Source organism: Chanodichthys erythropterus, chromosome 15, assembly GCF_024489055.1.
Source record: "Chanodichthys erythropterus isolate Z2021 chromosome 15, ASM2448905v1, whole genome shotgun sequence".
In the NCBI taxonomy this organism is placed as follows: Eukaryota; Metazoa; Chordata; class Actinopteri; order Cypriniformes; family Xenocyprididae; genus Chanodichthys; species Chanodichthys erythropterus.
Genome location: NC_090235.1, coordinates 17,466,068 through 17,538,156, shown reverse-complemented (window position 1 = coordinate 17,538,156; position 72,089 = coordinate 17,466,068). Strand labels below are relative to the sequence as shown.

General features: G+C 34.8%; 4 protein-coding genes and 1 pseudogene across 9 annotated transcripts in view; 4 read left to right on the top strand and 1 right to left on the bottom strand.

Annotated features, from left to right (window-relative positions):
• mapk15 (mitogen-activated protein kinase 15) overlaps window positions 1–8,934 on the top strand; it is a 12,682-nt gene extending 3,748 nt beyond the window's left edge. The window contains exons 7-15 of the mRNA XM_067410979.1: window positions 710–873; window positions 998–1,137; window positions 1,275–1,332; window positions 1,412–1,549; window positions 4,068–4,173; window positions 5,437–5,716; window positions 7,661–7,761; window positions 8,421–8,564; window positions 8,755–8,934. Of these exons, the coding sequence (XP_067267080.1) occupies window positions 710–873; window positions 998–1,137; window positions 1,275–1,332; window positions 1,412–1,549; window positions 4,068–4,173; window positions 5,437–5,716; window positions 7,661–7,761; window positions 8,421–8,564; window positions 8,755–8,934 (1,311 nt within the window). The remainder of the gene's footprint in view (window positions 1–709; window positions 874–997; window positions 1,138–1,274; window positions 1,333–1,411; window positions 1,550–4,067; window positions 4,174–5,436; window positions 5,717–7,660; window positions 7,762–8,420; window positions 8,565–8,754) is intronic.
• Window positions 8,935–11,659: 2,725 nt separating this feature from the next.
• grinaa (glutamate receptor, ionotropic, N-methyl D-aspartate-associated protein 1a (glutamate binding)) lies at window positions 11,660–32,030 on the top strand. The gene is made up of 7 exons (XM_067411213.1): window positions 11,660–11,798; window positions 25,413–25,780; window positions 26,764–26,882; window positions 26,977–27,177; window positions 27,539–27,667; window positions 27,830–27,973; window positions 30,255–32,030. The coding sequence occupies exons 2-7, from the start codon at window positions 25,435–25,437 to the stop codon at window positions 30,402–30,404; spliced, it is 1,089 nt and encodes a 362-aa protein (XP_067267314.1). The 5' UTR covers window positions 11,660–11,798; window positions 25,413–25,434; the 3' UTR covers window positions 30,405–32,030.
• LOC137037161 (zinc finger BED domain-containing protein 4-like) lies at window positions 15,176–18,207 on the bottom strand (annotated as a pseudogene).
• A 4,511-nt stretch (window positions 32,031–36,541) lies between the features above and the next one.
• On the top strand, window positions 36,542–64,231 carry slc30a8 (solute carrier family 30 member 8). 3 transcript variants are annotated; one of them, XM_067411028.1, is made up of 14 exons: window positions 36,542–37,026; window positions 42,740–42,869; window positions 44,724–44,830; window positions 44,986–45,080; window positions 45,162–45,288; window positions 49,472–49,647; window positions 51,599–51,749; window positions 59,116–59,265; window positions 59,365–59,511; window positions 60,958–61,111; window positions 61,272–61,527; window positions 61,640–61,745; window positions 63,512–63,646; window positions 63,729–64,231. In XM_067411028.1, the coding sequence occupies exons 1-14, from the start codon at window positions 36,876–36,878 to the stop codon at window positions 63,872–63,874; spliced, it is 2,031 nt and encodes a 676-aa protein (XP_067267129.1). In that variant the 5' UTR covers window positions 36,542–36,875; the 3' UTR covers window positions 63,875–64,231. The 3 variants fall into 3 exon arrangements, with proteins under 3 accessions (XP_067267129.1, XP_067267128.1, XP_067267127.1); XM_067411026.1 differs by lacking the exons at window positions 36,542–37,026; window positions 42,740–42,869; window positions 44,724–44,830; ... (2 more) ...; window positions 49,472–49,647; window positions 51,599–51,749 and adding an exon at window positions 56,769–56,994 and having other exon boundaries at window positions 59,117–59,265; XM_067411027.1 differs by lacking the exons at window positions 51,599–51,749; window positions 59,116–59,265; window positions 59,365–59,511; ... (3 more) ...; window positions 63,512–63,646; window positions 63,729–64,231 and adding an exon at window positions 50,135–50,334.
• A 5,524-nt stretch (window positions 64,232–69,755) lies between these two features.
• Window positions 69,756–72,089, top strand: part of med30 (mediator complex subunit 30) — a 39,567-nt gene continuing 37,233 nt past the window's right edge. For 2 of the 4 annotated variants that reach the window (XM_067411691.1, XM_067411688.1), the window contains exons 1-3: window positions 69,756–69,862; window positions 70,203–70,376; window positions 70,451–70,609. In XM_067411691.1, the coding sequence (XP_067267792.1) occupies window positions 70,224–70,376; window positions 70,451–70,609 (312 nt within the window). In that variant the 5' untranslated portion in view covers window positions 69,756–69,862; window positions 70,203–70,223. Of the gene's footprint in view, window positions 69,863–69,905; window positions 70,012–70,179; window positions 70,377–70,450; window positions 70,610–72,089 lie in introns of those variants that run through there. The other 2 variants (XM_067411689.1, XM_067411690.1) reach the window with 2 other exon arrangements.

Here is a 72,089-nt window from a genome sequence, read left to right as displayed (position 1 = left end):
CTCCAGCGATTGTAAAGGGAGCGTTCTTTGATCATTTTCTATATATAATTTAATCACAATTTAAATAACAGATTATTTTCATCCTACTAAGAGAAACAAGGTGAAGTTGAGCGTTTAGTCACTGGTTTGATTTACTGACACACAGACAAAGATCATGTGACTGTACATGAATCATTAATATCAGATCAGGCATTAGAATGAACACAGTTACTGACATGTTGTTGCATTACTGAAGAGTTCATATCGTAAAAGTCTGTTTGCCCCGAAATGCGATTGATTTACTAAAGAATCCACAGTGAAATGTACCGAATACAAATAAATAAAGCTCAACTGAGACCAAATAACCATATTCCTGCATTAGGATGCTTTGAAAGGTAATGTTATTTTAGTCCTGTATCGCTCTTCTCATCTCACTAACACACCAGTGGGCGGAGCTAACGCTGTAATGATGAAGTAGGCGTTGATTTCTTCTGCGGAGGCGGGGTTTCACCATAGATAGGCACATTCCGGGACGAGACAATAAAAGCTTTTATTGGACTAGTTCTGAAACTTACAGGATTTTCTTATAGTAAGATGATCTCTTATATATCAAAAGCTCAAAGAAAAGTTGATTTCTCAATTCATGACCTCTTTAATATTACTTCATGCTTAAAAAATGAATTTAGACCGATTCTGATTTAAGTAATTTCTGTATTTTTACTTCTTAAAGCCATCCAACATCTTACTAGACTCAGATTGCTTCGTAAAGCTGTGCGACTTCGGCTTGGCAAGATCCCTGTACCAGATCCAAGAGGATGCTGTGAATCCGGCCTTGACAGAGTACGTGGCAACACGATGGTACAGAGCTCCTGAAATTCTCTTGGGATCCACTAGGTGCGTGTCTTATGATGCCTTTTTCCATGTTCAACTTTCTTTAGTGTGTAATATTGCTGTTTGAAGCCTACTATAATGTGTTAATCATAATATATTATGATAATGAGTCCTATATTTCCTGAAGGTACACAAAAGGTGTGGACATGTGGAGCATAGGTTGCATTCTGGGAGAGATGCTCCTGGGAAAGCCACTTTTCCCTGGGACGTCTACCATTAATCAAATTGAAAAAATCATGAGCGTTATTCCACCTCCTTCTACTGAGGGTGAGTTTGAATCTCACATGAGGCTTTTTCTTCCAGACAACAACCACAATAATGTCATGCAGCATGTTCAGAGTTACTATTAACTTATTACAAAACACAAACCTTCGCTAATTGGCCTAAATGTGTTTTTTCCCCAGATGTGTTGGCCATCAGATCAGAGTATGGGGCTTCTGTGATTCAGAGAATGCTGCTTAGGTGTGTAATGTCAGTGTTCACTCTATGAATGGATTTTGAATGATAATATTAATCACGCTCGATGTGGATGTGTGTTTAGACCTCAGGTGCCATTAGATGAAATTCTGCCGGCGTCAGTGCCACCCGATGCCCTTGATTTAGTGCAGCGCCTGCTGGTTTTCAATCCAGACAAGAGACTCAGTGCAGAGGAAGCTCTGCAGCACCCTTATGTGTCCAAGTACGTTTCGCTTTCTTTAGTGTCTTATTTAATGTTTGTAGTGGCCAAAAGTGATGTCCAACCAAGGAAAATTGACATCCTCACCCTTTATTCAAATATTATTACAAATTTTGAAAGCATATTGCATAGTTGTGCTTGTGTTAGTTGTGATAATAATGTAATGAAATGTGTTGCCAAGTCCACGTTTTTTCAGCAGTATTGGGCTACTTTAACACTGTTGCCGCACGTTGTTTTTCATGTTTGTCCACGGGTTGAAGCGACCCCAAATATCATGATATTTAGTGCCTGGAATGCAAATTTTACCAGCCCAAAACGTGATTGGGCTAGTTTTGAGTAGCAATTGGGGGGTTTTGTTGTGAAAACCTTGCAACCCTGGAAACATGCAACATAATTTTTGTCCAGGCTTTCATACAAAGAAATTATGAACACATGCAAAGACAAGAGAGAACCAACAAAATATTAATAATGATTATGTTGGAGTCAATGTACGCTTTTTCATTGCATTGCATTTTCTATGCATTGTTTTTTTTTTTTTTTTGCATAACACTGTGTCAGTGCAGCTTTCCCGCATAATTGGGCTACTTTGACACTTCTGCTGCGCATTGTTTTTCATGTTGGCAGTTGAAGCGACCCCAAATAACATGATATTAGCCTCTGGAATGCTAATTTTACCAGGGGAACCCCACCAAAAACGTGGATTTTACCCTTGGAATGTGTACTAGGGGACCCCCTTAAAACGAGATTGGGCTACTTTTGAGTAGCAATTGGGGGACTGGGGGTGTTTGTTGTGAAACCCTGGCAACCCTGTCTACACGTGACGCCATGATGCAATGCATGCCGCGAGTTGTTTTTCATTTACGCGGGCTGAAGCGACCCCAAATAACATGATATTTAGCCCCTGGAATACAAATTTTAATAGAGTAACCTCACCAAAATGCGTATTTTACCCCCCGGAACGCGATTTTTACTGCGGGACCCCCCTGAAACATGATTGGGCTAGATTTGGGCTAGATTTGAGTAGCATATGGGTGGGTTTTGTTGTTAAAACCTGGCAACCCTGAACACAAGATAACCATCTGCTACGGCAACACGCGATGATTCCATTTTCTGTGACGTCGCGGCTGGAACAACAACACAAAATATGGTAATTAGGGTTGGGTAAAAAATATCGATTTTTTTCGATTTTAATCGATTCTCATTTTTACGAACCGATATTGATTCTTAAATCCCAAGAATCGATTAGTCTAGTCTGTTTTCAGTTGATGAATGAGCAGAATATGTAGCTCCTCCCATCCAATAAATCGCAATAATCTTTGTTACTTTTGATATGAAGCAAAGTCTCAGATTTCAAATGACGTCCATCTTATTATGAGATTCAGAAAATAAACACAGTTTTGGCGCTGTTTAATGTGGCGTGACGGATCGCTTTAGCGCCTCAGTTAAGGAGAAGCATGTGATCATCCTCTCCTCCGCTTTAATACCAGTTACAGCGTGAAATAAACATGCATGAACATCTGAAGGTATGTTAAAATATACAGTACAACTTACTGAAATCCGTATCATGTCTCGTGTAATCGCTCAATCAGTGTTTCAACCGCGGAAAGACGTCAATAAAACAGCTTCAATGTCACGTGACGTCACATTTACCTCAGAAAAACCTATTCAGTGACCATAAACTCATTAGAAAACCGTTAGCATCTCACTCAAAAATAACCAAAGACTTTCAATATTTTTCTTATTTAAATCTCGACTCTTCTGTAGTTACATCGTGTACTAAGACCGACGGAAAATGAAAAGTTGCGATATAGTAAAATATATTTAAAATAGTTTAAATATAAAAATTTAGAAATTCTTTGGCCATTATTGAGCGAGATGCTAACGGTCTAATCAGATTCAATGAACTATGCTAAGCTATGCTAAAAGTGGTACCGCCAGACCCGGAGATCGTCAAACTCAACTGTTTAACTCTAGGAGAGTTGGAAAATGAGCGTGGAAAAAGTGGAGTGTTCCTTTAACTAATTACTGACTCCATTAGCTACAGTATTGAGGCCAATTATTTATTAGTTTTTAATTATTTTATGTTCATTCGTTATTTACCAATAATGGTGGTTAACATTAATAAAAAGCAGTTAAAATAAATGCCTTAAATTTATATATTAATTTAATTTTTTTTATTTTTTTAGGTGCAGGTCATATATAAAAACTAGAACAATTCAACTTAAAATGCAAACTTCTTTATTTATTGATATTTTTGGCTTCAAGGCCTTTATCAAGGTATCAATATCTTCGTCAAGTTATTCAATTCAGTCAAGTCCAGATTGATAAAATCATGTCTCAAGCTTCTCTCTTTTTTTGTTGAATATTCTGTTTCACTTGTAAATATCGCATTACGAAAGTATAATTAGCATTTCATGTTGACTGTAAGTCATATTGACCAATGGCTTGAGTATTAAATGAGTATTATATGAATAATTAAATAGATAATAAAACAGTAAAAATATTCCATATGCCTTGCAAGATTTCACAACCCCGCCAGAGAGCCTGGTCTGGTCTATGATGTCGTTCTGCCCGTGGACGAAGACGTTCAGCTCTCTGTTACTCAATACAGAAACAAACTCTATGAGGTGAGTGGAAACTGTCCATTCATTATTCACAGCTTTATTTTGACCTTTGTCCTCGTGCTTTCTCTCAAGAGCAGTCATAATGTTGTGACTGTTCACAGTCATGTGATTTCTGTGTTATGTTAACAAACGCTGAGTCACAGTGACAGAAACGTCTTTCTGGAAATGTATCACTTAAATAATCACTGATGTTTACACTATCGTTCAAAAATGATACTTTTATTCAGCAAAGTGATCAAAATTGACAGTATGTTACAAAAGATTCTATTCATCAATTTTCAACATTGATAATAATCAGAAATGTTTCTTGAGCAGCAAATCATCATATTAGAATGATTTCTGAAGGATCATGTGACACTGAAGACTGGAGTAATCAATTCAGCTTTGATCACGGAAGAGTTTATTTATTGTTATTGGGGTTGCAAAATTCCGGGAATTTTCAAATATATGGAATATATGGGAATTAATGGGAATAAACAGGAAATTTGCAAAATTGCGGGTTAGCGTATAACAGGGTTCTTAAATGTAGTTGAAAAAAAAACATCTTGGTTTTGGTTAAAACAACCAGATTTAATGCAATTTCAGTTAATTTTTTACCCTGCACATTTTACCCTGAAAAAACAGCGGCATTGTGAAATATAACTACAATTTAAAATAATGGTTTTCAAATTTAATATACATTAAAATATAATTTATTTCTGTGATCAAAGCTGAATTTTCAGCATCGTACTCCAGTCTTCAGTGATATTGTTAGAAAAGATTTTTATTTTGAATAAATGCTGTTCTTTTTCATTTTTTATTCATCAAAGAATCATGAAAAAAGTATTACAGGTTCCAAAAAAATATTAAGCTGCACAACTGTTTCCAACACTGATAATAACTGAGTATCAAATCAGCATGTTAGAATGATTTCTGAAGGATCATGTGACACTGAAATACATAACACATAACAGTTGCTGCAATAAAAATATATTTATTTTACATATTTACTAATTTAGAAGTAATTGAATGCAAAAAATAAATAACTGTTATTTCATGTTATGACCAAACAAAATGTTTATGTTTTTATATTATAATTTTTTATATAAATATTTCCCAAATTTATATAAATTTTCCAAAATTTCCAATTAATTCCCATAAATTCCTGATAAGTTTCCAAATTGGAATATTTCCAAAATTCCCCAGGTGGAAATTTACTGCCCCTTTGCAACCCTAATAGTAATAACATAATAAAAATGACTTTCTTCCCAATTTCTCCTGTAAAAGATGATCCTGGAAAAAAGGGCCAGTCGGCAAATGCAAAAACAGCCTCATTTCAGGCAGAAAATCGAGGAGAAGACTGCAGAAGTGAGTGGGGACAGTGGAATGGACAAAAGAGTTGAATCGGGTGCTGTGGGTGGAGATCATGAGAGGAAATCTCCCAGTGAAAAGAAGAGCCAGAATGGAACCGGAGCATCTGTTGGAAAAGCTCTGAGTCGAGCACAAGACAGCACCAGCCCGACGGGAAGCCCCAAAACCTCTTATAACCCCATCACACACATGCCGAGTGAGTTCTGCTGAAGAGTGCTTGGACAGTCACATTCACTGAACACGCTTAGGCTGCATTTACACTGCAGACCAGATTTCCATTTGTTGACTATATCTGATTTTTTTTAGCTTACATACTCTTTTAAAAGTGACCCATATCTAATATCTGCAATTACACTATACGCTTGATGAAACGAGCCGAGGTAGATGTACTGACCCGGAAAAACTTAAGTTAAAACGGCGCATTTTGCAAATGATAATACAAACTTCTTTAATGGTCAGCAAAACATTGGTCTCATAGTGCTGAGAAAAAAGAGGAGAGTTGATCATGGTTGATGTCGCTTTTTCAATCCGATCTGACCGCTTACATGATGCAAATGCATGTATCCGATTCATATTAGATTTACTTTACACATGTGTGACCCTGGATCACAAAACCAGTCATAAGTCGCACGGGTATATTAGATTATTACAGGTAGGTATACATTATTACACTCTAAAAAATGCTGGGTTAAAAACAACCCAAGTTGGGTTGAAAATGGACAAACCCAGCAGTTGGGTTAAATGTTTGCCCAACCTGCTGGGTAGTTTTATTTAACTCAACTATTTTTTAAAAATTACTGTATTGCCTAATTAAAATAAACCCAAAGTATGCTGGAAATGAACATTTATTCATGTTTAATGAATAATTATTAAACAATAAACTTACTAATTTTTTTAATTGCTTATTAATAAATTTATATGAATAAACTATTAAACTAATAAATTTCTATTAATAAAATATTAAAGCTTATTAATAAACATTCACCTTTTGTCTATTATTGTTGTCTCTAATTGCATCTGGTTTTTAATTTCCCAATTATTTTGGGTTCATTTTAAGCTAGCCATATAGCAATAGTTGGTTTAAATAAAACTACCCAGCAGGTTGGGCAAACATTTAACCCAACCGCTGGGTTAAAACAACCCAATCGTTGGGTTTGTCCATTTTCAACCCAACTTGGGTTGTTTTTAACCCAGCATTTTTTAGAGTGCATGGGTCAAAATTATTATATTATTTTTCTTTTGAGCCAAAAATCATTAGGTTATTAAATAAATATCACGTTCCATGAAGATATTTTGTAAATTTCATAAATGTATTTTTGTGAGTGGATATGCATTGCTAAGGACTTCATATAGACAACTTTAAAGGTGATTTTCTCAATATTTTGATTTTTTTGCACCCTCAGACTCCAGATCTCGACCAAACCATACATCAACGGAAAGCTTATTTATTCAGCTTTCAGATGATATATAAATCTCAATTTTAAAAAAAATTGACTCTTATGACACATATGGGAGGGAAAAATGGGAATTGGGAAAAAATGAATCCTTTGAAACATGCGGCTCATTATGTGCACATATAACTTCGGTCAATGAAGGTTTCATGATATTATAGAATATACACTACCATTCATAAGTGACAGTAAAGACATTCATAATTTTACAATTTATTTCCATTTCAAATAAATGCTGTTCTTTTGAACTTTATTTTCATTTGTGAATCCTGGAAAATTTTGTTAATAATCATGAATGTTTCTTGAGCATCAAATCATCATATCAGAATGATTTCTGAAGGATCATGTGACACTGAAGACTGGAGTAATGATGCTGAAAATTCAGCTTTGATCACAGAAATAAATTACAGTTTACTATATATTCTTGTATAACTGATTTTACTGTGTTTTTATCAAATAAATACAGCCATAAAAATGATTAAACACATTAAAAAATCCTACCAACCCCCAAACCTTTGAACAGCGTGTTCATAGTAATAATATAATAGATGTTCTCAGTTATTTTAAATTGTAATAACATACTGTTTTACTGTATTTTTGAGCTTTCAAAAACACCGTCCAAACTGTGGAAAGGTAGTATATTACTCATTGGATAGCCTTAAAAGCCTAATTACCCTTTTATCTTCCAGATGGTTTAGTCAAGCCGCCCCACTACCCATCTCCTCCTCAGCGGATTGGGAGGAGGAATCAGGAGACTGCTGGTGTTCTTCCTACAGATGGAGCTAATGTGGTGTGTCCTGCTGCCTCTCCTGACATTCACTGTAGATAAAAGCGGTCTGTTCAGCGCTTAAAGTGCCCCTATAATGCTTTTTAGGACCTTTAATGTAGTCTGTAATACAGGTCTGAGATCAAAGTGAAGATAAATGGAGTTTTTATCTCCTAAAAGAAAGAAGTGATTCTGATTCCAGCCTGCTCAACCTAAGTAGGTTTGTAACAAATTTGCATAATGCCAGCCCATTGGCTGCCCACATTCAGCATCTCCTTTGCTCCGCCCTCAATCACTGTAGTTGTGTCTGAGACTGGAAGAGTTTGGTTCGTGTCGTTCATGTCGAGAAGACGCTGTTTTCTGCTGCCAAAGCAAATCATTACTGTTTGTATCACTGTGTATCAAGTGCTGAAATTCAGATGTGCTCATGAGCATTTGGACCAATCAGAGCAGAGCAGGCTCTCAGAAAGGCGGGGTTTAGAGAAACCGAATCCTTTATCGAACCGTTTCAGACACTGTGAGAAAAGAGCTGATGCTGCAATGAGAAAATTAAACTGTTTTGTGACCTTGGAAGCATGTCAAGCTTTTGTAAACATTAAAACAGCATAATAGGGACATTTAATTCAAGTAATATAAGGGCAAATGTTCATGTAAATGTTTTATTTGTTCGTTCTCTCCATCAGGGTGTAGAGCAGCGAGGTCGTTCGGCTCCTGTGGGACGCACACACTCTTTCTCTCTCACTTTAGCACAGAATCAAAATAATCCTCTGCTCCGCAAGGATGAACACATTGTTTCGCCTGGGTTATGTGTCACCTCTGCTCGCCTGGTGAGTAGAGAAATCACAGCGCCTGTCCAAACGTTTTGCATAAAAACCCTCTTGTTTACTCTGAGCTGCGGACATTGCCAAACATGACCTGATGGTTTAGTTTTGACATGCATCATTATAACTTTAGCATAAAATATGAATGCTGTGTCTCATTGAATGTTTTATATTTCTTATATATCTCACTGTGCAGAACCAGCGGTCTAATTCACGTGATGCCAAGCCTCCTCCGAGGTTCAGCAAGAAGGTTTTCCAGAGCAACGCGAACGTTTCTGCTGCTGGAGATCCTCGCGCCAAACTAGGCAGTTACTCGCAGGCGTACGGGACGATCAGCAAGACCGGACTGGACAGTCTTCTGAAGAACTGCCACTAGGTGTAAAGTGTGGAATTAGATCATGAGGACGTCATTGGAATCTCCCAGATCAAATAAAAATTCAAGATTATGGATATTGTGGGAAATCCCAGATTAGTGCTGCCAATGACTTTATTCTGATCAGTCTAAATTCACGTGTCAACTACTTGTTTGTAAATATGTGGTGAAAATGTTTATTAAATGTGGAGAGAACATTATGCGATATGTGTGTGTGTGTCTTTAAAATTTTAACAATCAATATAAATTAAGATTTATAAGCCACTGGTTCTCAACTATTTTGACTCCAATGGCCCAAGCAAATGGTCTACTAAAATATATATATAATTTAAAAAAATAATATATTAGTGATAGATTATTTTAATATAACTTGTTTTAACCCTTATAGAAAAAAATGTTCTCTTTGTCCAAATGACATGAAACTTGGTAACACTTTCAAGATCTACAAATAAAAACAAATTGGAGTGATATCTTGTTTTTATGTTAGTGTAAAAAAAAAAGTTAAGGTTTCCAGAGACCTCAGGCAGCAAAATGTCATTTTAAAAAAAACAAATGTAATTTTACTCTGTTTATTAATGTTTTTACTTCATATCTGTGCAGTTTTTTTGAGGATTTATCATATCTTTTAAATTTATACAAAAACAGCTTTTTATGTAAAATTCACTTTATAAAAGACCCACTTTTCTAACTTTCATTCATGGATAATTTGACATGGTTTAGTGTGAGATTTTTGCCCATCTTTTGGAAAATGCAGCTTTAAAAGTAAAAAATGATCACTTTTACCTGTAGATGGCAGCAGAGCTCCACTATTTGCTGTTTCACTGATTGAAAAAACATCTTTTCAAAAGTATTTTTCAGTTGGATTCATGTCTAAATATTATGAAATCACAATTATAACAATACAAATTACTTTTCGTCAAAGTTTAATTTTTTTTGTACTAAAAACAAATAAGTTTTTCAAAAATGTTGATTTTAAAGATGAATTTTGTCCATTTTCTAAGCGGGGTCACATAATGTTTTTTTCATTACAAAAAATACTAAACTTTGACGAAAAGTAATCTGTATTGTTATGCTGCGTTCACACCGAACGCATCTGGGGCGTCTGATTTACATGTTAAGTCAATGTAAACGCGCGTCTAAGTGTCCTGTGGCGTGAAACAAGCGTATAGCGCGGCGAATTGAGCGTTCATGCGGCTGACGCGCGAATTGAGCGTCTGACGCCCAAACGCCCGAGTTGAAAAATCTGAACTTTGGCGTAAATTCGCGGTGCGTTAACCAATCAGGGACTCTGCTTTGGTAGTAACGTGTTTATGATGTGATCAGTGGTGGAGACCAGAACAAAGATGTCGCTGTGTGTGGCCACCCTGAGCTCTATGATGGGTCATTATATTTTTATCGAGACAGGAATAAAAATGACCTTGCCTGGAAGAGAATAAGCGAAGAAATCGGACAATCTGGTTAGTTGTAAAACTTTTTGCATGATTTTAGCCATTGATACTAGCCCACCTTCTAGCTAGCAAAAGTCGGCTGGCATAACCGAGTTAAATTGCCTCTACAGGTTTCCAGCTGACGAGATTATGTGTTTATTCAGAGGATCTGTGCAGAAAGAGATGAAAGCCCTCCCATGACGCGAATTCGCGTCTGAACACACTTTGTTTTGACGCACAAATTGAGCGAATTTTACACGCGTCTGAAGTGTCTGACTTCAAAATGTTCAAGCGTCCAATTAGACACGTCTGCCGCGAATTTGACGCCCCCAGACGCGTTCGGTGTGAACGCAGCATTAGAATTGTGATTTCATAATATTTAGACATGAATCCAACTGAAAAATACTTGTGAAAAGAGGTCTGCTGCCATCTACTGGTAAATGTGATAATTTTTTTACTTTTGAAAATGCATTTTCCAAAAGATGGGCAAAAATCTCACACTAAACCATGTCAAATTATCCATGTTATCCCCATGAATGAAAGTTAGAAATTTAAAGTGAATTTTACATAAAAAGCTGTTTTTGTATAAAAACCTATTTTAAATTTTTATTTATTTATTTATATAAATTTAAAACATATGATAAATCCTCCAAAAACTGCACAAACGTGGAGTAACATTAATAAACAGAGTAAAATTACATTTGTTTAATATATATATATATATATATATATATATATATATATATATATATATATATATATAGTTTTTTACAAAATTACATTTTGTTGCCTGGGTACTGTGGAGACCCCGAAGACCCTGAGTTTGCACCCCAAACGAAGAGCGCACAAGCTAATTTTTCATCTTGTGGCCCTTTGAAAGTTTGTTTGAGAACCACAACTTTAGTGGATTTATTGATTTTTTCAAACTAAAACGTTTTTGTATTAAATTAATATATTTCATACTATTTTAAATGATACTGGTCATCAATACTTTCTTTTATACATACACCATTTTGTTAGACCATTTAAATGATGCAAAACTTACTAGTTAGTAAAAAAGGACATTGTATAACACTAAAATATTTATTTTGAATAACTTAAGTCACTTTTGGTCACTGAAACGCTATAAAAAACATTTTTCTGTCTCCTCTATATATCTTTAAAACATATATTCGAGATATTTGCAGAAAATCCCAGCAATTACGGGAAAGCATCTGTTTTCGCGTCCCATGTGAAGAGCGCGTGCGGTGTTTCTCATGTGTCACGTGACTTTTCATAAACGTCACACGGTCTGAGTCGCGGTGGGCGTGGCTAACGGATTCAGAGCAGAGCAGCATTACCGCAGCCAGCGTCAACACAAACCAACAAACACGGACTCTATTTCTGCTCTTATTTAATAAACAAACGTCGTATTTTGCTGAGCGTCCTCTAATCTGAAGGGTAAGTCTGTCTAGTTTTCTGTTAAATTCGCTAATATTGTTGGGTAACGCAGGTGGATGGACATGGCGCTCGTGTTGTGGTGTTTGGTGCGCAAAATCACCGTTTATGTTTTCACGACGAATACATGTTTACAACAGTTTACATCTGAAGATTTAGAGATGTTTATATACTATAATTTGCTACTTTTCAACATTAGATATGTTACAGCAAATGTGGTCGGTTCATAACATCATAATAATGATGACATAAGTTACGCAGCGGGCCGCGACAGATTAAGACAGATTTATCCTCATTTTAATGAGCTAATGAAACGGTTTACTAATGTATAGATTTTATTTTAGAGTTTTGTATTGATGTAAATAGATTTCCTGACATAAATGTGTTGCTGAATGGAGGAAAGTGTGGTATTTAAAACGTTTACATCAGTGTCCATATGACTCATTAAAATTACTTTATTAGTATTATTATTAATTTATTAGTTTATGTGTGAAATCTAAAGTAACTGGAGCCCCTGCTGATCTTTTTATATCTATAAAACCTTTGATTTGGGCACTAGTTATGTCTGATGATAGTAGTACAGTTTGAATGGAGTGGTAAGGACTGCTGATCATATAATATATGGCAAGCCGTTTTAACATTTATCGTTTTAAGTTACTGTTACTTATTTTTTTAAATTACTAGTAAGGTAATACATTTTTGGTTTCACTATTGACTATTCATTAAATGGGTCATTGACGAATAATGTTTTTAAAAGTGTAAAAAAAAACATAATGGAGATAATTAATTTTGGAGTGTTATTAAGTGTTGTTAATGCGATTGTGTGGTTTTTATAATAAATTAACACTGCTTTTGTCATTTTTTTTTTACAAGATGGACAAAATTTGTCACCAAAAAAGTCATTTGGTGTAACCAAAATTTCAGTTTTACCAAATGACGATATTTTCAAACAATGCTAACAGGCTGATATCTAGCAAAAGGACAATCAAACATTTTATATTTAGTACAAGTTTTTAAAATATTACAACATTTTCCATGTTTTATAGCGGTTGTACCGAATGACCTGATGTTTCGGGACATGCGTATGAGCAAGTGAAGTTACTTTGCTTCACGATCATGTGGTCCTTTGCAGGTGTCTGAATGATGTCACATGATACTGCAACATGACTTGATCCAAAATGGTCCCTTTTTATTGGTTACTCTTAATGATATCAATGAAATTCATTTTTCCAGACATTTTTTCTCATAACAAAGCAACGACTTCTACACATAATTTTAATACCATTTTGCACCATGTTGATGTTATAAAATCATGCCAGAATAAAAAAATAGATACATTTATTAGATTTTAAGATATTTTAATCACAAATGAAATGGCTGTTTTGGCCTTTGGACGGTTTAACCGAATGACCTTTTGACACTCTTTAAAATACACTTATATGTTGCAAAATATATATATGGATTCAATAAAACAGATCTAGTTGTACTACCTTACACACTTTGGATAACATATCTTTGTTTTTTATTATTATTAAGGCCTTCGGACAAAAAAAAAAAAAAAAAAAAGACCCGTCATTGACCCAAAATACTAGTATACATTCTTTAGACTCTAGTACTTGATAAGAAATGTTTCTAATAACAATTGAAATGGATGTTGGTAAATATATATGTCCAATAAATAAATACTAGTAAAGCTGGATACTAATAACTAGGGCTCAGACTAAAGATTTTTCTAGTTGCATAAAGCTTCATACAGATTACATAATCAGAGACCAGCCTATTTGTTTTCTGAATTGGTTCATTTAAAAGTAGACATTTTAAGCTTTAAAATGTGAGGCAAGTAACCTATACGCCGAGTTTCGGTTGATTTTTGTGATGCACTCCTAATGGAGACGGCAAACAGCCCCTCCTGTTTGTTTTCTTTAATTTACAAAAGCACAAAGCTTTGTTGTTATTGTGAGTTTACACAAATTACTTTCAAATGATGTATTACTCTTATCTGTATGACCAAAAATTGAGTATTTTTAGTTGTTTCCGCTGTTATCAGGTAAAAATGCCAGTTTGATCGCTCTGAAGCCTCCATGTCATGCAGTAAGTGCGATATATACTTTAGCTTCCACACTCCGCACAGATATGTGCCTAATAATAGTGCACATTTATTTATGTTAACAATGGAGCATGCGACCATGTAAAGCTATTAGTACTTACAAATGGTAGAGCCCGACAGATATGGATTTTTGGGGGCCGATGCCAATATTAACTCGAAAAGAGCCGATTTATAAGCCGATATTTTGATTTTGAAAATAAACTGGATATTAGACCCATTTCCTATAAACTACACTTACAAAACATTCAACAGCAAAATATCTGCGTGTTCTATGTATGTGGGCTGTATAAACCATTTTCCAGAAGGGATTATGTTAAAAAAAGCCTTAGATTACAGTCTCAATGACTAAACAATTGCACATCAAAAGTATATATTTTTAATGATCAAATTTTAATGGACTGGTTTTAAACATTTAACAGTTTTACTTCCAGTTGAAGCTGGTTTTAACAGTCTGTGTGTGTGTACTGTAAATAAATTATAATACTAAAGTTAAAGTAAAAGAGCTATACCAAACAAATTCAGTTTTCCACAAAACCATGTCAATGAATTGAAAATAAAATTAAAATAAGTTAAATGTATAGCTACATATAAAATAAATAAATATAAAATAATACCAAAATATAATTTAAACAATGTAGAATGTTCTCAATATACAACACACAGGCAAGAGGTTTTCCTCCTTCACTACTTTTTACAAATTATACTTTTAGAATTTTACTGTCTTGCTCTGAACTTTAATATTTGAACAGTGTTTTGAAAAATGTCTTGAACAGGGTGCTCCTTAGTACTGCCAGTTGAGAAGTGGCAGGTTGTAGTACAGGAAGCACAACATCTCTGCCTTGGAACCTGTTCGAGAGCTCCTCCTATCTTGATAGATGGCCCCCACAGTGCTGAATACCCTCTCACTAGGGACAGATGAAGGTGGAGGAGTGAGAAACCTCCTGGCCAATGGAGCCAGAGTCTGGAAGCGGCCAGCGTTTTGCCTCCACCACTGCAAGGGGTCACCTGATGATGATGATGACAAATACAAATGTTATATACTTAATATACAAAAGCATAACTTAATTTGATATGACTGAAAAATAAATAGTGAAACCTGTTTTGCGATCAAGAACGGGCTCTTGAAGATACCGATCCAGCTCTTCGTTCAGACTCTCAGACACCCCACTGTTTGCTGGCTCTGCAACATGTCCTCATAGAGATGGTCAAGCACACTCTGCTTCTGGTCTAGGGACTTCTCCATCCTAGGTTTCTTTGAATATCCCTCGGCATCCTTATGAGTGGCTGCTGAGCTTGCTTGATGTTGTTTGTCTGCCTCTTTTTCAAGCTAGGTTTTGGCCTTCTTGGTTGTGCTGTCAGAGAGGGGACGCTGTTTGTAACGAGGATCCAGCACACAGGCCAGCACTGCTTCTTTGGACTCTGCAATCTTGGAAAACCTTCTGGTTAAGCTGTCGAGCATGACCTTCCTCAAAGTCTGAATTCCTCTAGTTTCAGGACCCTGAGTCTCCAGAAATCTTTTCAAAACCTCAATGGTGGGGATGATGCATGATGCAGATGCATCAGACTTACTCACTTCTAGAGTAATTTCCTCAATTGGTTCCAGTGTGTTGATCAGCTTTTCGACCAGGTCCCACTCCTCCACACTTGGACATGTAAAATGTCCAAAGTCCCCAGAGTAGACTGTCAGTGCTCTCTTTTGCTCCTGCATCCTTTGGAGCAGTGGTTCCCAAACTGGGGTACGCGTACCCCTGGGGCTACGTGAGGTGACAATAGGGCGTACGTGAACAAAATGCTGAGTAGTTCATTTAATTCTACCTTAAAATAATATTAAAATCAAGCATGTATTTCTAATTGCCAAAATGTCGTAAATCCAGTACATTTAATCAGATTACCTCATCATTTGCAGTCAAAAATGACTCTATCCACACAAGCAGCATGCATATGATAGTCTGCTGCCTTAAATCGCACTAAATTACTGTCTTTCTCGACAATGCACCTTTGTAAAAGTGGAGATTTAGCACTTACTTGCATGAAGAACAAATATAGACACAGATAATGGATTCAATTCGATTTAAGACTCAAACTTTCTCCGATACAAAAACATACCTTGTGTGAGTTCTTGTATTTAATGATGATAACGAGCAAGAATGCAATTGTTCCCAAATATCCACATGACTGCAAACGTGACATTATTATACAACATTACATTACAACATATACATTTTAAACACAGTACTGTCAGTATTTACTCCATTTTGCAGTGAAATAAAAGTTCTGACGAAAACCACAGCAGAACTACAACACACGTCTGTGTTTCGTGATTCAATGATTCATTCACAGCCATTGGTTACTGAATGAATGACTCGATGATTCACTCATAAAAGCAGTGACTTGCTGCCACCTACTGGCGGTTTTAGTTTAATAATTAAAAGTTTTACTTAGTTTTACCATCATTGCGTATTTCTCTATTGAACATTTTTTATTTAAAACATTATTTATTTTATAAAGTTATTCATAAAGGTAAAAAAAAAATGCACTGGAAAATCAATTTAGGGGGCAAATATTGTCCCTTAATGGTAAAGGTGTGACTGCAGTCAAAGTGGAAGAGAGGGGGTACGCAGAAGGATGGGAATCCCTTCAGGGGGTACTAAAAAGTTTGGGAACCACTGCTTTGGAGCATATGCAATGTCGAATTCCATCTGGTTGGGCATGCCTGGAGAATGCGGTGTTCAGGTAGACCAACATCCTTCTGATTGCGTTCAAGCCTCTGCATGGCAGGGACTGAATGACCAAAATGGGTTGCACACCTCTTCAGTTTGGCCAGGATGTCACCTACAGCTCTCTGTGCCTGGAGGCCATCATTCACAACAAGCTGGAGGGTGTGAGCACTGCAGCTGAGGTCAGGCATCTCCACCAACCTCATCCCCTTAACAACATTGGCTCCACTGTCCCTGAGCACCAGCAGCACACGTTCACTGTCTATATCCCACTCAGTAAGCATGTCTAAAAACAACTGTCCAATGTACTCTCCAGTGTGAGATCCACTCATGGCTTTCACATTTAGGACAACTTGCACCCTGTTCCATTCTTCATCGATGAAGTGAGCAGTCAAGCTCATTAGCGACTCAGTGGACCCTGACTAACAATCTGTTGTAAATGCAATATGCTTTGCATTTTCAACAGCCAAAAGCTCCTTTATCTTGATCACCACTTTTGCATGCACATGATGCAATTTATCTGTGCGATAAAACTTTTCTGTCTTCAGAGTGTACCTAGGCTCTCCAGCAGCCTTCTAAACCCCACACCTTCCACCTCAGAAAAAGCTTGGATTTCTGTCGCTATCATCTCCATTACTTTTTTGTCATGGTTTTTTGCCCTTGGATCTGATGGACCCCATTTGAGTACCTTATCAAATGCTTGTGACAGGGTAGGCTGCTGTGTTCTAACAGAAAGAGTTTTTTGTACCTCACTCTGCTGCTGTGCCTCTTTATATTGCTCACTGTGTTTGGTTTTCAGATGAGTCCACAAATTGGAGGTGTTTTTCTGCTTCGCTTTGATAGACCCCTGGCTTACATTAGCTGCACATATATTGCAGAACACTGCATTAGAGGAATCTTTGCAGAAGTAGTCCCACACTTTGCTGCTACAGCGTTCACCTTTTTCAGCCATCTGTAGGGCAGAAAGAAAGACAGAGAAAGAATAAAAATAAGCATGTGTATTAATAATATCACCATGTATCATTACTCATGTCATCATTAGAATCATAATAATAATAAACAGGGATCTCCTACATAGGCAAAAATGAGAAATATATATATATATAACGTAACAGTTGTTGTTTTTTCGAGGCACGCTGTACATAACTTCTAGTCATTGACTACATGCGCCCCCCCTGCCACAGTTACGCGGTCATTATGTGGGAAACACTGCAGATATATTTAGAATAAGTTAAAAGCTTACGTTATAGTTTGACCTCTTATTAACGTTCGTGCTCTTCCACTGATAAACATGGTATTAGCTTTGTGGCTAATCTAATATAGCAATGCATTAGCGGCTGTAAGTGATGTTACAGAATATTTAGAAGTGATAATGATAGGACTGTTAGCTAGAACTACCACACTGTTTTTATATACAGTCTATGAACTAAATCTACAATCATTTCACATGACGAACGACAGACTCACCGTCAAAAGAGTACATCTCCGTGGCTCGGCTGATAGCTTTCTTCTGTAGTGGATTTCTGGCGCTGTTGTCAACTGGGGAGTTGCAGAGCTCTCTCTGGTGGGCAAACTTTGCAACACTCATAACATGAGTGAAGCATGAGACTCTGTTTCTCATGTTTCATCGGCCGTTATAAACGCCGATGCCGATTTAAATGCAATTAGCTCATATCGGCCGATAATATCGGTCGGGCTCTAACAAATGGTAAGCAATTTTTGAGGTCAATGGATGATAGGCGAACGTTTGGATTTCCTGCCCAACAAACTGTATTTACCACAAGGCCGATACAGATAATTCTTTATGTTTGAATATATATATCGGATATACCGATATATATCGGTATAACCAATATATATATTCAAACATAAAGAATTATCTGTATCTGCCTTGTGGTAAATACAGTATGTTGGGCAGGAAATTATATAAATATTCTCAAAAATTATATAAATATTTTGATTTCGATTTATTGGCCAATATATACCGGTTATTGGCCAATAACCGATATGTATATTGATATATTATGATATAAATTGATATATTAAAATTGATATATTATGTTTGAATATAAATATATATATATATATATATATATATATATATATATATATATATATATATATATATATATATATATATATATTGGCCAATAAATCTAAATCAAAATATTTATATAATTTTTGAGAGGCTGATTACAAAAACAAAAGTTTCACCATTAAAAGCCCAATGTCCCAAACACACAATTATAATGTTCTCATTATAATATTATGTAGCACAGACTTGTGCTGTATGTTGTACTTAACTGTATTTTCCTTTTTGAAGTGATTTCAAACATATTTCAAGCAATTGAAAACCATAATAGCGGATAGTGCACATCTAAACCATCTCAAATTTATCGGCTTTAATATATCGGCCAAATTTTCTTATCAGGCCAATAACGCTAACATTAAAAATGCACATATATCGGCCGATACTGATATGGTGGCCGATATATTCTGCATCCCTAACTAGTATCTAATTAATAGTGAAATAATTTTAGTGAATTTGAAAAAAATAACTACTTAAGTATTTTAAAAAATAAGTACTAGTAACAAAAATAGATACTAGCTGTTGTAAAGAAATAAATGCTTAAACGGCTTGCCATACACAGTCTCTTATGGTTTCTTTTTGTCAAGCAAAAGATGTGCAGTATTGGTCAAACCCATGTTTGGAAACATGCAGACAAACAAATAAATGGAAAAACTTTATCACATGTCTAATGTGCAAGACTTTGATAACAACTGCCACTTTCTGTCAGTGTGACATTGCATTTTATTGCATCATGTGCTTCCTCTTGTGATACTGGAGCCTAGTGAGATTTGTTAATGAAATCCTTGATTGTACACTTTATTTTTTTATGTTTTGGTAGAACATTGATGTTCTCAGTTCACACTATTTGCAAAGTCACCACCTTCCCGGATAACATTCAGGCCTACTCATCATCTCTTTCTACCTCTCTCAGCATATTATAAAGCTCAATACCCACATCTATTTCCTCAGCATTGCTTGACATTAATACATTGTGCATAGTTAGAGGCTGTAAATCTTAAAACATATAGTTTTGGGTGTTGGCGATCTGTCCGTTGCAAATCACAATTCTGTTGTAGTTGAGGAATTGGTGTATGTTTTCTGTGCTTTTAGGCCTGGTGCTTATCAGTAGAGATGACCAAATGCTGGAGTGTCATTTAGCTGATGATGGACGCTTGCAAATGTCTGCTCAGCCACTCTTATCTGATTTAGCTCACTTCCTGTGCATTGGTTAGCTGTGTTTTGTTTGCCATCATATGCTCATGGATGCATGTAAATTCATGGTTAGACCAATGCAAAGAAAGTCACGTAATGTTCCCTTTTGCATGCATTTCAAGAGTTTTTAACATTGTAAATATTTTTAAAATTGAATGTACACTTTTAACTATACTTTGTGTTATATTACATTGGCATTTGACTCTCGAACCTCTATATTTCGATATTTAACTTCTTCATCCACATGGAAATAAAATTCTGATGAAGCTGGGATATGCATCTTCCATGCACATTTGGAAAAAGTTTTGGAGAAATATAAGGTGATCTCATTTGATGGATTATTCTGTTGTGTGGCATAGTGTGATGAATTTGACATGGGTCCATAGATTACAGAATGGACAAAATATCCATGGAAATAATTGAGACGCACATCTGCTCTGGAACTTTGTGAGGCTTTTGGGAAAATCAGAAATTGTCAGTTAACGTTTTTCAGCCACAGCCGATTTAAAACTTTCAGTTCAGACATGTTTTATGGATTATACACTACCTTTCATTCTCTTCTGCTCACCAAGGCGGCCATTTTTTGATTAAAAATACAGTAAAAACAGTGAAATATTATTTCAATCTAAAATGTATGTTTTCTAACTGAATATATAGTAAAGTGTAATTTATTCCTGAATTTTCAGCATCATTACTCCAGTGTTCTGTGTCACATGATCCTTCAGAAATCATTGTAATATGATGATTTAATGCTCATTTCTGATTATTATCAATGTTGAAAACAGTTGTGCTGCTTTAATATTTTTGTGGAAACCACTATTATTATTTTTTTATCTGGTTTATTTTTCGTAATTCCCTCTGAACACATCAGCCGTCGCCAAGTAAAGTGTCTGTTTTTTTATCTACCGCATGTCTCCTAAGAGGATTTCCCTCCTTTTGTAACCCTTCTTAAAACAAACTGTATCACCAGTTAAGACCGCAATCCTCAGAGACCCCATTTAGCGGTTTGATTTTGCTGACATTTTTGTGCGTTGACATCCATTTTGTTACTACACACTTAAAATGATGGGTTAAAAACAACCCAAGTTGGGTTGAAAATGGACAAACCCAGCGGATGGGTTAAATGTTTGCTGGGTAGTTTTATTTAACTCAAGTATTGTTTAAAAATTACTATATAGCTGGCCTAAAATTAACCCAAAATATGTTGGAAATTAAGAATCAGACACATAATTACTAGAGGCAACAATAATAATCAAAAGGTGAACATTTATTAATAAGCAATTTAATATTATTCATTAAACTTATTAATAAATGTTCATTTCCAACATACTTTGGGTTCATTTTAAGCAAGAAATACAGTCATTTTTAAGCAATAGTTGAGTTAAATAAAACTACCCAGCAGGTTGGGTCAAATATGCTGGGTTAAAACAACCTGATCACTGGGTTTTGTCTATTTTTAACCCAGCAGTGTAGTTTGACAACTTCAGAAAATTGTTATTTTTCGTCTGTTTGGATGGTTTCTTCAAATCTTTCATCTCGACTCTTGAATCTCAGTTTTTGTGCAGCTAAAATAACTGGAAGTGAAAGACACCGACACATTCAAGTTACAAATGGCAGGTTAAAAATAAGGTGGATAAATATAAATACAGAGAAAGTTGTCTCTGCAGTACAGCTGCATGATTCCGAATCGCGAATCACAATTTAGTTTTATTTAAAATAGAAATCACGATTCTTTCACAATGTCATTTAGGCTATTATAGGTTCTGATAAAATATTGCTGCAGTCTATTTAAAAATGAATGATTCAATGACTCAATGGCCATGACTCAATGACTCATGACTCAATGACTCAATGGCCATATAATTTCCGCGATCACGGAATCGCGGACGGAATCGCGGAATCCATTCATAAAAACGGAATTTACTATATAACGCGGAATGTCACGGAATTTGTCAAATTTTTGATGAATGAATTAAAAGCAGGTCAGTACACGTAAATTAAATCGCAATATAGACTAGTGACTGAATATTAAACTGCAAAAAGACAAGATTTAATCATGAATCCTGCATGCCTGTGTGACTGAAATGAATGATGCGGAAGCGCAGTTTCATTTACCTCACACACAATCGCGCGGACGCACGCACGCTAAAGCACATGCGACGCTCGCTGTGTTTTCGTCCTCTGTCGCCTCACTATATGAACCCACAAATTCATCTTCAGAGCTGCTCTGAAAGTCACTTCATCAGCATTTAACCGCTTCGTTTGAGAAAATTACCGTCATAAACACAGAAACTCAAAGCTCTAGGCAAACCGTCAAAATAAAAGTTCGATTTAACATGACAGAAACATATTACTGTTGTACAGTACAATTTAGATAAATTAATTTAATAATTAATCATTAAAATATATTTTAAACAATAATCTCAGTGTTTCTTCCATGTTTTAATTTTAACAGTAAAGTTCTGTTGTGCAACACATTGTTTGACAAAAATAGTTTAATTTCATGATTAAAAGATAAATGTGTTCATTTGATTGCCAGAAAAATTTAAATACACAACAGAACTTCTGAAGAAAACAAAATTCATAAAAATATATTTTTAAATTAATTAATATTGTTGTTTTTAAGAATTCAATTAATTAGACATGCTTTTTGATTACTATTTAATTTAACCATTAAAATGGAGTCAAAAAATAAATTAAACGAAAAAAAAAACGAAATCCAGAAAAATTAAAATGGAAAAAACGGAATTTGGGAAAAAATAAAACGTATTTTATAGGGCCCTACATAAGGACTTCACAAATTTTTGAACGAACCTTTTGAATGAATGATTCAATGACAAACACATTTCAACAGTCACGTGTCGCCAGCTAACAATGTAATTGATACAATCTTTATTTGAAGCGTCAAGTTAATTTCAAAAGGTGATTAACTCTATTTTGATCACTATCGTAGACATCCGTTAGTTAAGATGTTGCATTGATGGCACATTTGATTAGACATTTATGACGTCACCTTTAAATCAAGAGCATAAGCGACCTGAGTTTTTCTCATTAAAGCTGAACTCAAAAGACATGACATTGATTAAAGACTCTCCTTAACTTACCTAATGATTCATTCATATATTTAAAGCTCTGCTGTGAAGTAATTTGATTCCTCCGCATTGAACAGCCAATATGTTTCATTTCCAGTAGGCCAGTCGTAAATATAAACCCCTCCAGACCACAGCAACACATTAAGCCTTTCGCTTAATTTTATTTGTGTAGTTTAAGTGAGAGATAAACAAGTTAATGAATAAAGAGCTTTCAACACCACTTGGATTCAACAGAGCACCGTGATGTGAACCACAGATTATAGAAAATAATAGCTTATGGTTTTTCATCCCAAAAAAAGGAAAATAAAATGTAATCACTCCAAACAGAAGATAATAGCTGGTGTTTGAGAGATAAAAATTCATTGTGGCCATCTTGCATGTGTTAAAAGGATCAGGACTTTTCTCACTGTGTTTGTTGAAGAAAAACGATTGATGTATTTAATCTGTGAAGAGAGACAGTGGAAAACAGGCCGCTGAATATAACCTGGTCTTAAATGCTGGACAGACTGCTGAGCTCAGATCAAGTCACATGGGATTTGGTAAATGGGACGGTGTTACATAACTGCTGTTATTCTGTGAAGTTCCCTTAAAGGGCAGAGATTATTCATTAGTTTTTTACTATGCTACATATATGAAAGGCCCCTACAAGTTTGAATAAACCACCAAAAATGAGGAAAATATTTAAAATTATTTGGTAAACTAGCAACAGGTCTTATTTTTAAAAACAAAAATCTGGCAGGAACAAACATACATAATCAGTATATTTTGTTGGTTCTCTCTTGTAATTTCTTTGTTTGGTTCGGACAAAAATTAAGTCGCACATTTTGGCATGTTTGATTGCGTTATTATCACAGATAAAACACAACTACGCAACAGGCTTACACAATCTTTAAACTCCCCGCCATACGGTAGGGGGCGCTATTACACATCTTCTGAAAGAGTATAGAATCTCTTGATCAAAACACTGGAAAAAAGAAGCAGAAACAAGCAATAGTGTATGTAAGCGGATGCATATGTAAAATAAAGCGATTATCAACATTAAACGGCATATAAATCAAAACTGCCTAACGTTACTGAATGAAATGTCGACGCAGGACGAGGAATATGACTGTGAAGCTTTGGGGGTGTTGATGGATGAGATCCAATCCATGGATCCGATCTAAATATAGTTTTTGACAACTATGTTTGGCTCCGCTTTTTGCTCAAAATGCTTTATTTAAATTTCTTTTTTAATCAACATTCACTTGTGGGTATATTTTATAAAAATAAATGCATGAAGCTAGAATAAAACGGGTTTTTATGTTTAAAAGCACAGCATCTGTTCTTTCTTTTGATATATTGCATGAACGGGGAAAGAGTTAATAATATTTGAATAAATGGTGAAGATGTAAAAACTTTTTTTATTTTCCTTTATTTTACAGTTGGTACATTGCAATTTGTAAACATTACAGTATTATATTAAAAACATTTATCATACAATTATCATACAATATTAGATATTGCTAATTTCCCATATTTTTTACACTGATTTTTTTTTAAACACTGATTTAATCTATAACAAATCTATAAATGAATATCCTTAAAGTTCCTAAATTCACTTGTAGCATTCAAAATGACTAAGTTTTTAGTGTTTTATTATTATTTAGATATAAGATTATAACACTTATATAGTATAATTTGCTAACATTTCACATTTGTTAACATTAGTTAATGTGTTTTAACTAACAATCGGCAATACATTTGTTACAGTATTTATTAATCTTAATACATTAATCTTAATAGAAATACATGTTCATGTTAGTTCACAGTGCATTAACTAATATAAATACAACTTTTGATGTTCAATAATGCATTTAGTAAATGTTGAAATTAACATTAACTAAGATTAATACATGCAGTAGAAGTATTGTTCATTTTTAGCCCATGTTAACTAATGTAGTTGGTTAAATGAAACCTTATTGTAAAGTGTTACCTATAAAAGTTGTAACCAACTGTTTTTCCCATTACATTATGCTCCATCTAGCTTTTTAAACACAAGAATGCGCTGTATGTGAACGACCCCTTAGAAACAAGAGGCGTGTCATTCACAGGTTAAATCTGCTTTTTATAGTCACACTTTGACAGCTTTAACTGAAGGGATTTGCCTAACAACACATTCATTTACTTCAACATCAGTGTCTATAAAAACACGTGGGTTTCCAGGAACCACCTGCAATCACAATATGTCCACTTTCACAATGAGAAACTGCAGCCCACAATGCTCTGAATCTCTTCAAATAACTTCCTGAACGCTTGGATGATGTATGATGGAGGTTTTTGAAGTGTTGTATTCAATTGTAATTCCCACCATTCAGTAGTAATATTTATTGTACTATTTTTTTTACATCGCTTTCCTTTCTGTTTTTCTGTCAATATCAGGATTCCAGTGAGGGAAGGAGACATGTCCCAGGAAAAGCCCACCTACCCTATGATGGGGGAGAACAACCCCCTCCACAACAATGTCTACGAGCCGCCCAAAATGGATGCCTTTGGAATGCCTCCGCCCAACTACAGCCAGGGTCCAGTGGCCCCTCCGTATGTGGCACCGGCGCCCTATGTGCAGTCTGGTTACGGCCAGCCAGGTTTCCAACCTACGGCACCAGGTTTCGGCCCTGCGCCGTACCCACATCCACAGATGCCATACCCACAGGCGGGCTACGCTCAGGGGCCCTACGCTCAGGGGCCGTACCCTCAGAGCCCATACCAGCAGGGGCCCGCCCAGCCTGCCTTTGGTGTAGATCCTAATGGTAAGAACTGTTAGGAAATTTACTTTTTACTCTGGATATTTCCACTTTACACACAAATGAACTGGTGTGGCTGTAACAATATGGTAAAATTGAGCCAAAAGACTCAAATAAGAGGTTGAAATCAGATCAGATCCAGATTTATGAAGCTGTGGTAAAGCATTCCTGTTCATTTTTGTTACATTTCTATTGAATTTTGATGCTGTGTAACAAAATGTCTTCTGAGTTCAGGTTTGATTGTAGTAAAATGTATTCAAAAACTGACACTTCAAATCAACATTTCAAACAAAAAAAGTATAGATCCAAATCCAAAACTTGATAAAAATAATAAATAATAATAAATAAATATTAAAATAAACCATTTGACCATGATGGAGCCAAGTGTGGCCCCTAAACGAAGAGGACCAGAGGGTTAAGAGCTTATTTAAATAATATATTAGAAAAATGTGTATGATTTTCAATGGGGAAAAATAGCTAATAAAGATTTTATAAATATTGCATAATCAATATAATATCAATAATAATAAAAAATATTATTGAACAAAAATATATTACATTGGTTTTCAAGGCTTCGGTCACTTTTGACCATGATAGAGCCAAAGTGTGACCATTAAACGAAGAGGACCACAGGGTTAAGAGCAGTAAGTCCACATGTTTTTAGGTTAAATAAGTGTGTTTAGGTAATGTACTTGGTCCTCTTGAGGCTTATTCAAGGTAAAATGCTTTGCCCGAGCAATTCAACAAAAGTTCACTAGCTTTGAGAGTGCAGTAAATGTATAATTTTTTCTTTCCTTACCTCATCTCCAGTCTCTGCTGTAACAATTAGGACTGTATTATATATTAAGAGGCCTTTCTGGTGTGCATGCTATGAAATGTGCTTTCCCTTGCCAAAGCTATAAACTGTTTAAATTGGTCCTTTACTTCAGTGTGCATTGAAATGCTGTGAGGACTTGCATCTAACAGGCACATTATTTGTGTTTTGACAGCTTCTGTAGAGAGCCCTGGATACCATGGTGGAGATGGACCCCCCTCTTACTATGGCAATGATGAGTTTACAAACTCCGGCTGGGAAGATAAGAGTATCCGACAGGCCTTTATTAGAAAGGTAAACAGTAAGGGACAGAATCGGTGTATATAAATAGTGTATGTAGCAGTACGGTGTGTTAAAGAAAAACACTGTTTTGTCACTCTCTCCTCAGGTGTTTTTGGTCTTGACTGTACAGCTGCTGGTCACCTTCTCTTTTGTTGCCGTTTTCACCTTTTCAAATGACGTCAAATTGTTTGTACGGAGAAATCGGTGGACGTACTATGTGTCCTACGCTATCTTCTTTGTGGCACTCATCGTTCTCAGCTGCTGTGGAGAGTTTCGCCGCAAACACCCATGGAACCTGGTGGCACTGGTACAGCTGCACTAATTTACACACTTATTTAGTGTTTTTATATGCAATATTGTTTATTATATATTTATATATATATATATATATATAATATATAATATATAATATATATATATATATATATATATAATATATAATATATAATATATATATATATATATATATATATATATATATATATATATATATATATATATATATATATATATATATATATATATATATAATATATAATATATATATATATATAAATATAATATATCTAAGTGAAATATGTAATTCTATAAAATATGTTTATATATTAAAATATGATTTATATTTAGGCGTTTATGTACTAATCAACCCTTTTCTCTTTCTTTCTCAGTCCATCCTGACTCTGAGTCTGTCCTATATGGTTGGAATGATTGCCAGCTTCTATGACACAGATACGGTCATCATGGCTGTGGGCATCACTGTGGTCGTCTGCTTCACTGTTGTGCTTTTCTCACTGCAGGTTTGTTTGCTCACGACTCTTTATTCCCAGATCAGCTCTCTGACTCTAGCAGTCTCATAGTTTTCCTTCCTTTAGAATTACAATTTGATTTTATTCACATTTTATGTCACCAAAAACATGATAATGGCAACATTAACTTTATTCTTCCTTTTACAAAAACAGAGCAAATATGACTTCACTTCCTGCTGGGGCGTTCTTTTCGTCTGTTTGATTGTCCTGGTCATCGCCTCTTTCCTCTGCATCTTCATCCAAAACAAAATCCTGCACATCGTCTACGCTTCGCTCGGGGCCCTGCTGTTCACCTGCGTGAGTACCACTGAAAAATGGCCACGTTAAATTCATCAGATCTTCTGTTCTTTACTTGCATTAATGATAAAAGGCATTCAAGCTGTCAGTATATTAAGATATTCCATGAAGTTGTACATCTGAGCTTCTCTCTCTGCTTAATTTAGTTCTTAGAACTGCCTTCATCTCTTTCTTTAGCTACTTCAGAAACCACAGTTTACTTTGAACTTTAGAAAAGACGTTGTATTGTGAATTCTACACTTCATTAGGTTACACAACTGTTTTCAACAAGAAAATAAAACAGGAAGACCAAAATAGAACAGTAAAGTGAAAAAGGATGAGGTAACACTGATTTTTCAGTGAACTCGACTAAGGGAAAGGTTTTAGCATTAGCTATGAAAACGCACACACATAAAAAATCATGGACGTGATTAGAAAAGGTTAAATGACTCTGTAAATAGTAGTCACACTTGTGCTTCGCGTGGTCAGAAATGAGCACATTGGAAATGAATGGAAAGCAAATGTCATCTAGGGGAAACGTTTGGTACTGCACCCAAACAAAATCTTACTGAAAGCTCATTTTTTGAGATATCAACCTCAAATTTGGTACACAATTGAAAATAGTATTTTTGTGAATTTTTCATAACAATAAATGTAAGTTTCTATAACTTTTTCTAGCTTTTTTTCACTTCAGCAATAATCTGCCAAGTTTTGTCTTTAAAAAGAGACCAAAATTAAAGGGTTTGTTCACCCAAAAATCTAAATTATCCCATGATTTACTAACCCTCAAGCCATCCTAACTTCTTTCAGACGAACACAATCAGAGAAATATTTAAAAATATCCTGGCTCTTCCTTTGGGCTTTGAAGCCCAAAAAATGGGTTTCCGTCTGCCGGAAGCTAGTTATTATAGTTAATAAAGTTTTAAATATTCATATTTTTCTTACAAAAACCCATCGCTTTGCTTCAGAAGGCCTTTATTAACCCCCTGGAGCCATATGAATTATTTTTATCATGGATAAATGCATTTTTTGGGGGGCTTCAAAATCTCGTCCCCCATTCACTACCATTTTAAACCTTGGAAGAGCCAGAATATTTTTAAATCTCCGATTGTGTTCATCTGAAAGAAGATAGTCATATATACATAGTGTGTAAATCAAGGGATAATTTTCATTTTTAGGTGAACTATCTCTTTAAGTGAAATAAATGATTTCTAACTACTGCGTAAATATAATTTGGTACCATAAAATCCCCTACAAATACAAAATACTAAATAAAAATCATCCAACTAAAATATAGTACATTAATTTTATTGAAATAATAATAATAATAATAATAAAAAGTTCTGAATTAATGTCATGCACAGTGCTGATATGGAAAAACCTGCACTTTGCTATTGTAGATTGATTGATTGTTTGCGATTAAAGGGTTAGTTCACCCAAAAAATGTAATTTCTGTCATTAATTACGCTCCCTCATGTCGCTCCACACCCGGAAGACCTTCATTCATCTTCAGAACACAAATTAAGATATTTCTGATGAAATCCGAGAGATACATGACTCGTCCAATATAATTAGTACCTTTCTGGACCTTGAAAGTGTTGATTATATTGGACGAGTCATGTATCTCTCGGATTTCATCAGAAATATCTTAATTTGTGTTCTGAAGATGAATGAAGGTCTTACGGGTGTGGAACGACATGAGGGAGAGTAATTAATGACAGAAATTACATTTTTTGGGTGAACTAAACCTTTAAAGTCACCGTCCTTGTCAAAACACGTGTATAATGTTATACCATCTGTCTTAAACTGGGTCACCAAACTTGGGCGCTTTTGAAGCCTCCAATTTTCCAGTCTGACTGGCTGCATAAAAGTCTTTCGGAGCAGTGAAATTCAGCATCAGGAACTCAAATTGTTGGATTATCAAGTAATTACAGCAGGAGCTCTTGGGAAAAGCTTTCAGGAAATTGATATGCAATTCAAAAGTTTGAGGTCGGTAATATTTAATAATACAAAAAAAAAAAAGGTTTTGAAAGAAGTCTCTAAATAAAAAAGCAGAATAAAGGGGCGGGGCCTGGTTGAGTTAGTTAGTAGTGTTTTGAAACTGGCGGTTATTGTAAGGGGTGGGACATTTTCCAAACACCAGTCACAACACACTGCTCCAGCCGACCAATCAGAGCACACTGTGCTTTTCAGAAGGCGGGGCTTCATAGAGACTGGAACTAAACAGAGCGTTACTGACAGACTGGGAAGAGAGGAGCTGCAACATGAAAGCGACTCTCAATGCTTGTTTGTTCTTTCACAGTTCCTGGCTGTGGACACTCAGCTTCTCCTCGGCAACAAGAAGTTGGCCATCAGCCCAGAGGAGTACGTCTACGCGGCTCTCAACCTCTACACTGACATCATCAACATCTTCCTTTACATCCTGACCATCGTGGGTCGTGCCAGGGACTGAGTGCGCCCACTTCCCGTGAAAAAAGGGAAGTGCAGTCCACTTTACACGGAATGATGCATCACCTCACCTTTCCTCATTTTCTTTTCTCACATTCCCTGTATGTCCACATGTACAGGTTGGTCAATCGCAAAAATCAACCAATAGAAATGTATTTAAAACCGCTTCCGTGATTCTGGAGATGCATAGTGTGTTTGCATCCAAACCGCATGACCGAAAATTCACCCGACCTCTTTTGCACGTGATTGACATTTGAGGGATAAAGAAAGTGCAAATATCAATGAACGGATGTTGATATGTCGAGAACACTACTAATACTAATGTAGTCTCTGCATGATAGCGAAGAATGTCACACACACAGATCCTTCTCCAAACATTTGCTTGTAAATAAAAGTCAAATAAAGCTCACACTCCTCCAGTTCTCGGCATGAATATCTGAATGTGCGCGTTTCTAACATCACCGCTTTGCAACGTAACACCACTGATATATATAGACTCCAAGATGACAAACGGTTGTACAGTTGACTGTTTTATCTACAGTATAAGTAAATTAAAGCCTGTATATAGTTTATTTCTCTTTCATTTGAGAGGAAGGTGAGATGTTGAGGTTGTCTTAAATCATTCAAAAGGTCAGTATTTGAGGCTCAAACACTACATGACTCTTCTTTTTCATGCTGACTACTTTTTTTTTTTCATTCAGTAGGTTTTTTGGGTTTTTTTGAGTGCGTGTGAATGAGGGAAAGAGACGTGTTCCCTTATTTTAACTGATGCGATTGGAATAGATGCTCTTGAAAGTGTCACAAGTTTCATGTTAACTTGCAAAAATGTTCCATGTGCTGGAAAATAACAGGATATTTCTAGGATATTTCCTGCAATTGATGTTTTTGTGGTTATTTATACAGTAAGTTATTTATTGAACTGCCAGAGGGAGTCTGCTGGGTAACGCACATGGTAATGTGATTCATTTTAAACTGTGCTAGACAATAAAGAGTGTCTATTTAAACATTGATAGGCATTTAAGCAAGCATATTAAGGACACATTTTTCTGTATGTTCAAGAATATCCACTGCAGATGGTTTCAGATGTGAATGTAAAATTTAACTTAATTCCTAACATTCATTGAAATGTCATGTACCCAGACTTGCATGTGGAGCTGCTGAACACTAAACTGGCTGTGAAAGACATGATCGGTGACTTGGGTGGCATAACCCTTTTTTAATATAGTGTTTGTCTTTATAACTAACTTCTGCATAAGTAAAGCTATAGTGGATTGAGGTGTGTTTGAGCTTTGTAGATCGATCTCTTTGCACTGTACATTTGCATTAAACTGAAGTTAAAATATATTCCTCTGCAGCCTGTTTGCGTTTCATTACAAGAATAAAATTTAGAGGAAAACACAGCTTGGAATCTTCATTACTTCTGCTCTTTGTGACTGAAAAGGAGGTCACGTGACCTGAACTGAAAAAAATAAAACCATCTTGAGATTAAAGTTTTTAAATTTAGAGAAAAAAAAAGTTCAATTTCAAGAAAAAAGTCTAAATAAAATGTTGAGAATAAACTTGTTAATTTACAAGAAAAAACTTGTTAAATTTTGAGAAATTACGAGATAAAATGTTGAGAAAAAAGTCGTTAAATTACGAGAAAAATGTGGTTAAATTTCGAGAAAAAAGTCAAGATAAAATGTTGAGAATAAACTCATTATATTATGAGAAAAAAGTTGTTAAATTACGAGAACAAATTTGTTAAATTACGAATTTGTTCTCATAATTTAACAACTTTTTTCTCGTAATTTAATGACTTTATTCTCATAATTTAATGACTTTATTCTCAACATTTTATCTCGACTTTTTTCTCGAAATTTAACCACATTTTTCTCATAATTTAACAAATTTGTTAAACTGAAGTTAAAATATATTCCTCTGCAGCCTGTTTGCGTTTCATTACAAGAATAAAATTTAGAGGAAAACACAGCTTGGAATCTTCATTACTTCTGCTCTTTGTGACTGAAAAGGAGGTCACATGACTTGAACTGTTAATAAAATGGTTATGAGAATAATTATGAATCAGTGAATCACTCAGAGACAGTTGCATTCCACGTGAGTATAAAAAATCAAATTTACAGCTGTTCATAAAATTCATCTTTGTATGGAAAACTAGTGTTTTTGATTTATTAATATTTGTTGCTCAATTATGACGTAACGTCCTGTTCATACAGAAGAGGATTAGGGCCAAGCAATAATAAAAAATAAAACCATCGAGATTAAAGTTGTTAAATTTCAAGAAAAAAATAGTTCAATTTCAAGAAAAAAGTCTAAATAAAATGTTGAGAATAAACTTGTTAATTTACAAGAAAAAACTCGTTAAATTTTGAGAAAAGTCAAGATAAAATGTTGAGAATAAACTCATTATATTATGAGAAAAAAGTTTTTAAATTACGAGAACAAATTCGTTAAATTACGAATTTGTTCTCATAATTTAACAACTTTTTTCTCGTAATTTAATGACTTTATTCTCATAATTTAATGAGTTTATTCTCAACATATTTCTTGACTTTTTTTCTCGAAATTTAACCAAATTTTTCTCATAATTTAACAATTTTGTCCTCGTAATTTAACAACTTTTTTCTCTTAATTTAATTACTTTATTCTCAACATTTTATTTGGACTTTTTTCTCGAAATTTAACAACTTTAATATCGAGATGGTTTTATTTTTTTATTATTGCTTGGCCCTAATCCTCTTCCGTATATATTCACCCTCATGTGTTTGGGTAATTTTGACCCCGAGAGGATTTTCCCATACCCAAAAATGAACTAAAATTTACTGACTTTACTCACTCTACTAACAACTTCCCCCAAAAAATTTTATACCATTTTGTGTTTTTATTTTCCCCACATTGTAACACTATTTTTGATTATCCCCATCAAAAATAACCAGCCTAAAAAAATTGCTTATAAATCACGTTACGCTATTTTATCAGCAAATATTGAATTAAATCTTTTTGTCAACTTGTTTTCCTTCAATTTCTACAAGTTTTATATTATTTCTTTTTGGAGTTGATCGATCGTAGATCTTACTTATCTGAGCTTACATCAGTTTTTGAGTGAAAAAAAAAATATATATTTGTGGATAATTTTGTCCATATTAAATAAAACATGAAAAAAATGTGTGCTTTAATGTTTACCAAGAAATTTGTTTTGAAATGCTTTTATTTTGTAAAAAAAAAATGCCATAAAGTCACACTTGTGGCGTTCACAGTCAAAAATGACCAGCCTGCAGAAAAATAACTTAAAATCACTCATGCTATTTTATCACCAAATATTGGATTCAATCTTTTTGTCAGCTTGTTTTCTTTACATTTGTGCAGGTTTTATTTTATTTTATACTAATTGATCATTATTTACCTGTGAACTTCACTGTTATGAGCTGAATTGAATGATTTACCTTAACAAACAGTTGTTCAAAAGTGATTCACTTCATATTACTCATGTTTTAGTTAGCACACTTTTTTAATTTAAACAGGTTAAAGTTGAAAAGGGACAATGCTCTTTAGGAGGAGCAGTAGTTGCGGTTGTGTTTGTTGATCAACAAGTGCTTCAGTTTCGGATCGTTCCTGTAGCGTTCAAGCAGCAACTCCTGTTCTCTTCGCTCCTTCTCCTTCCGTATTTTCTCCTCCTCCTTTTTCTTGGCCTTCTCCTCAAACCAGGTGAACAGAACAAGTCTTTTGTGCTTTTCCTGGACATTCACATGGTGCTGGGTCTCATTCTTGGGACCGTCAGGAGAGGTTACACGGATCATGTGCTCATCGATCTGAGAGTCAAGGCCTTGTATGACGCTGGAGTCTCCCATTTCCTCAAATCCCTGGACCTCCTCCACTTCGCTCTCCCACACTTCCTCCTGCACCTCGCTGTCCTTCTCCAACCAAGCAGCCATCTTTCTCGGTTTCATTTTCACTTCCGGCTGAGGGCGTTCAGACTTGAGTAAGTCTCTGGCCCGGAAGGTCTTCCCCGTGTACGCCACATACTCGTTCTCCTCATCCTCTATGTCAACCAACATGAGTTCCAACAGGGAAGAGATGAACGGCTTCTGGCTGGGAGGACGTCGCAGAGCAATGACTTTATCGGGTGCAGGAGGACAAACTTGAGATGAAAAGCGTTGGATGGAAAACCGTTCATCAGGTGCTGGAGTGGGACGCGAAGGAACCGCCAATGGAAGCGTCTGTGGTTTGAGTGGATGCACTTGAGACAGGAGTGAAACATCTCCATCTGGACATGGAGGATCCTCCAGAAGCAGGGATAACACATCCTCAGGTGGTTTTGTCACCGACGGCAGGAATTTGAAGCCAGCGGCTGGTAGAGCGAGGTGTTCGGAGACACTTGGGAGCATTGGCAGTTCTCCTTCTATTGGCTTCAAGAAGGAAGATCTGACCAGAGGTTTGACCTCCACAAGAAGTGGCATTGGCTTTGTGATCTTCCGTTTTCTCTTCTTCCCTTTCTTTCCTCCAGCTTCCCCCTCCATCAACTTTTCCAGACGGTGCATCTCTTTCTTTTTCAGATGCACATGTCCACTAACACACCAACAGCAGACCAGAGTCAGAGCTGCAGTTCAGAGCGCCAGAACGGAATCTCCACTATGATGTCACAAGTTAACCCTACTGAGGGAGGACCCTGAGCAATGTGACCGGCTCCAGAAGCAGCAAACACACACACACACACACTGACTGTTACCAAACAAGTTTCCCAAACACTCCTCCTGCCCCTCAATATTAAACTGAGATAGTAAAAATAAAAAAATTTGTTCACTTTCAAGAAAAAAAAAAAACGTATTATGTGAAACGGTAATATTATTGCATCTTAAAATAACTTTTTTTCTATTTTATTGTATAAAATACTATTAAGTATATTTTAATAATATATAAAATATTTATATATAACCAATTAAAATGAAATTATGCTGTTCTGGTGTCTTCCTCTGTGTGCCCCGCAAAAACTACATTTCCCATCGAAGATGATTATTAACTCGTATTATATTTTTTTAACCCCTTAACTGCCACTATCCCTTATTTTTATTTTATTTTAGTAATCATCATAAATTCGAAATCTTACAAACTCAAAATTCAACCGTTTTGAAATCGGATGTTGCGTTACCATGGAAACGGTAATTTAATTTCTTTTAGCAAGCTCCTCCCCTTAGTGGGTGGTGTCAGGTTACAATATTTATTTTAACTACTTTATAGTCAAAACCTTTGACAAAACACATATCGTCGGAAAGGTCTGAGTCTCAAGGTTCCATATTTGCCAGCTGTTTCGTGATAATTGGATATAAATGTATAAATTTGCATATTTTGGGCTATTTTTAGTACAGAGCCTAAACAAAATCTCATAGGAACTTCAATTTTTGTGATATCAACTTCAAATTTGGATTAGACATATGGCTTTCATTTGATAGCAATTTTAGAATAAAATATATTTGATAAAATATACATTTTATGTAAAACTTTAGTACAGTACATATGATTTACAGTAAATTTAATGTCATATTTCAAGTGCTTTCACTTCAGCAATAATCTATGAGTGTCTTTTTTAAAACAAGTTCAAACTTAGGTCTGTACTTCAAAGCATTCTTAAATTAAGTTTGAATTTTCATGTCTATTCTTAAAAAATGGGGGTGACAGTTAAAGGGATAGTTCACCCAAAAAGCAGCCCAGGTGAAAAAAAAAGTACACTTCTATAATGTACTTAAAGTGCTCTATTTTTGCGCAATAATTTTGTACTTAATATACTAAAAATTCTTCTTGAGTACTACTTAAGATCATCTTAAGTGTATTCAACTGTGCTATTTTGTGATAGCATGAAATATGAACTTAAATGTGCTTTTAATATACTATCTCTGTATTTAAAAAATATATTTAGTTACCACTTGTAGTACACTATAGGTTCAAATGTACTATAAGTAGTATCTAAATGCATTTTTTTAAATACCAAGATAAGCACATTTAAGTTCATATTTCATGCTGTCTCAAAATAGCACAGTTGAGTACACTTAGATGTTCTTAAGATAATCTACTAAAGAAGAATTTTTAGTATATTAAGTAAAAAATTAGTGCACAAAAATAGAGCACTTTAAGTATGTTATAGAAATATACTTTTTTTTCACGTTGGAGATCTCGCCCCGCATTGACTACCATAGTATTTTTCCCCCTACTATGGTAGTCAATGGGGGCCGAGATCTGCTTGGTTACAAATATTCTTCCAAATATCTTCTTTTGTGCTCAGCTACTGTCTAGTGGTCATCGCTGCGATTTGTAAAAGCCCCTTACATTCCGTTGCGAGACTGCGCATGCTCAGTGTGCGCTGTGTGGTAAACCAGGGAATGTTTAGCTAGCGTGAGGAGTTATTAGCTTCAACATCCTCGACCTTCGGGTGCCTGGTGTGGGCAAGGAGCCTTTTCTACACAATATTTACTTGTAACTGAAAATGTCCGTGTTCTCGGAGCCTGCTTTGGAGAAGAAACTATCAGAACTGAGTAACTCCCAGCAGAGCGTGCAGACCCTCTCCCTGTGGCTCATCCACCACAGAAAACACTCCAAAACCATCGTCAAAGTCTGGTATAGCGAGCTGAAGAAAGGTAAGGAGAGGTACATTTCACCCCAAACACCTAGATTAGCTCTATAATGCGAGTTTATGTCAGGTTTTGACGTTTTGAAACGAAATTAAACAACACATGTAGCAAACAAGCTAATCATAGATTCAAGCTAGTAGCTTAGCTCATCTACTGTTTTGATTCTATTATTGAGACAAAACCTCAATTTTTGATTGATTTTCTTTATTAATCAACATTATATCAGTCTGTATGATAATTGTAATTATTGAAACACACGTGTTAGGTCAGTGTCACTACTGCAAACAAGGTTTAGTGAGAAATATTCAATATTAAAGGATTAGTTCACTTTCAAGTTAAAATTTCCTGATAATTTACTCACCCACGTCATCCAAGATGTTTATGTCTTTCGTTCTTCAGTCGAAAAGAAATGAAGGTGATGAAAACATTCCAGGATTTTTCTCCTTATAGTGGACTTCAATGGACCCCAAATAGTTGAAGGTCAAAATTACAGTCTCAGTGCAGCTTCAAAGAGCTCTACATGATCCCAGACGAGGAATAAGAGTGTTATTTAGCGAAACCATTGCTCATTTTCTAAAGAAATTTTTTAAAAATGATATATGTGTTAACCATAAATGCTCATCTTGAACTAGCTCTCTTCTTCTCTATTTGAATTCTGACAGTGTAGACACTGCTAAGTGTATTACTGCCCTCATCATGTCAAAGTTTGAACTAATTGTTATATACTTGCACTAGCGTATTGTATATGACAATGTAGTTCAAACTTTGACCTGAGGAGGGCAGTAATACACTTAGGAATGCTGGAATTCAAATAGAAGAAGAAAGCTAGTTCAAGATGAGCATTTATGGTTAAAATGAATAATTTTTTTTTTTTTTTTAGAAAATGACCAATGGTTTCTCTAGTAGGGGTGGGAATCGGAGGGTACCTCACGATACGATCACGATAAATGGCTCACGATAGCGATAATATCGCGAGTCAGCGTTAATCGATATATATCGCTAGACAATCCTATAATGATACATTGCAATATCGGCCTTAATATGAAAACAAAATGCAAGTGAAAACGCTAAGTGCAGGTTAACTGATAAATCCGATCTTCAGTTCCTGCGATTATATGTAGATTTAATAGAGTTCACGTCACCGGAAGCAAGAAATATGAGGTGCATTTTATTGACCATCAGTTAATTTAAAAATCAAAGACTGCTATAGGAGAGAGCGGCAACAACACTGGTAAGGTCTCATTACTTTTAATGACTGATGCATAGACAGTTTTGACTGAAATGCATCCCAGACCATCTCCTGAAGTGGTTTGAGCGATCGGATTTAAATCCGTCTCAAATGCGTTTCGGAGGGCATTTAGACCTGGTCTTTTCACGATCGGATTGCTGTCCGATCAGAGAAAATGCATGAAGTGACCAGTTGCAAACAGACCCTTTACGTTCTTCAACACAGATATACGTCCATCATCGGATCCCTGTGATTTCAAATGCTCCCGTGTATATCTAATCTCTCGATGAAGAACGTCAAAGATGTCTAGTTTGTCACATCAGTGGTATAAAAGTGCGTCAAGACTTTGAAATTAAAGCTGCTAAAGAGGATCTTTTCGTCGACTGAGAAACCAAAGACTGTTAGTGAGTTTTTTAAATGAGCGCATGTGTAAGAACAACCCCCCCCCTCCTTTTGAGGGAACGCCTCCCAAAACTCGTGCACGAGTATTGGAACATGAGTGTTTATCACCGGAATTCGCTGGATCGTGTTTATGTCGGACTCACCGCAGGTAACTCATAATCTGCAGTTGTTACTCCTGTCTCCTGACAAAAACATTGCATGCGGCGCCTGTGGAGTGTGGAAAGTTACTGGAGCGCGCAGCCGCGCTCGTCTCTCACAAGGAACGTCATGGCAGTGATTGACAAGCCAGAGGGCCAATCATTTACGCGATCGGCTGATGTTTTTAAGGCCCTACCTTGTGCACAGATGATGTATATTAATATTATTACTTTCAGTGCACCTAATAAATAGCTTTTTATCAGTTAGTAAAGACAGTTTCAAGTAATATTGCAAAAATGTATAAAACAAAACATCCTCTTTAGCACCTTTAACCCTTATAGGGTCTTTGGGGTCTTTTTAGACCCCAAACGATGTTTGCTCAAATAAAAAAAAAAATTCTCTTCATGGGGATAACATGGATAATTTGACATGGTTTAGTGTAAGATTTTTTTTCCATCTTTTGGAAAATGCAGTTTTAAAAGTATAAAAAAAATCACTTTTACCAGTAGATGGCTGCAGAACTCCACTATTTGCTATGTTTTTTTGACTAACTGAAAGACATCTTTTCATAAGTTTTTTTGTTGGATTCATATCTAAATGTTATGAAATCACAATTATAACAATAAAAATTACTTTTTGTCAAAGTTTAGCATTTTTTTTGTACTGAAAAAAATAATTTAAAAATTAAAAATTAAATGGATGAATTTTGTCCATTTTCACAGTGGAGTCTCATCATGTGTTGGGATGAGATCAGACTACAGTCAGCTAGTCTGGTTTAGTTGATCCTGAACAGTTTAGTTTGGGATCAGCCAGATCCCCCTATTCCGATGGTAAGTACTGTGTGTCATTTTCCAAAGCGCGCGCCTGCTTTGCGCGGACACCCAGTCTGATGGCTATTATTAGTACAATAACTACAGATTTTAATAGCGCTATTTTTGGCGTGCTACAGAAATTTCATCAAACACTAATACTTGGTTTTGGATGGAAATGGTGATGTTTAAAGGGATCGTTCACACAGAAATTTAATTTACGCACGCCCACGTTCTGTTGAACATAAAAGAAGATATATTGAAGAATGTTTGTAACAAAACATTTTTTGGTCCCCATTAGACTTGTGCGGATATTCGGTAATGCGATAAATCGTGATAATGAATATGCACGATATAGTAATCGTGGGCACTTCAGAATACCGTAAATAATAATTTATTACCAATTATTAATTTTTTATAAGGCAATTAAGAATACTTTACCCATCAATCGTATAAAATGCGCAACACCGCTGTATTCTGCGTCAAAAGGACACACGCTCAGATGTAAACAATCCCAACGTGCACGAGAAGCACATGGCGGATGAAAATGCGCATTCACTCTCTGACAGCAGAGGGCACTGATGGAACAGCAGAAATGCAGCGGTTACCACGGAAACCGTGCAAACAAAGTATCTGCGCTAGTGAAGTTTTTCAAATGCTTCAAACAGCCATTCATTTTTTTGTAATCTCAGTGTTGTTCATCACAGCACCAAATACTGATACTTAAAAAAGACTTAAAAGGTTATTTATTTTCAAACCTAAACAGTTTTATATTTTAATCTGGACTACAACATGCCCTAATGATTAGAAATGTTCTGATTATTTGTTATTGTTCAGTAAAACTTTGAAAACATACAGCTTCATTAGATAACATGTTAATTCATTATCACTAAACTGACTATAAAAATACTTATAAAGTATTAATTATTATTAATTAATGTTAATTTCTTAGTTACTGTTTAATAACATTACTAAAATCAAAATAACTTATTTAATGGACCTGAGATAAAACTAACAATGATCAGTTGTGTTTCTAAACTAACATTAACAAAAAATAACACTTTCTGTAACAAATGTAGCTATTGCTCAATCTTAGTTAATGCATTAAATAAAGTGTTATCTGTTGTTCTTTACAGCCTAATTCTTTTGCATTTTAATCTGTTTGAAAATTTCAGTCAGAGTTGTTTTTGTTTTATTGCAAAAAGAGTTCTTAAACCTGTTAAACTATTACAAAAATGGTTTTGCAACTTATTTCAATATTGTGATAATACCGTATACCGTGATAAAAGCTTCATCAATTAATCGCAACATGAAAATTTGATACCGTCACATGCCTAGTCCCCATTGACTTCCATAGTATGGAAAAAATACAATGGCAGTCAATGGGGACCAAAAATGGTTTGGATACAAAATATCATCTTTTGTGTCCAACAAAACAAAGAGTTTTTTTTCAAGTTTGGAACAACTTGAGGGTGAGTAAATGATGACACAATTTTCATTTTTGGTTAAACTATCCCTTTAATTGCTTCTCTAATGACGTAAAATTAGAGAAGCAGCTTGTTTAATTTATCACCCATACAGTGTTTTTTAATAGTCCAGTTGCCCACATATAATTACAGAAACTTCGTTTTTGTTTTGGTTTTTGGCTAAATAAAACCTTTTTTTAGTGGTACATCTCTATTTACCAGTTATAATCCAACTTCACTGTAGCTTTAGGTTTCATCAGCTTCACGTTGCCATGGATTTTTGTCTCTATATGCGTGTATAGATTTATATACTTACAAGATTTCACTTTTTTAACTTTAGTTAGTGTGTAATGTTGATGTTTGATCATAAACAACATCTGCAAAGTTACAACGCTCAAAGTTCAATGCAAAGAGAGATATTTTCTTTTACAGAAATCGCTTTTTAAGGACTACAACAAACGTCTGGTAGGGACTACAACGAGCTTCTTCCTGGGTTAGTGACATCACAAACCCTAAAATTTACATAAACCCATGTTGGGCTGCTTTAGAGAAGAGGAAGAGTTGTTGTAGTCGAGTGTTGTTCATTTTACGCCACAAACGAGGCTCAATTCAACGCTGTACATGAACATGTCGGTTAATCTTTTGTGAATCAACTCTACAAATTTATCCACTAACCATTCAGAAACGTCTAAACTCCGGTTTGAACAATGTAAGGTTGAACACCGTCATCATTTTGTCTGCGTGAGATTCTCCAGCTTTGTTGTTGTTGAGCTGTTAAAGCTCCGCCCTCTTCTGGAAAGGGGGCGGGAGCAGCAGCTCATTTGCATTTAAAGGGACACACACAAAAACGGCGTGTTTTTGCTCTCACCCAAATAGAGGCAAATTTGACAAGCTATAATAAATGATCTGTGGGGGATTTTGAGCTGAAACTTCACAGACTTTATTACATTTTGTAAACAGAGCATTATAGGTCGCCTTTAAGGCTTTGTGGTTGCTTTTTATCCTTTTTATCTTCTCACAGACATGATAAACCAGTCTGATCCTGCATAACCAACCACTGGTGCCGCTGACGGGTTATTATAATGTTACACCTTTGTGATAATGACACAGTCTAGATTCTTCGATCAGCTCGGTTGTGTTTGCAAACATCAAATCATCAAATTGTTGTCTTTAGGTCTCAATCAGGCTTTGATTGTACAATATAATGATTCATTTTGCGCTTGGAGAACTGGTCTGAGTTGACTCTAGTAATTGTCATCATGTCATGTGTTCGGCTTGTTGCTCAGTGATGACATGGAAAGTACCTAGCAATGCCATTAGTACCGTTTAGGTTATTAGTACCGTGTGTTTGTGTGCAGGTGGGAATGTTTGAGAACGGCGCTATCTTTAGATCATCCGTCTCTCTTGAGATCTGTGTCTATAGTGAAGGTGTTTCCATGGCAGGGTTTTGTGTTCAGCTGGAATCAAGCGTTTCTCACATGTGTTCACAGACTAACAATGGCTTTTGTTGCCTATGGCTATTCAGTTGCCAGTTGGTGTAGATTTATCCCTCTCAACATTCAAAGCCAATGCTATAAATGATTTGATTTCATTAAAAGCATATTCTTTTAGGTCACAGATATTCCTCCCCAGACAGCCTGTTAAATCAAGACGTTGTTTTCTCTCTCTCTGTGCAGCCCAGGTTTCTCGTAAGCTGACCTTCCTGTATCTTGCGAATGATGTCATACAGAACAGCAAGAGGAAAGGACCAGAGTTCACAGACGACTTCGCGCCAGTCATTGTCGATGCTTTCAAACACGTCTCCAGGTGAGTTAGACCTGCATATTAAGGTGGTTTAGTGCTTGTTTAAATTGTCAATGTTATATTTTTCTTTCTTTCTTAGTAGGTTTAATTTAATTTAATTAATTATAATTAAAAAACTTAAACTAAATGAAAATTAGAAATGCTGCCTTGGCAATAAACTGAAATGAGTTTAAGTTGAAGCACTTGAATTATTATCTGGAAATAAATAAAAAATAAAACTAAACTAATGAACCTGGTAATGACTAATAAAAAAGAAAAAACTGAAATAAAAATAAATTAAGCCTAACTAATAATATAAAAGAAAAAACAAATAAAATTACAAAAGCAATTAACAAAATTTACTAAAACTAATACTAGTTGTTGGCAAGATTTTTAATAATCATTCATGCCCAATTAACAAACAATAAATAAATAAATAAATAAATATTATTTTATATATTAAATTCTGTTTATATTTATTTGGTATTTGCGGTATTTTTTTTTAAAATAATTAATCAAATGACTAAATATGTAACTAAAATCAACAAGAAACCTAAAAATATAAATAAAAGCTTATTGAAAATATTAATAAAACTAAAATAAAACAAATCTTTACTTTAAAAGCTTTACAGAAAATGCTTGTTGCCAATTGAAATAAAGCTGAAATAAAACAAAACAAAACAAAATAACATAAAAGTATTAGCTGAAAAACTTTAAATGCAAATTAGAAATGTTGCCCAATAAACTGAAATAAGTTTTAAGTTGGTGCACTAAAATTATTAACTTAAATTGTTAACTATTATCTTTTATAAATAAATAAAAACTGAAAATAAAAATAAGCCTAAATATATATATATAAGACGAAAGCACATAATAAAATTACTAAAAAATAAAAAAATTAACATGAAAACTAAAGATATAAATAAAAGCCAATTAAAAATATTAATAAAACTGATAAATAAAATAAAAGTTTCAGCAGCTTTACAGAAAATGTTGCTAACTGAAATATAGCAGAAATAAAATAAAATAAAAGTATTAGTTGAAAAACTTTAAATGAAAATTAGAAAAGTTTTAAGTTGTTGCACTAAAATTGTTAGTTATTAATTATTAACTTTTAAAAATACATAAAAACTGAAATAAAATATAAATAGAGCCTAAATAGACATTTAAATAAAACAAATAAAATGACAAACACGCATAATGAAATTACTAAAAATTAAACTAAAATTAACATGAAAACAACTAAGAATATACATAAAAGCTCATTCAAAATATTAATAAAACTATAATACAACTAAAATAAAACTTAAAACAGCTTTACAGAAAAAGTTTGTTGCTAACTGAAAATAAAATACAAGTATTTCGTTGAAAAACTTTAAGTAAATGAAAATTAGAGAAGTTTCATTGGCAATAAACTGAAATCGGTGTGTGTATATATATAAATAAATAAATATAATGTTTTTGGCAAGATTTTTAATAGTCATTCATGCCCAATTAACAAACAATAAATAAATAAATATTATTTGATATATTAAATTCTGTTTATATTTATTTGTTAATTGCGGTATTTTTTATTATAATTTGTTAAAAATGAACACCTTTAATATTGGGCATGATGAATAACTATAAAAAATACTGCAATTAAAAATAATTTTATGTATATTTGAGTGTGTATTATATTCTGTTTTAAATTATTTTTTAATCAGTGTTTTTAATAAATAATAATTCCCAATTAACATGAAATCAACAAGTACATTTTTCTTGTAAAAACCTTCAAGGGAATTTCTATCGATTTGAATGAGATTTTCCATCTTGCAGCAGTGTTGCTGTGATTCTTCTTGTGATAAAATGATCGTTTTTATCCTCTTTCCTGTGCAGTGAAGGAGACGAGAGCTGTAAGAAACAGATGAGTCGAGTTCTGTCCATCTGGCAGGAAAGAGCCGTCTATGAGAACGATGTACTGGACAAACTCTCTGACGTCCTGCGTGAGTAAACCGACACACGCTCATACTATTCACTGATTGACAAGGTTATTGGAAATATTATATAGTCCTTCAGAAAAACTCAGTATTTTGTTTTGATAAGTGTTTGCTGATAGTGAGAAAGTCCTTCATGTAGAACGTCTCCTCATGACCTACAGAGGTAGAGAAGAAGGCCAAGAAAAGACCTTATGAAGAAATTAAGGTGAACAACGATGACTTCGCCTCCCAAAGCTCCCCTGGTGAGCCTCCACAGGTATGAAACGGCCCATCATGCACATGTTTACCTATACGTCAGCTTCATCAGCCGTGTCAGGACTTGTTTTGTGTGTCCCAGACGGCAGATCTGATCCGAGCACTACAGGAGCTTGAGAACGCGGCCTCGAGTGACGCGGCTCTCCGTCAGCGGATCTCTGCTCTTCCTCCAGAGGTGCAGGACACCTCCCTGTTGCACAAGGTCACAGGTGAGAGCACACATGCAAACTGTTGTCATGTCAGAGCAAAGTCAATGCATCAGAAACATGGGCCTGGTTTCACAGACAGGGTCAGATTAGGCCTTAGTTCAGTTAGCTTTTGAGACAAAACATGCTTTCAGTTAAACCAGATAAAAAACTGAATTTTAATTAATGCTTCACAGTGTGTGTCAAACTGCTAGACAGAACACAGAACGCCAAGGAAATGTTTTATTAATATTTTGAATTAACTTTTATGGTTTTCATGTTTAATTTTAGTTAAATTTTTGCTCTTGTCCTTTTATTAGTTTAATTTAAATATTTCTATTTAGGTTACTTTTTTTTTTTTCAAGTTATTTATATCCAGTTAATAATTCAAGTGCTTCATCTTAAAATTATTTCAGTTTATTGCCAATTCAACATCTCTAATTTTCATTTACTTAAAGTTTTTCAACTACATACTTGTATTTTATTTTCAATTAGCAACAAACTTTTTCTGTAAAGCTATTTTAAGTTTTATTTTGGTTGTGTTATAGTTTTATTAATATTTTGAATGAGCTTTTATGTATATTTTTAGTTGTTTTCATGTTAATTTTAGTTTAATTTTTAGTAATTTCATTATGCGTGTTTGTCATTTTATTTGTTTTATTTAAATGTCTATTTAGGCTTTATTTATTTTATTTCAGTTTTTATGCATTTATAAAAGTTAATAATTAATAATTTTAGCAATTTTAGTGCAACAACTTAAAACTTTTGTAATTTTCATTTAAAGTTTTTCAACTAATACTTTTATTTTATTTTATTAACGCTATATTTCAGTTAGCAACATTTTCTGTAAAGCTGCTGAAACTGTTTTATTTTATTTATCAGTTTTATTAATATTTTTAATTGGCTTTTATTTATATCTTTAGTTTTCATGTTAATTTGTTTTATTTTTGGTAATTTTATTACGTGCTTTTCTTTTTTTATATATTTGTATTTAGGCTTATTTTTATTTCAGTTTTTATTTATTTATAAAAGATAATGGTTAATAATTGAAGTTAATAATTTTAGTGCACCAACTTAAAGGGCACCTATTATGCAAAATTCACTTTTACATGGAGTTTGACCATAAATGTGTGTTGGCAGTGTGTAAGCAAAACCACCCTAGAATGAGAAAAATCCACCCAGTGTTTTTTTTACAATCTCAATAATTCATAAGCACTGTCTCAGAACGCCCTGTTCTAAGATTGCTCTCACTGTGACGTAGAATTGCGCTAAGCCCCACCCACATGGTTTGATTGACAATCTGGTTTTGGCATAGACCCCGCCGTCGGTGATCTGTCAACCATCCTCCATTGTTTCAACGACAGCCGGTAATGTCTCCTAAGAAACATAAGTGTTCTGTTGTGGGATGTAATAATGAACATAGTAGTTTTCACTTACTTCCGACATCAGAGCCACTGAAAACGCAGTGGATGGATTTTATTTACGAAGGAAAGGCGCCACTCAAAATCCCAAAATACGTTTATGTTTGCGCGAATCATTTTTTGACTGACTGTTTTGAGAACGAGGGTCAATTCAAAGCAGATCTTGCTTCAAAGTTAATCCTCAAGTGTGGATCGTTGCCTACTGTTCGCGATCCAACGTCACCTCCAGAAGAAGTAAGTGTTTTAATGTTTTTTGAGCAAATAGTCATTTCAGTCGATGTCAGCCAATTCAAAAACAAATGCGTCTAAAGTTGTTGTCGTCGTCGTAGAATGTCTGTGTATATAATTTAAACCTTGTTTGTATAGTGTGTATCTAACATACTTAGCAAACGTTATCACAGTATTTGTGTTTGTAGTTTCAAAAAATTGCACGAACGTTATCACAGTGTGTGTGTGTGTGTGTGTGTGTGTGTGTGTGTGTGTGTGTGTGTGTGTGTGTGTGTGTGTGTGTGTGTGTGTGTGTGTGTGTGTGTGTGTGTGTGTGTGTGTTGCACATCCATAATTGCAAAGGGGACGCGATTAAAACTCTTAAGTACATAAATGTATCAAATAACCATTCAGAGACGTCCTGCTCCATTCTCAGTTGTGTTTCTTTTGCCGGAGTCTCTTCATCATCTGGGTCTGATTCCGGTTCAAACATGTACGGCTGAATGCCATACAAAACAGCGGGTCTCTCACTCTCAGCCATTGTTTATTGCCATAGGTATGCAAGTTATGCCCTCATCCAAAGGCAGGGCGGGGATATGCAGCTCATTTATATTTAAGGTGGTACACACCAAAACAGCTCTTTTTAAAACGGGCCCCAAAAATGACATTTTCAAATGGTTATAATAAATTAACTGTGGGGTATTTTGTGCAGAAACTTCACAAATACATTCTGGGGACACCCAAGACCAATATTACATCTTGTAAAAAGGGGCATAATAGGTGCCCTTTAAAACTTATTTCAGTTTATTGGGCAACATTTCTAATTTGCATTTAAAGTTTTTCAGCTAATACTTTTATTTTATTTTGTTTTATTTTATTTCAGCTTTATTTCAATTGGCAACAAGTATTTTCTGAAAAAAGCATTTTCTGTAAAGCTGTTTTAAGTTTTATTTTAGTTGTATTATAGTTTTATTAATATTTTGAATTTTATTTATATTTTTAGTTTTCATGTTAATTTTAGTTTAATTTTTAGTAATTTCATTATGCGTGTTTGTCATTTTATTTGTTTTATTTAAATGTCTAGTTAGGCTTTATTTATATTTTATTTCAGTTTTTATGCATTTATAAAAGTTAATAATTAATAATTTTAGCAATTTTAGTGCAACAACTTAAAACTTTTCTAATTTTCATTTAAAGTTTTTCAACTAATACTTTTATTTTATTTTATTTCTGCTATATTTCAGTTAGCAACATTTTCTGTAAAGCTGCTTTGTTTTATTTTATTTATCAGTTTTATTAATATTTTTAATTGGCTTTTATTTATATCTTTAGTTTTCATGTTAATTTGTTTTATTTGTAGTAATTTTATTGTGTGCTTTTGTCTTTTTATATTTATATTTTTATATATATATATATATATATATATATATATATATATATATATATATATATATATATATATATATATATATATATATATATATATATATATAATTTATTTATTTATTTATTTATTTATTTTTTCTATTTAGGCTTTATTTTTATTTCAGTATTTATTTATTTATTTATTTATTTATTTATAAAAGATAATAATAATTTAAGTTAATAATTTTAGTGCACCAACTTAAAACTTATTTCAGTTTATTGAAAAGGCAACATTTCTAATTTGCATTTAAAGTTTTTCAGCTAATACTTTTATTTTATTTAGTTTTATTTTATTTGAGCTTAATTTCAATTGGCAACAACCATTTTCTGAAAAAAGCATTTTCTGCAAAGCTGATTTGTTTTATTTTAGTTATTATAGTTTTATTAATATTTTGAATAAGCTTTTATTTATATTTTTTTAGGTTTCATTTTAGTTTTATTTACATATTTAGTCATTTCATTATTTTTGCTGTTTTTATTTTATTTTTATTTACAGTTAATTGTATTTAAAAAAAATAAAAAATTATTTCAGCTTCATTTCAATTAACAGAAATGTTTTTAACTCTTTCCCTGCCATCAATGAAATTTTCCATGTTTTCACCGTTATACGTTAGGGGGCGCTATTACACATCTTCTGAAAGAGCACAGAATCTTTGGATCAAAGCACAGGCGAAGAAGCAGAAACCAGTGATAGAAGCATCGCTGTAAATGATCACGATCATCAACATTAAGCGGCATACAAATCAAAACTGCGTAACGGTACGGTATGAAGTGTTGACGCGGGACGAGGGACAGCACTGTGAAGTTTTGGGTGTGTTGATGGACTCGATCTACTCCATCTGTGTTTTGATCATCGTTCTTTTTTTAATCATAATGCTTTTTTAAGTGTTGATAAAGAATGCATGAAGCTTGAATAAAACGTGTTTTCTTTCTTTAGATATATTGCATGTTCAGATATTCATACAACAATATACAATATTCTGGTGGCCATGAAACACAAATGCTGGCGGGGAAAGAGTTAATATTTTTAGTCAATGATAATAATCCTGCTTTGAAGCAATATGGAGAGTGCTAACCTTGAATTGAATGAATAGCAATCATATGTAGCCGAGCGTTCTCTCCGTGTAAGACTGTCCTGCTTGTGTTTGTGTCAGATAAAGAGTCAGGAGAGCGTCTCTCTCGGCTGGTGGAAGAGGCCTGCATGCTTCTGGCCGATTACAGCGGGCGGCTGGCAGCAGAGATCGATGATCGACGGCAGCTCACTCGCACGCTCGCCGTCTTTTTGCAGAGTCAGAGAGACGGCCTGGCCCAGAACGAGCAGAAACTAGAAGTGGGTAAACTTACTGATGTCACACTTCCTTTTCTTTCTATGCTCAGTTGCTATCTTCTACTTACTAGTGTCGGTTTGTTTCTTTCTTTCTCCACTTCTTTTCTTTTTAAGACTTGTGTGTGTCAAAAATATATGCACATCTTTAAATCAGAGCTGCGTGGGTTTGTTCTGCCTATAGAGGGCAGTGAAACTCCACTGAATTATCTTTTCAGAGGGATAGTTCACCCAAAAATAAGTCTGTCACTCAAGTTGTGTGAGTTTCTTTGTTCTGTACACAAAAGAAGATATTTTAAAGAATGTTTGTAATCAAACAGTTTCTGGTCCTTGTATTTTTCTAGTCAATGGGGACCAGCAACTAAAATATCTTTTTCTTTTCTATTTCTGTGTGAACTATCCCTTTAACCCCTTGTGCATGAGATGCCTCACTGGGCTGGTAAGTATAAGTTCTAGTAAATTTTTTTTGGGCATTAACTGCTTCATTTTCCAGCCTTTGCCAACAGGTAGTGAGCAGATTCCTGTATTCCACCTGATGCCGTCTTTACAAATCAAATAAAAATAAAAGAAAAAACTCCAAACTTTTGAGTGTGCTTTGTTTTTTGCTGATGCACTGGCTTTCACAAACACATCCTTATTGAGTCCAGCAGTGAAATAACTGGCTGTGTTTCTATGCTTTAATTTTACAGTAGCTAACATGAGCAATACTTTTGCACAGTTTATTAAATAAGATCAAAATGTATTAGTGTGTGTTTTTATAAACAAATGCTGTAAAAGATTGTTCATTTTTAGTTCATGATGCAAAATGCGTTATTTTAAAGGGTTATTTCACCCAAAAATGAAATTTCTGTCATTAATTAATGTCGTTCCACACCCGTAAGCCCTTCGTTCATCTTCAGAACACAAATTAAGATATTTTTGATGAAATCTGAGAGGTTTATGACTCATCCAATATAATAAACACTTTCAAGGTCCAGAAAGACATTGTTAAAACAGTCATGTGACTGCAGTGCTTCAACCTTAATGTTATGAAGAGACGAGAATACTTTTTGTGAACAAAAACAAAACAAAAAAATAACTTTATTAACAGTCATATACTCTCGGATTTCATCAAAAATATCTTAATTTGTGTTCTGAAGATGAACAAAGGTCCTACAATGAAGTAATTAATGACAGAAATTACATTTTTGGGTCAAATAACCCTTTAAGTTTTAATTTTATACACTTCATCATCCAGGACTAAAAGTATACAAGAAACATGTGAAAACATAATTGCTTTTAAAAACATTAAAGGGTTAAAACTACAGTTATATATGCTTTTATTGGATCAGATTATTTATGTAGTTAATGTCCATATTTCACATCAAATGTATAGTACAGACATTAACCATATGCAAATTAACTTGCAATTAAATTAGTTTAATTTATTACATATGCACCCTGACAGAATCGTATTATAGATTCAAAAAATTGGTTATTTGTTATTATTTTGGTGTGGATTAGTGTTTGAAAGTAAGGCATGATTTTAGCATGATAAATGATAAAGCATGATAAAGAGTTTAAAACTTTACATCATGTTTGAACAGAATAATGTTCTTAAACTTTTTTAACTGTCAATTAAACATTAATAGAAATTAAAAAAAAAAAAGATTTTCAAGAACTTAAGTCACTGACATAAACACTAATAAGGAAATATATCCATTAAGTAATGTGCTTAACTTTTTTAACATGTATAAAATGCTTTTTATAACAGCGGACCGTATTGTTTTAGTGCGTCTGTGCTCACTGTAAACGCTGCCTTATGATAAAACACACCTGAACTAAATCCAACCTTTAAAAAGAGAGTTGCATCTGTTAAAAAGCCTTGTGTTCAATGTAGAAAAATGAAAGAGGAATCCATACATTCTGGTTTTACTAATATATCTTTGCACTAACACGGTGTGTATTTTTATTTCAGGAATACAAACGCAAACTGGCCCGAGTGTCTCAGGTCCGGAAGGAGCTGCGGTCTCGTCTCGGCAGTCTCCCGGATCTCTCCCGGCTCCCGAGCGTCACGGGTGGCCACGTCCGCCTGCCGTCCTCCGGCGATCTTTACAGCCCCTCAAACTGAGCTGGACTCTCACCCCGTCACCCGGTCCTCCGGCCGCCATTCTTTCTTGCTTTAGAGTTGACATCACCTGGCCACTATGATATTAGTGGACGCGTCCAATATGCAGTTTCAATGATGAGCACCATCACAATTCATCCCCCTTTGCAAGTGAAAAGTATTTCTGCATCGGGATCAATGCAGTTATTTAAAACGATAGAAGTTATTCTTGAATAACAAGTTTAGATTAGCTTTGTTTTGGAAGCTTCCTTAAAAGTAAGACACCAAAAGTTAAAACAGACATCCTACTCCTTTTCCAGCTCATTTGATAGTACTTCAGATTTGTTATTTTTGTATTTTTGCAGTGAATATTCATTTCAGTGCAGTATCTTTTAATCAGCTGCAGTATTTTAGTGTGGTGGTCATACACTATGGGTTAAAAACAACCCAAGTTGGGTTAAAAATGGACATACCCAGTGTTTGGGTTGATTTAACCCAGATGGTTGGGTTAAATGTTTGCTGGGTAGTTTTATTTAACTCAACTATTGCTTAAAAATGACTATATTCCTGGCTTAAAGTGAACATAAAATAGGTTGGAAATTACACTCTAAAAAATGCTGGGTTGTTTCAACCCAAGTTTGGGTCAGAAATGGACAAACCCAGCAATTGGGTTGTTTTAACCCAGTGGTTGGGTTAAATGTTTGCCCAACCTGCTGGGTAGTTTTATTTAACCCAACTACTGATTAAAACTGACTATATGGCTGGCTTAAAATGAATCCAAAATAGGTGAGAAATTAAAAATCAGACACATAATTACTAGAGGCAATAATAATAATCAAAAGGTGTACATTTATTAATAAGCAATTTAATAAATGTTTATTGTTTATTATTCATTATCTTATTAATAAATGCTCATTTATTAAACATATTAATAAATGTTAATTTCCAGCATATTTTGGGTTCATTTTAAGCAAGCAATACAGTCATTTTTATACAACAGTTGAGTTAAATAAGACTACCCGGCACGTTGGGCAAACATTTAACCCAACCACTGGGTTAAAACAACCCAATTGCTATTTTTAGAGTGTAGAGATTATTAAAAGATTATTTATTAATAAGCAATTTAATAAATGTTTCATTATTATTCATTAAAAATATTAATAAATGTCTATTTCCAAAATACTTTGGGTTCATTTTAAGCAAGAAATACAGTCATTTTTAAACAATAGTTGAGTTAAATAAAACTACCCATACATTTAACCCAACCGCTGGGTTTGTCCATTTTTAACCCAACTTGGGTTGTTTTTAACCCAGCATTTTTAAGGTACCAACAAACTGAAGGTTACTTGTGCTGTAGTTAATGTAGAGTTTTGCAATTGGCAAAGAGATGTTTTCCCTTTTGGGTTTGTGCATACCACACTCTTAAAAATGCTGGGTTAAAAACAACCCAAGTTGTTTAACCCAACCACTGGGTTAAAACAATGCAATCGCTGGGTTTGTCCATTTTCAACCCAACGTTGGTTGCATTTTTTAGAGTGCAGCTCCAATAGTAGACTATACCAGATATTTCAGTGTAATTATCATGCCTGAGAAGTAAACCTATCCGAAAAGTCCTTCGCACCATTGATCAAACAAATTCAGATGTGTTTAACTTTCATCTCATCCTCCTTTTCATCTACAGACAGTGCTTTGGTTAAGATGAGTAATTGTTCATTGTCTCTATGGGTTTGTTGGTTGATGAATTTGTGTTTATGTGCGTTATACTGTATGGTCGCTCCCTCGTTGGTCATCTGTGATGAAAAGAATCAAACTACTTGTTACAACCGTTTCCTTTGTAGCATCTGAAGGCGCCGCCGCTCGTTGCCTGTGAAACCACAACTTTTAACTTATTTAGTTGCAAGTGTACATTTTAACATCAGCCTTTGTAAATAATGTGTCAGTCTGAGCCAAATAAAGCTGAAGGCAAAGGATAAAATCATTCTTTTACTTATTTTCTTAGATTGTAATGAAAGTGAAAACGAACATGTACAGTATTTTTGCAAAAATAAATGCACTTTGTTTTCTTTTTTCACAATGATGTTGAAAGAGGCCCATCTGGGCCCTGTTGTCCAAAGAATAAGTTCAATTTTGGTTTCGATCTGGATTAAACCATCAGTATGTGTATGTACTTTTTGGTAAAATTGGGATATCTTTGATCCAAAAAACGGGACCTGATCCCAACACAAGGGAGGATTTTAGAAACAAAAATTGGTCAACAAAATTAAACATTTATAATATACACATATTTGCATTTTTTTATATATATATTTTGCTCTTGATTAGTTTAGCTGCTTTAGCAATAAAGTAGAGGTAGACGTTAAAAAAAACGATAAAATATTCCCCCAAACAGCTGTCAACATCAAACAAAAATAACATATTTTAATACATTGGCACAATCGTAACCCTTATTGCATGTATATTTATTTGTGTTTACAGAGATACGGAGCCCCTGATGGGACAGTTTGAGATGGGAGGAAATGTTAACTTTAATGCTTTTGCGTTCCTCTGAGAAACTTTGGAGTTTTTTGCGAGTGAACGTGCAAAACTTTTGCTTTTTTCTCCCTTCCTCCTCATATTTTTCCCATCACTATGTCCCTTTAGTGTCTCCGTAGGGGTCTGATTGTTTAAGGAAATGGAAAATGATAGGGTATGTTTGTTTGTTTATGTTGTTTTCTTTCTCTTCAAATAAAAACACTAAAAGTGACCCACGTTGATTATTCTACCTGTTGTTCTTTAGCTGAAATGCCCGTATGCCGCTCCATATGGAGCACTGCTTGAAAAACCAGAATAAAGGACCATGGATTATCAGATCCCGGATAACAAATCATGGGATTTTATTCTGATCCAGATTAAATTGTTTTCAATAACTGGGCCCTGGACTCCTAAAAAGTACCAAAACATGATTTATCCATTTAGTCACTTCCCTAGTGGAAAATCCTGAAGGATTGAGTACAGAATTAAGATATTTTTGATGAAATCCGTAAGGCCTGCATAGCCAGCAATGACATTTCCTCTCTCAAGATCCATTAATGTACTAAAAACATATTTAAATCAGTTCATGTGAGTACAGTGGTTCAATATTAATATTATAAAGCCACGAGAATATTTTTGGTGCGCCAATAAAACAAAATAACGACTTATATAGTGATGGCCGATTTCAAAACACTGCTTCAGGAAGATTCGGAGCGTTATGAATCTTTTGTGTCAAATCATGATTCGAAGCGTGTGGAACGGCATGAGGGTGAGTAATTAATGACATTATTTTCATTTTTGGGTGAACTAAACCTTTAAGACAAGTCGTTTCACTCGGCGGCCATCTTTGAAGCGCCTCTCGGGCATTCGCCTATCACTTTGAATAGGGAAACATCAAATTCTCTAAAGTTGTTTGCCAAGCTTTCGATTAAATTTCATATTTGAAATCACAAATGAAATCTGAAACAACTGTCTCATAAATTTTGATTCTAAATGCTGAAATCATGACAAAAACTGTATTTTTTCCAGGCTGGATCAAGCTAATGCGCATGCGCAGTCCTAAATGCGCGTCTCATTTAGGAGGCGAGTCTCACTGTTTCTATAGGAACCGGAGATTCAGCCGCTGCAGTGACGCGATGACTTTACCAATCAGCGATTGGCTCTTATTTAAAAGGCGGGACTTTTCCCTCCATTTTGCGGTTGCACTTTCTCCCATTCAAAATAATACGCGTGAGGAGTCTTGTGTTATAATAATCTTTGATAAGATTCCTCCAATCAAAAAAAGATCCTACATGGAAGGTCAAATTCTTATTCTAGTAGACTTTCTGTAATTAACATTCCATTTGGAATAATTAGAACTGTATTTTGGAATAATGTCTTGCTTCTGGACAGTTAAAGAAATTTGGAAAATCCTTAAAAGATGTTCTAATCTACAGGGGCATTGCACTGCAAAAAATGCTGTCCTTACTTAGAGTTTTAGTCTTGTTTCTAGTCAAAATATCTTAAAGTTCTTAAATCAAGAATCATTTTCCTGTTTTCAGAAAAAAATAAGTCAAAATTAAGTGCGTTTTTCCTTAAAACAAGCAAATATCAAACCAAAAATAAGATATATAATCTTGTTTTCAGTTTGGATTAAGATTATTTTCCTTACCCCACTGGCAGATTATTTTGCTTGTTTTAAGGAAAAACTCGCTTAATTTTGACATATTTTTCCTAAAAACAAACAAATAATTTTTACTTGTCAAGAAAATGCTTCTTGATCTAAGAATGTTTAGATATTCGGACTGGAAACAAGACAACATTTTTTGGGAATGTCTTGTGTTAAAATAAAGACTTGTTTTGTCATATGATGTTGAATAATATGAAGAAATGTCCTTCAACATCCTTCTGGATTGGTTTCAAAGTACTGTAATGATTCTTTTGGTGGGAAATACAATATATCATTAAAGTGATTAAATTAGTTAAACTTCAAACCTAATCAACTTATTGAATGTGTTAGAGCTCTTCAAAGAGCTGTTAACTGATTATCTCTCTGTTAAAGGTCAGTTTTTTGGGCTCTTTCAGTGTCAATCATCTCAGTCAGGAGTTGCAAGCATGCCTGAAAGTTTGCACACGGTTCGCAGTCACAAGGCTTCAGATTCAGATAAATCCGCTTTTTCACTGAGCACCAAATATTAGACATGTTCCTCCTGTAGCCTATACGAAAGCAGACGGGTTAAAAGTGTGGTATATGTGAAATATGTACTCTTTTGATAAATAATCACATCTTAAAGCTAGAAATTGCAGAGCAGTTTGGAGAAATATTTCAGTGAATTCACTATATAGGCTACTGAAACACCGCGTCACTTAATTAATAAAAATGATCGCGTTATTGTCCTCCAGATGGGATGATCCTAAAGGATGCCATTGTCGTGATTTGGAGAAGCAGAGAAGAGAGTTTGATCAGAAACTGTTTGCACACGGTTCACAGTCACAAGGCTTGAAATAACAGCGCTTTTGCACTGAGCCTCTAATTTCAGCTGCATTTACCTCAGGATGCTGCCAGCACTGTGACAGGACGAATTTCACGCTTTATTATCTTCATTTGAGCTGTTTAGATTTATACCACAGAGTCTAAACGACCGCAGAAAGGGTTAATTTATAATTCAATCTTATCAGAAGTGAAGGAAAACTAAAACCATGGTCAAAAAAGATCCGGAAAAGATTCATTTGGTCACGGAAAACGGTGCAAAAATGTACACCATCACGACAGAAAGGTAAATGTTTTCTTTATTTTAATGTTAATGCTATTGGTGAATTCAGGGTGATTGACACTCGAGATTACTTGGAACCTAAATAAATCCCTAAATTCACCCTATTATTTTAACAAAATGTTGAGTTTTATTTAACTGGAGTGTTTTATACATGAAGACACAATGTTTCGTTTACTTTTTCCTCTTTTCAAGAGTGTTATGTTATTACACAAGGATCTCAGTGGTGTGCAAAATTTGCACTGCGCCCTAATCCGGGCAAAAAACGAACACCCGACACAGGACACATCCGGATTCGACTCTCTTCATTGGAAGAATCAATTTGCGATTCGTTCGGACCGCTCTTTTCAAACTGAATCATTTTTGCACGATTCTTTAGTCAGTAAAACATTATCAGTTTACATTAAAACAGAGGATTAAGTGGATTTTTTTACATTTTTTTTTTTTTTTACCTACAATCAAATTTAAAAAAGGCTACTTTTTGAGAGGTAACTTTATAAGCATCAGTTCTTTTAACCCTTTTTTGAGCGATTCTGTTCGATTCTCTCGCACCACTGTTTTCAAACTGCGGCATACGTATTGGCATACATTAAAACACACACGATTAAGTGTTTAATTTTTTACCCAGAATCAACTGAAACAAAAGGCTACTTTTGACAGGTAACTTATGGTCTTAAAAGCATCAAGCCCTTTTTGTGTGATTCGGTTCGATTCTTTCGGACCGCTGTTTTCAAAAGGAATCATTTGGCGCGATTTTCCAGTCAGTATTATACAGTAAAACACAGAGGATTGAGTGGATTTTTACCTACAATAAACTGAAACAAGAGGCTAAATTTTGAGAGGTAACTTTTGGTCTTATACGCATCAGGTCTTATAACGCTTTTTGTGCGAATCGGTTCGATTCTTTCGGATCGCTATTTTCAAACTGAATCATTTGACGCGATTTTTCAGTCAGTAAAACATCGGCATACATTAAAACACAGAGGATTAAGTGGATTTTTTTTTTTACCTACAACAATCAAATGAAACAAAAGGCTACTTTTTGAGAGGTAACTTTTGGTCTTATAAGCATCAGGCCTGAAAACTCTTTCTGTGTGATTCGGTGCGATTCTTTCGAACCGCTGTTTTTAAACTGAATCATTTGGTGCGATTTTTCAGTCAGTAAAATATCGGCATACATTAAAACACAGAGAATTAAGTGGATTTTTTTTTTATACCTACAACAATCAAATGAAACAAATGTCTACTTTTTGAGAGGTAACTTTTGGTCTTATAAGCATCAGGTCTTATAACCCTTTTTGTGCGAATCGGTTCGATTCTTTCGGACCGCTATTTTCAAACTGAATAATTTAACGCGATTTTTCAGTCAATAAAATATCGGCATACATTTAAAACACAGAGAATTAAGTGGATTTTTTTTATACCTACAACAATCAAATGAAACAAATGTCTACTTTTTGAGAGGTAACTTTTGGTCTTATAAGCATCAGGTCTTATAACCCTTTTTGTGCGAATCGGTTCGATTCTTTCGGACCGCTATTTTCAAACTGAATCATTTAACGCGATTTTTCAGTCAATAAAATATCGGCATACATTTAAAACACAGAGAATTAAGTGGATTTTTTTTTATACCTACAATCAAATGAAACAAAAGGCCCTTTTTGTGCGATTCGGTTTGATTCTTTTGAACCGCTGTTTTTAAACTGAATCATTTGGTACAATTTTTCAGTCAGTAAAACATTAAAACACAGAGGATTAAGTGGATTTTTACCTACTATAAACTGAAACAAAAGGCTAGAGGTAACTTTAGGTTTTATAAACATAATTTTAAGTTTATTGTTACAGTGTAAATAATCAATATTTACACGTGACTACGAAAATATAATTGCCTCAGCTTCACCTGCGTATATTTCTTTTAAAGAAATTTTGTGCCTTCATATAAAATACAAGCATTTTCAAAATATACTGCATAACAGAAATAACATTGTTGTTTTTTAATGGCACACCATTGAAGGTTGCAGGTGAATTGTCATACGTGTAGTCAGACATAAACTTGCTGTTTGTCAATCAAACCTATGACTCCTTCAAGAAGATTTACTTATGTTAATGACTGTTATATTCCTCCCAGTATGTCCTCAGGTGAGATGAAGAACGGTAAACACTGTCATGATAACAGCCGTGCCCAGGAGGACCGAGAACGAGAGAAAAAGCTTGCCAAGAAACGTCTATACATTGTTTCAGCAGTATGTCTGGTCTTTATGGTGGGCGAGATATTAGGTGTGTGACCCTTCCTGCTGATTGGCTGCAATGCATGTTTTTGCACACACAGAGTACCGCTGGTGAATTAATATGCGCTGATGTCTGGTCTATGTATAGGTGGGTATTTTGCTGGAAGTCTGGCGGTGATGACAGATGCCGCCCACCTGCTTGTGGACCTCACCAGCTTCATCATCAGTTTGTGCTCACTGTGGCTGTCGTCCAGACCTGCTACACGCACTCTCAATTACGGCTGGCATCGAGCAGGTAAATGACTGGAGTTGTAGAACAGTAAATTGTTGTCATGTGGTCCAAAAACTCCTCCATCCCTGGATACAGGGAAATAATGTATATTAGGGCTGTCAATAGATAACATTTTTTTTGCGATTAATCGCACAAAAAGAGTGCAATTAATCACAATTATTTGGACACTTGTTGTGAAATTAAGTATACACCATTTATTTTGTTTAACATGCTCATTTTGATATTATTTGCTATTTCCAGTCATAGGACACTTGAAGGCTCCAAAATGAAACCAAATAACCAAATGATATAATCCATATAATTCATAAATTTATGCACACCAAAACACCCATGAAAAAAAATGGTCTAAAAAGACATGGATAAATAAACAAACAAACAAACACTTTCTTAGAAAAACTAAAATATGTTTATTGTACTGAAATTCTACTGATATATCACTTGCATAATAATAAATATATACAGTACAGTCCAAAAGTTTGGAACTAAGATTTTTAATGTTTTTAAAAGATGTTTCGTCTGCTCACCAAGGCTACATTTATTTAATTAAAAATACAGTAAAAAACAGTAATATTGTGAAATATTATTACAATTTAAAATAACTGTTTTCTATTTGAATATAAGTAATTTATTCCTGTGATGCAAAGCTGAATTTTCAGCATCATTACTCCAATCTTCAGTGTCACATGATCCTTCAGAAATCATTCTAATATGCTGATTTGCTGCTCAAGAAACATTTATTATTATTTTTAATGTTGAAAACAGTTGTGTACTTTTTTTTCAGGATTCCTTGATGAATAGAAAGTTCAAAAGAACAGCATTTATCTGAAATACAAAGCTTCTGTAGCATTATACACTACCGTTCAAAAGTTTGGGGTCAGTAAGAATTTTTATTTTTATTTTTTTTAAAAGAAATTAAAGAAATGGATACTTTTATTCAGCAAGGATGCATTAAATCAATCAAAAGTGGCAGTAAAGACATTTATAATGTTACAAAAGATTAGATTTCAGATAAACACTGTTCTTTTGAACTTTCTATTCATCAAATAATCCTGAAAAAAAATATTGTACACAAATATTTTGTACAATTGTACACATTAAATGTTTCTTGAGCAGCAAATCAGCATATTAGAATGATTTCTGAAGGATCATGTGACACTGAAGACTGGAGTAATGATGCTGAAAATTCAGCTTTGATCACAGGAATAAATTACTTTGTGAAATGTATTTAAATAGAAAACAGTTATTTTAAATTGTAATAATATTTCACAATATTACTGTTTTTTACTGTATTTTTAATTAAATAAATGTAGCCTTGGTGAGCAGACGAAACTTCTTTTAAAAACATAAAAAATCTTAGTGGTTCCAAACTTTTGGACTGTACTGCATATATATATAGTGTAATTTCATCACTATCATACACTTTCATACACAAATATTGTGTATTTTCAGAAATCCTGGGTGCTCTGCTGTCTGTCTTCACTATTTGGCTGGTGACTGGTGTTCTGGTGTATCTGGCAGTGGAAAGGATCATTGACGATGACTTCACTATTGAGGGCACTGTGATGCTCATCACCTCTGGCTGTGCTGTACTGGCCAACATTATGTGAGACAAAAACCTCAGTTCTATTACGGAGTGTATCCACACACTATTATTAGCCCTAATCTGATATCTAACTAATTTACTGCCTTTGGCATTTTAGAAAAAATGTTATTTGCTGTGAAATTGGCTTAAACTGAACTTCTATCTGTTGTTCTCTGTGTAGAATGGCACTCACTCTTCATCAGTCGGGTCACGGCCATAGTCACGGTGGTCTGAGCGGCGGCCACGGTCACGGTCACGATCATGGGAAGGAAAACGGCCACAGCCATTCTAACGCTAACCAATGTGATGTAGAGGATCAAGGGTCTGGTAAAAGACAACAAGCTAATGCTAGCGTAAGGGCAGCGTTTGTCCATGTGATTGGAGACCTTCTGCAGAGTGTCAGTGTGCTTGTCAGTGCCCTCATCATCTTTTTTAAGGTAAGAGCTGAGAGATTATTAAGAGTTTTAGTATTGGATCTATATATGTAAGCCTCTATTGATCCAGTGTACTAGCATGATGCTAATGAACTGAATTATTTTCTTTTTACAGCCTGAATATAAAATTGCAGATCCCATTTGCACCTTCCTGTTTTCTCTGTTTGTCCTGGGCACCACGTTCACCATCATGAGGGACATTATTATCGTCTTAATGGAAGGTAAAATGTCTTGCCTGTGGTCTTTGCTGTTTCATTTACACTCCAGAATTTGTCATATTGGCAGAGATTGGTGACTTTGAAGGAGCTAATGATTACATTATGTTATGTAACTTTGACTATTTTTGTTGCACCAATGAAAATAGCAACAAAAAAAGCTAAAAGTGAATCTGTTGCATGTCTCACAGCAACGTATGATATGATAGTGGTGTTTCGTTCCTGAATGAATCAGTGTGCTTGAACAAATCAGTTGATGAATGATTCAATGATGACTCACTCACAGTGACCTTCACTGGTTTCGTTCCTGAATGAATCAGTGTTTTTGAATGAATCGATTGATGAATGATTTAATGACTCACTCACAATGACCGTCACTGGTTTCGTTATTGAATGAATCAGTGTGTTTGAACAAATCAGTTGATGAATGATTCAATGACTCACTCACAGTGACCTTCACTGGTTTCGTTCCTGAATGAATCAGTGTTTTTGAATGAATCGATCGATGAATGATTCAATGACTCACTCACAATGACCGCCACTGGTTTAATTCCTGAATGAATCAGTGTGTTTGAACAAATCAGTTGATGAATGATTCAATGACTCACTCACAATGACCGTCACTGGTTTCGTTCCTGAATGAATCAGTGTTTTTGAATGAATCGATTGATGAATGATTCAATGTCACCCACAATGACTGTCACTGGATTTGTTCTTGAATGAATCAGTGTTTTTGAGCGAATCGAATGATGAAAGATTCTAAGACTCACTCACAATGGTTTAATTCCTGTATAAGTTAATGTTTTTGAACAAATTGATTGACGAATGATTCAATGATTCTCTCACAATGACAGTCACTGGTTTGATTCCTGAATGAATCAGTGTTTATTCAGCAAATCGATTGATGAATGATTCAATGACTCACCCACAATGACTGTCACTGGATTTGTTCCTGAATGAATCTGTGTTTTTGAGCGAATCGATTGATGAATGATTCAATGACTCACCCACAATGACTGTCACTGGTTTAATTCCTGAATGAATCAATGTTTTTGAGCAAATCAAATGATGAATTATTCAATGACTCACAATGACAGTCACTGGTTTCATTCCTGAATGAATCAGTGTTTATTCAGCAAATCGATTGATGAATGATTCAATGACTCACCCACAATGACTGTCACTGGATTTGTTCCTGAATGAATCTGTGTTTTTGAGCAAATCGAATGATGAAAGATTCAAACACTCGCTCACAATGACTGTCACTGGTTTAATTCCTGAATGAATCAATGTTTTTGAGCAAATCAAATTATAAATTATTCAATGACTCACAATGACCGTCATTGGCTTCTTTCCTGAATAAATCAGTGTTTTTGAACAAATTGATTGATGAATGATTCAATGACTCACTCACAATGACAGTTACTGGTTTCGTTCCTGAATGAATCAGTGTTGAAATCGATTGAGAAGATGTTTCATTGACTCACTCATAAGACAGTCCTACTGGTTTAACAATGTAATCTACAGGAAGATTTATTTTAGCTGGGAATAAAGAATGAGAATCTGTCCAAACTTTTGACTGGTAGATTAATTGAAGGCAAATCTTATATACAGTCTCTATAAATAAATATTATCAGTTTTAATGGCTAGGCATTCACTAGGCATTCTGAGAAAGGTTGTTTCTTATTTCATGCGCTCTTCTCATTAAAACATTTCTTGGAACATGAAGATTTTAATTAGAGCTCCTCAGCCTCAGTGTTTCTCCTCCACAGGTACGCCGGCTGGGGTGAACTATAACGAGGTGAGAGAGCACCTGCTCCGAGTAAAGGGTGTTAAAGCTGTGCACAACCTTCACATCTGGGCCCTGACAATGAACCAGGCTGTGCTCTCTGCTCACGTGGCTATAGGTAATGCTTTTAACTCCATGTGGCTTCTTTGTGGCATTTGTTTCTGAAATATTCACCAGTCTGTTCATTTTGAACTCCTCAGATGATACCGTAGAGCCACAGGCCGTGTTGAGGGAAATGACCCAGGCCTGTTTCACCTCATACAGTTTCCATTCGGTAACCATTCAACTGGAGCAACAGGCAGACCAAAGGCCTGACTGTAGCCTCTGTCAAGACCCCACAAAGTGAAACACCCAGAGACTAATCCAAAGGCATAAAAGACCCATGAAAGAGACTGTTTCAAAAGGATTATTATCAAAACATAAATGGAGTAGATCGAGTCCATCAACACCCCCAAAGCTTCACAGTCCTAAACCTCTTTTTGGGTTTGACATTTAATTCAGTAACGTTAGGCAGTTTTGATTTTTTTATGCTGTTGAATGTTTGATGATCACATCAGCTTACATGTGCATAAGCAATGCTTCTATCGCTTGTTTCTGCTTCATCTTCACTTCCGGAGACTCTTTCAGAAGATGCCCAACAGCGCCCCCTACTGTATAACATAGAACACATGGATTGCTGTAAATTTCTGTCAATTTTTTATGAATCGATACTATTGTGGTGTTTTGTTCCTGAAACGTTCCTGTATTTTTGAGCGAATCAATTGATTAAAGATTCAATGACTCACTCACTATGACTGTCACTGGCTTTGTTCTTGAATGAATCAGTGTTTTTGAACAAATCAATTAATGAATGATTCAATGACTCACTCACAATGACCGTCACTAGCTTTGTTCTTGAATGAATCAGTGTTTTTGAAGGAATTGATTAATGAATGATTCAATGACTCACTCACAATTACTGTTGCTGGTTTTGTTCCTGAATGAATCAGTGTTTTTTAACGTGTTTATTGATTAATTATTCAATGACTCACTCATATTGACGGTCACTGGTTTCGTTCCTGAGTTATATCCTGTTGAATGTTTGATGATGAGCTTACATGTGCCTGAGCAATGCTTCTATCGCTTGTTTCTGCTTCATATTTGCTTGTTTTTGGATCCGGAGACTCTTTCAGAATTGTTCTGTCAGGAAAATGACTTGATATGTGCCAAAGGTAACCCACTAAGCCATGCAGGTAAGAAGGATTTCCTTTGCCACTGTTCTGTAGAGTAGACAGTTCTGCAAAGATATCAGTAACACGATTATGTTTAACAATATGCAACCATTGTATGATGAAAATTCATCCAAAACCATCTAATTTACATTAATTAAAAACACAATTTTCATTTTCAGATTCCAAAGCTTGTAGTAGTCTGATGAGATTTACAACAGGTGAGATTTTGCCAGTGCTTCCCTTCATGTATGTACAGTACACTATTATTTTTAAACGAAAATTACTGTAATTTTTTCATGTTCCAGAGATTGTAGTGTGGATCTAGTGGCCACTCTACTCAAATATTTTAGATAAATGTAGTAGGTAAAACTAGGTATTGGAACTGCTGTTGCTGGTACAGCACATTTTGTTCATTGATTAAAAAACTGTAAGCAAAAGATTATAGCTTACTCATGTTCTCAAAGTTATAAATAAGCAACACCTTTAATTTAATAATTGAAATCAAGTTTTTGTTAGGAAGTGCAAATATACAGTGGTAATTTAATTGCAACAAGGACGACAAAGCAGACGTTTTTGCAGATATATATTTTTTATGTCATGAAGTTTAGCCAAGATAAAAATTATTCTTGACATAGATTCAGATGGTAAATATCATACATCAAGTCATCACCATATTTATAATGAAATCATCATATTTCAAAATATGATATTAATCATATCATATAATAAAATAAAATATATTTATTTTTTTTACTGTAAAGCTATATTCAAATATTATGGGATCTCATTCAATACTTTAATTAAACTTGCATTTTAATGACAGTATATTTTTTGAACAAACGCAAATAGTACAAACTTTGCTAAAGTGGTTGTTTTGAACACATATTAACTTAGTGTTGGGCAAAAATACATCAAAATGTATTTTAAAATAAAATACCAAATACTTAATTTTAAGTGAAAATAAACTACAAAATACAGCAGCCACAAAATGTATCAAAATAAACTACTATTTTAAAAAAACTACAAAATACTTTTACAAGGAAGCATGACATTTCTTCGCAAAGCTTCCATCAATTGCCCCATTTGATCAAACCCTTCACCATTACACTGACTCAGATGATAAAGTAAACAATGTTTGATAGCAACAGCTTATCTCTGCCCAAGTCATGCAATAAATCTGACATATGAAACCAGTTAAAGGCACAAATATGTAGGATTTTTGGATTAAAATGTCCAAATACCGCTAGAACAATTTTATATATTTTGTTGACTTGTGTACTTACATTATCCCAAAATTGTTTAAATCCAGAGAAATAAGCAATTTTAACCAGGACACAGACCGTGTCTGTGCGTCGCCTATCAATGACATCATTACCCTCGATTTCCGGGTTTTATTTTGTAGAAACCATGGAAACATCAAAGACATTTTAGTATATTATGTGTTTTATTAGACAGATGGGCAACTGTTTGGATACATTCATTAACAGAATACTACTCATGTCATATAGCTCAACACATTAAGTCTTCTTGTTTAAATCTTGTTTTTTTGATTTACAGCGAGTACCATGTTTTACCATGACTAATATCGATCAAGCTTACTGCAGTGTGCAACAAGTGTCTCATAGCAGTCGCCGAGCGAACGCACAGAGTTGCACTATAGCAACTTTCAACACACAAATGTATCTAATATGATAAACAGTGCTGCTTTACCCCACATACGCTTGACCGGAAGAAGCGGAAGCAGCAACTGTGGCATAATAAAAGTCCCGCTGCTCTTGAGGTGTGTGTCGCACTCGTCTCCCATCATCAATCACTCCAGTGGCCTCGTTCAGCTCTCACAGCACTCGGCCATTACAGTAACGTTAATAATCTCATCCATGAACATGATTTCTGTCTCGTCACGATTCTTTTCCACTGGCTATAGACGTGAAGACAACACCTCCTATGAACACCTCCGCCTTTGTTTTGAATAAGCGACCTCTAGCGGTGAAAATTTACATATTGTGGCTTTAACAGATCCAATATTAACATATCCCTGTGATCTTCCAGATGAAGGTTAGTTTTAAAGTAAAAAAAGAAAAATTTTTCCCCTATTTTGGTTACTTGGTGTTTGGTAATGAGAGGCCTACTTTGCATCAGCAACACTAACTCAATGACAAACAAGTCATTCATAAGAAGACAACTGATGGCTCCTGTATTCATAGCAACTTGTTTCTAACTAATTAATCATTTGATTGTTAATCATAAATACAGGGGGCTGCTGCTCGGTATAATTGTTTTCAAGAACATTATGTAAATTGGTAAACTATTTAGCCTAGGCTACCAAAACGAACACCAAAACTTAATATGAACTCTTAAAAATTATAGCAATTTAAGCAAAAAAAAAATAAAAAATGGAAAGCTGGCAGCCTGCACGTTTCTTACCTTGACCACCTTCTTCCATATGGATCAAGTCTCTGCAAACTACTGTGTAAGCACCAATCAGAGGCGTATGATGTCATCATGTAGACTTCTTACAAAGTATTTTAAAAACACAAAAATACGAAACACAAAGTGTTTTGATACAAAATACAAAGCCATTTTCATCAACCCTATCAAATACAAATTACAAAATACTATTTTGTATTTGAAATACGTATTTGAAATACATGTATCATAAATACTGGCCATCCCTGAACTTAGACATTATTTTAGTAAATATTTATTGCCTTTTGCCCCATGCTGGTTTTACAGGCCAACTTCACCAAGGTTTTTAAACAAACAAAAATGTATTTTCACACAAAATCATTTGCTCCATGATCAGTGTTCAATAAAATCATGTTTTCTGCAATCATACGGTATGGGAGTAGTGAAAAGCACATTTTTCTTAGGTTGTGCCTTTGGCCCTGTTGTATTAAAAAAGTAAACTTCTCCTTAATTCAGTATATTACATCCACAGTATGAAGTAAAGTCCTTATGTTGGCTTAAAGGGATAGTTCACCCAAAAATGAAAAGTTTATCTGCTTACCCTCAGGGCATCGCAGATGTAGGTGATTGGATATGCTTTATAAACACACGCTGTATGTCCTACGCCTTCCCTATTCAACTTATGGAATGAACGCGGTGCCAGTTCTGTTTTTTCCGTAAGTATAATATATAGTAAGCTTTTTGAAGAATACAGAAAGCGAAGCACGTATAAGGCAATCATTTGTGTTTATAAAGCATATACAGTTGTATTTTTGTAGAAAATGACTGATGGTTTTTCTAGATGAGACTCTTATTCCTCGTCTGGTATCGTTTAAAGCCCTTTGAAGCTGCACTGAAACTGTCATTTTGACCTTCAACCGTTTGGAGGCCGGTAAAGTCCATTATAAGTAGAATAATCCTGGAATGAATGACGAAAGAAAGAAATTAACATCTTGGATGACATAGGGGTGAGTCAATTATCAGGAAAAGTTTATTTGAAAGTGAACTAATCCTTTAAACTATGCCAGAGCACATACACACCTCACGCACCGGATGCTCAAGGCAGTTGAACATAGTGGTGTATTAGAGGTAAACAATTATATAAATACTGTTCGGTTTCTTGCACAAACCGATCGTTTCGGTTCTTAGGACATCAATGTGTCGTCACGAGCCGCAGGGTTTAATTTGGATTTGTCTGTGCATGTTTTTTTTGACTCTTATAGATTGTGTTCCCATTGACATGCATTATACGACTGACAGACGGCAACGGTTGGAGTTAAAAATCATCATTTGTGTTCTTCTGAAGAAAACCCTATCCCTTTAGCAAAGCCAAAATACTTTTTAACTATTTAAGCATATTTAGTCATTTAATGCAATTACATCAGAAGTAACTGTAATTAAATTACACAAGTAATTCCTTACTTTTCTTTAAAATTAATTAAATTCCTGCTTTTTCCCCTCAAATAATTGATTACTGTACGCGTATAAAGTGAGATGTTGGCAAAAGCACTTATACTGTAGTAACTCAGCCATTTACTATAGTCTTGTAAAAATCATTCAAGTGAATATTGAACCTAAAAATAACTTTACCGCACTCACGTAACCTTAGTCAGGTCAGATAGAAGTTTTGATTTGAATGATGTAATTGTTAATGTTAAATTAACATGAACTAAGATGAAGTATTGTTCATTGTTCATGTTAACTGCCTGTTTTCAATCTTAATTCCATTGTTGGATGTTTTATTCAAAGAAATGCACATCAAACGAGAACCGCTCTCTTGTTTTCGTTCTCTTTTAAGTGAAAAACTCTATCTCTTTGTAGCTCCAGCTCATCCTAATCCTTTTATATTCCACTGGATGAGGGTATAGAAAATCTTGCCAAGCTAATAATCAAAATATAGAGAGAAAAGCCTTTTTGAAGTGGGAGTCCCAGTGAATGAGAAGAGTAAACAGCAGACTATTGGGTGTAAGTGCATGTTCTCTTCTGAGAGGAACAAGATCAAGACCTGCGTCTCTGAGAGCCACAAATTACCTTAAATTATATGGAAACATCCTTTTTTTGATATCGAAAAGGGAAATATTAGACAGAGCAGGTCTAAAAACAGACTTGAACTCAAGTGAAATCAATGATCACAGGCAGTCTGATGTTCAAAGGTCTTATTGATTCTTTTTCAATTGATTTAGTATGAATGTCTTTGTTTTTGTTATGAATCAACTTTCTCTTTAATCTCTAATGTAATGCACTGATGAAATTATATAGCCTAAACCTTTAGAGTTTCTCTTGCTTATTTAATCCATATCGTATTGAAGAGTAAATCGAAAACGATGTTAGAGATAGTCATAATGTATGACTATTTGTATATACATTTTGATTGAACACAAGATGGCGTGCCTCACCTTCAGCTAAACAGCCAACTAGCATTTCCACTATTTATTTATTTTGTAATAACGTTTGCCATGTAAGCTCGTAGAATCGTGTTATTTGTATTGAAAACACGTAAAATTCATTTGTAAAACATACTTTTTCGTTAACAAAATCTGTTTTTGCTAAACACTAAGCCACACACGTGTACAACTGTACACAGTGACTTCTCATGAAATCTCGCGATGGCTGACTCAGACGAGATCACGGCACGGAAGAAATGACGTTTTGTCAACAACACTAACATAGTGGAAAAGGTATTTAAACGCTGTTAATGTTGCATATGTTCAGACGAATATCATTTTCCGTGTTTATGTCACATATATGCTATTATCCAGTTCTGTTAGACAGTACATATGTGATGATAGTAGCTTCGTAATAATGTTTTCTTCCATTCAAATAATATGTATGTGTATGCGTTTTAATTACCTTTCGTAGTTTATTGCATTTAAATTACGTTTATGGTTTCATTAGACAATGCTTAAAAATGTGTTGCAAGTGTGTGTGGTTCAATATTCCACTTAATATTCTCTCGTATTAAATGACCGTCATGCCACTAAATCCCGCTGAACAGCCATCCGTCCATCCTTCCATCAGTGCCTGCATCCCGCTGTCCCCATGACAACCCCTCCTCTGGCCCCGTTCCCCGGGCAACAGGCTCAGGCAGCTCGGGATGTGAACACAGCCTCACTATGTCGGATCGGACAGGAGACGGTGCAGGACATCGTTTTACGCACCATGGAGATCTTTCAGCTGCTGAGAAACATGCAGGTGAGTTCATCCATCCACATGTGAAGACTGACCCCGCTCTCCACCTGTCTGACGCTCTCTGTCTCCTCGCTCAGCTGCCGAACGGAGTCACCTATCATCCCAACACTCATCAGGACCGGTTGGGGAAACTGCAGGAGCACCTGCGGATGCTCTCCGTGCTTTTCCGCAAGCTCCGTCTCGTCTACGACAAATGCAATGAGAACTGCGCTGGGCTGGAGCCGATACCTCCCGAGGTGAGATTATGCGTTCATATTGAGTCATTCCGCTCGGAATTTGGAACTAATCTTTTGTTACATTTGATGCAGATTTGCTGGTAACTTTGCATTAGTGGAACGTTTGCCATTAGAAGATTATTTTTTGGTGTCCCTCAGGGTTCTGTTCTAGGCCCTTTACTTTTTTAGCGTTTACAGTATATATTTCCTCTCAAGATCGCTCAGGTTTAATGCAGATGATACTCAGATTTATATTCACTCTAAACCTGGTCAAAATGTTTCTTTTCTCTCACATTGCATTTCTGAACGCATTTCTTTTTCATATTAGAGATGCTCAGAATCAACGCATTTTTAAACCTAACCTAAAAACTCATTATTGTTTTAATTAGGGTTGCAAAAATTTGGGAATTTTCAAAACTGGTAACTTTCCATGGGAATACATGGGAATGAACAGGAATATATGGGAATCAACAGGAATTAATGGGAATACACAGGGAATTTGTATAATTATAGCATAATTTTGGTCAAATAAAGCATGCACCATTTTTGTTTTTGCGTTATTGTCGCGTTATCTTGCCCTAAATTCAACATGAGAGATTTTCTTCACACAGACTGGACATGTTTTCCCACACCATTTTGATTGACAGGATATAAACAATTGTTTTTAAACAGTGGCCGATAGTGAAAATACTAGCTTTTATCAGTCGATACCGATAATTGGCCGGTACATTGGTACTTTGCTATAAAAAAAACATTTAAGTCACAAACAACTGTGTGCCTTTGACTATTGTTGTGGACAATGGGATCTTTGAGAAAATCACTGGCCTATATAGAATAAAATCGCTTCTTCTAGGCCACTGACATGATTGGAGTATCTCCTGTGTAACCGTGCATAATTTTAAGTACATTTTTTAGAAGTATTAATTATATTACGAGGGGTTGATAACTTGAAAGAGTGGCGTTAGAGTGAATATTTAGGAGTGAGTTCATTTGATCTTGTGCATCAGGGAATTCAGTCCATCCATAACATTATTCCTGCCTGCAAACGGTTTAATTAGTGCACCTCTTGAGCTCTAGCTTTCAGTTTCTACTAGAGGAAACATCCTTGAATCACATTTCCAACTTCTAGCGATCGAGTCCAGCTGAGATTCCCACTGGTCAAGAGCTCATTGACGTCAGGTCTGGACTTGTAAAGAACAAGCTTTACAAGAGCTTGCATGTTTTTCAGATCTTCTCAAGTGCTGGTTTAACGACTTCTATGTGTCCAGAAACATCTGGAATATAAAATAACGTTTAAATCAGGAAGAAAGGATGTACAGTAGAGGCCAAAAGTGATGTCCGGCCTATAGGAAAGTTGACATTTTCATCCTTTATTATTCAAATATTATTAAAAAAATGTTTTGTAAGCATATTGCATAGCTGAAATGAGATAAATTGTGTAACATAATTTTTGTCCAGGCTGTCTGTCATACAAAGAAATTATGCAAAAACAAAATTTTGC

Bases quoted from the DNA above. Each gene is read 5' to 3' on its own strand.
- grinaa (XM_067411213.1), top strand. From the start codon at position 25,435: ATGTCCCAGGAAAAGCCCACCTACCCTATGATGGGGGAGAACAACCCC. The intron at 27,668-27,829 runs GTTTGTTTGCTC...TTACAAAAACAG, and splicing joins TTGTGCTTTTCTCACTGCAG to AGCAAATATGACTTCACTTC. The intron at 27,974-30,254 runs GTGAGTACCACT...GTTCTTTCACAG, and splicing joins GGGCCCTGCTGTTCACCTGC to TTCCTGGCTGTGGACACTCA.
- slc30a8 (XM_067411028.1), top strand. From the start codon at position 36,876: ATGTCCGTGTTCTCGGAGCCTGCTTTGGAGAAGAAACTATCAGAACTG. The intron at 37,027-42,739 runs GTAAGGAGAGGT...CTCTCTGTGCAG, and splicing joins GTATAGCGAGCTGAAGAAAG to CCCAGGTTTCTCGTAAGCTG. The intron at 59,266-59,364 runs GTGTGTGACCCT...GTCTATGTATAG, and splicing joins TATGGTGGGCGAGATATTAG to GTGGGTATTTTGCTGGAAGT.